At 38.6% G+C, this 72,089-nt stretch overlaps 1 protein-coding gene across 3 annotated transcripts; it reads left to right on the top strand.

Annotated features, from left to right (window-relative positions):
• Positions 1–25,505: 25,505 nt before the first annotated feature.
• Hnmt (histamine N-methyltransferase) lies at positions 25,506–48,232 on the top strand. Of its 3 annotated transcripts, none has more exons than XM_041674724.1 (7): positions 25,506–25,546; positions 25,799–25,945; positions 29,891–29,943; positions 38,779–38,886; positions 39,850–39,977; positions 42,930–43,023; positions 47,266–48,232. In XM_041674724.1, exons 2-7 carry the CDS (start codon positions 25,809–25,811, stop codon positions 47,619–47,621), a joined length of 876 nt encoding a protein of 291 aa, XP_041530658.1. In that variant the 5' UTR covers positions 25,506–25,546; positions 25,799–25,808; the 3' UTR covers positions 47,622–48,232. The 3 variants fall into 3 exon arrangements, with proteins under 3 accessions (XP_041530658.1, XP_041530660.1, XP_041530661.1); XM_041674726.1 differs by having other exon boundaries at positions 25,539–25,621; XM_041674727.1 differs by having other exon boundaries at positions 25,545–25,632.
• The last annotated feature ends 23,857 nt before the right edge of the window (positions 48,233–72,089 follow it).

The following is a 72,089-nucleotide window of genomic DNA, read 5'->3' as shown; positions in this document are numbered from 1 at the left end:
AGGCAGCATCTTGAATCTATTTTGGATGTAGAACTCAGACAACTGGGCCATCTGTTCCTACCGGAGATTTCTCAGATGGTCTTCCTTGATCAAACCTGAGTTTTCTTAACTCAGAATGAACCCACAGCCTCTCATTTTCTGTAGAAACAAAAGCAAAATCTCTTCTCCAAAGTAACATACCTTTTGACTTCACTTTTGAAGTCAAGGTATTTTAAAATACCTATCTGGGATTAATTCAGCAGCATTTATAAGCAAATATCTTTTAGCAGCTGTTGCTTCTTCCTCAGCATTTAAACAATTTAAAGAGAGCATAATAGCATACAGTCTCAAGATTCTCTGTGTATTTTTTATCTTTGTGTGGCTTTGTTTTTATCTCTATTTTTATTTTTACCTGAATTCCCCAAGCCTTTTCCCCTCCTCTCTCTCTCTCTCTCTCTCTCTCTCTCTCTCTCTCTCTCTTCCAACTCATAGAGATCTGTCTGCCTCTGCCTCCCGAGTGGTGGGATTAAAGGCGTGCACCACCACCACCTGACCCCATTGCTATGAACTTTTTAAGGTTGGGATATTTTAAGTTTTGGTTTTTAAAACTTGGTTGTTATGTGCCTATATAAATCATTCACATCTTGGTTTAACATTAATAGTTTATATCAATGTAGAAACTCATTGATTTCTTTTTGGTTTTCCAGTTTTCTGGGATACAGATATTTTAAGTGTGACTTTATGATTCTCTGAGTTTACTCAGTGTCTGTTGTAATATCTTCCTGTAACCTATATCTTTATTAATTTTTATCTTCTCCCTTTCTTTTGGTTAATTTGACTACAGGTTTATCAATCTTATTATTTTTAAAGAGTCCACTTTTAAAAAATTTACTCTTATTTTTTCTTATCTATATTAATTTCAGCCACAAGTTTGGTTATTTCTTCCTGCATACTTTTTTCTGGATGTTTTTGTTCTTGTGTATCCAAAGCATTCATGTGCATAAAAATAAGATCCCTTCGTTTTTTGTTGTAGTCACTTAGAGCTATGAATGTTCCTCTTAGGACCTCCTTCATTGAACCCCTTATATTTGGGTATGTTGTGTTTTCATTTTCATTCAATTCAAGTATAATTTTAAATTTTCTTCTTGATTTCCATATTCCCTACTTTTTCCATTCAGTAGTGTGTTTTATACTTTCGTAGTGTTTGGATGCAATGTTCTATGGATGTTATTTAATTCCAGTTTAGTTTTTGTCTGCATGATCTGTCTGTGGGTAGGAGTAGGGTATTGAAGTCACCACTAACACTGTACTGGAGTCTTTGATTTTAGATTGAATATCCCTTCTCTTATAAAATTGGGTACCCCTGTGTTTTGTAAAAAAAAAAAAAAAAAAAAAAAAAGTTTAGAAATGTAATATCCTCTTGGTGAGTGTTTCCTTTAATGGATACATAGTGTTCTTCCCTATCTCTTCTGATTAGTTTTGGTTTGAAGACTATTTTGTGAGATATTAGAATGCTTGCTTGTTTCTCAGTTCAATTTGATTAGAATATCTTTTTATATCCTTTTATCCTCAGGCAGTGTCTGTCCTTGACAGGTGTATTTCTTGGAGGAAAAAGATAGATCCTATTTTTTAATCCAATGTTATTGTATGCTGTTCTTTTCTAGAACAGTGATGTCTACATGTTTCCTAGCTCCATTTCCTTGGGGTGCCTTTCCCTTCCTTTCATCCTAAAATACTATCTTGCTTTCATTGTGAGCTGTGCCTAGTGGAGCAAACAAGTATATGCTTCCTATCACTGCGTCTAGACTGTCTTTTGATTGGAGAATGGAGATCACTTTTTATTCAGAGTTATTAATAAAGGATATGCATAAATTTCTATCATTTTGTAAGTATTTAGTTTTATTTTTCTGTTCCTTCCTTGCTTAACTATAATTTACCAGTGAAGATCTAAGAATGTGCTCGGAGGTAATTTGAACAGACTCTTTCAAGATACTGCATCTTTTAGTATGTTCACAGAACAGTGGATATAATTTGATAACCATGTCAAATATTTCTTTGCTTTGTAAATTGAACTGACACTTTTGTATAATAAAGGACTGAAATTATGAACCACGTATTTGCCTAAAATATAATTACTTTGGCTCAAAAACTCTGCTGAATATTCTTGTGCTTTTTTCCCCATTTATCCATTTCTTGTGATTGCTTGTAGTAGATATTTCTTTTTTAAAATCTATTTTCATTAAAATACACCATTCCAATAGCTCTCATTGTATCACAGGTATTATGCAGATACATATTTTACCATGACAATTGAAAAACTAGCATTTATGAACTTTGTTACTTGTAATTGTGTTAGGCACTGAATCCTTTCATGAGATTCAACATTTCCAATCTTTTTTCTTTACTTATTTCTGTGACTTATAAGCTTTGTATAAAGTAAAGTGTGCTTAGTGTAGAAAATGTGCAAGTACTGGAGTAAAGTCATCAAAGAATAGAGAAAGTAGATTCAGGATCATAACCCATTTGCAATTATTTAATCTACCAGCCTGACAACCTCAGCCTTTTCTGGGCAGCTCCTTCATCCCGGCTCCAGGTCCTACTATGATTCAAGGAATAGGCTCTGATTATGTCAAGCCACTTCTGAGACCTTGATTGTAGCATGACAGACAGCTCCTGATATATCTCATGGTTGTTGTTTATCTTACCAACTTTCCTAACACTAAATATTAAAGTCTTATAGCTCAAATTTTAAAAAGAGCATCTGTAATAATAAAATGACTCCTAACGACACTCTGCTATTATACTCATTGGTTAGTGTCTTGTTCTGTCATCATCAAGGAGGCTTCTTCTTACTGTAGATGAAGACCAAGCCAGAAACCCACAAGTGGACAATGTGTAGAGAGAGAGAGACTTTGGAACACTTAGCCCTCAATGGGATGTCTTCACTAAACTCCTCCTGTTAGGGGTCTGGGAGCTATACTGAAAAGGAGGTGAGATGATTCAAAAACAAATAAACAAACAAAATAAAAACAAAACATGACTAAAAGTGTCTTCCAGACGCCACAGGACTGTTGCACATATGAGCTCCTAGACACTGTGACAGCATGCACAATGTCTGCCCAAGTCCAAGTCAGATGGGTTTCCAACACCAAAAGGGGAAAATGGGCATGGGCTCCCATCCCTAACCAAGAACATATCTCCAATCAAAAACCATTTGCAAAGGAAAAAAATAGTTTTCTTCAATGGATTCCTATTGAGTCTATAAACCACAGGCCAAGACCTAATGAACTGAGTTGTGGTTTTGGAGACTTTCTCTCTTTGTCTCTTTCTCTTTCTCCCCATCTCTCTATCTCTCTTGGTTTTTTTGATACAGGGTTTCTCTGTGTAACCTCTGTGTAACAACAGCCCTGGCTGTCTTGGAACCAGCTTTTATAGACCAGGCTGGCCTTGAACCCACAGAGACCCACCTGCCTCTGCCTCCCAAGTGCTGGGATTAAAGGCATGAGCCACCATCACCTGGCTTTTTGTCTCTTATTGCTTGGTTTGGCTTTTATTTTTTTAACTTTACCAGTCTTTTGGTTGTATATTATGTTTTCCATTTTTTTTGTGGGTTTTTTTGCTTGTATGTATGTGTGTCTCTGTGTATATGTGCTTCTTATGCTTTTTATTTTTTTTAAATTTCTAGTCTGTTTGTTTTTTATTTTGTCTGTTTGTTTCCTAAAGAGAGAGAGAGAGGAATATGGCATGGAGTTGGATGGGTACAGAGATGGGGAGGCTCTGGGAAGAGATGGTGGAAGGGAACTCATGAGCAGAATATATTGTCTGAAAAATATTTTAATAAATAAAAGGCATGATGATGGAGTTATAATAATTCATAAAGTTTTTGAACATATTAGTTGGTTTAAAAATATGTAAGGGACATTAGCACATTGCCATTTGGTACACATTGCTCATGAGGTATTAGCTTATTTTGTGTATATAGCTGTAACCTTTTGCACAATAAAATCTAGAAAATTTGGGGCTGGAGAGATGGCTTAGTGGTTAAGGGCACTTGCTATTCTCCCAGTGGACCCAGGTTCAGTTCCCAGCATCCACATCTGGCAGCTCACAACTGTCTGTAAGTCCAGTTTCAGGGACTCTGCCTCAACTCCCTCTTCTGGCCTCTATAGGCACTGCTTATTGTGTATACACTTCATATATGGGGGAGGGGGGAGAGAGAGAGAGAATATGAAGGAAGGAAGATTACTGTACCTGATTCAAAAGTCCAAAATTTGTGATAATCTTCTGGGTCTTTGCTTTTTGGGTCAGGCTGTTCCTTTACCAAGAATACATCTCATTCCTTACTTTAAAAGGAAATAGCGTCTTAAAAAATTCTAGGAAATACAAATCAAGAGTAGACATTGCACAACTTGATTAGCACTGCCTGCTTTTTTACAAATGTAACCACCAGCTAAAGATAAAGTTTAACAGAAATAGAGGCTTCTTTTTCATCATGTGAATTTTAATCGACAGTAGTTTAGTCTACAGGAAAGTAGAGGTAGGTGAGGGTGGGGGTCCATGAATCACCTAGGCTGCCAAAACAATACAACAGGATGTTTGACTTAAACAGAAGCACATATGTTTTTTAAAAAAGTTCTAAAAGCTGAGAGTCTAAGTTCAAGATACCATGATTTTTGTGAAAGCCATCTTTCTGGCTTATAGAAGGTACCTTTCTTATTCTGGTGTTAATAGTTAGGCAGGGATGAGAAGCAGAGGGGAGAAAGGAAAATGTTATGGTCTTTGTCTTAGGGTTATTATTGCTATGGTGAAACACCATGACCAAAACCAACTTGAGGAGGAAAGGGTTTATTTGGCTTACACTTCCACATTATTATTCATTATTGAGGAAGTCCGGAAAGGAACTCAAACCCAGGAACCCGGACCTAGAGGCAAGAGCTGATGCAGAGTCCATGGAGGGGCACTGCTTACTGGCTTGCTCCACATATCTTGCTTAGCCTGCTTTCTTGTAAAACCCAGCACCACCAGCCCAGGAGTGGCAAAACTCATGATGGGTTGGATCCTCCAACATCAATAACTAATTAAAAAAATGCTCTTACAAGCTTTCTGACAGCTTACTCTTATGGAGGCATTTCCTTAATTGAGGTTCCTTCCTCTCTGATGACTCTAGATTGTGAAAAATTGGCAAAAGGTCTTTCTATACCTTAAGATCACAGTGCATTTCATAGCAATGGCTTGTACAGTCTTCCCAAGAATGAGGTTAAAAATTGGATCTACTGCTTTCACCCTTATCTGAAGGCTTAGTGATCACCATGAGCTAATATGTAGTAACAGATGAGAAAGAGGAGTCTGCATATCGAGTCAGGGGCATCAATTACTTCCACCTATGTTCCTCTGACCACATACACCAAGATGCCTCAAAAGTTCAAGAGAATTTTGGAAATGTTGACTTCAGAATGCCTGAGGTGGGAGCAAAAGAAAGCTTAGTGAAGATCTATCTCTTCATAGCCATTGCTTTTCTGATGCTATGAAAGCTAGCCAGAAGGGATGAAGATTCCAGGTGAATATCAGCTTGATTGCTCCATGTCCCATGACTCTACATTCTATGGCCTCTGTCAATAGGTTATTACCATCAAATTTAGGAGGATTAACACCTGAAAAATAGTCTGTTGTGTAAATAAGCAGTATAACCCAGGCAGGATAGATAGCTTGCTCAGTTAAAGAGAAAAGAGTACAAAGTCTCATGGCTTCTATCTTGGTCCTGAAGGATAAAAGAAAACTATTGCATATATTGATGAATAATACGAATCTGCAGAGATTGAAGACTACCTTTCTCTGCAGTGAGTGTTTAAGGGGTCTCGAGACTTTGTCATTGCTCATTCAGAACCGCAGAATTGGCTAATGATCACTGTTTGCACAGGGAGGATGTCCAGCTGTTCTCCTTGCTTTGTCATTGTAGGAATGGAAAACAGGCAAACTGGCACTGGGTTCTAGAAAAGTGCGTTGGAAAAGCACAGTTATTTTTCCTCCCCCATCTCCTGTCTTCCTAGGAAATTCCATGTAGACCATGAGCACAGGTCTTGTCTTAGACACTTTGGTTTATGTTTCCAGCACTCCCAGGGTTCCTAAAATCACATTGCAGTCCCAATCTCACAACCCAGAGTTCAGACTGATGTATCTTGTTGGATTAGTTACTCTTTTTGCTGTGATAAAAAGGCCATGAGCAAAAGCAACTTAGAAAACCTTTATTCAGACTTATGGTTCTAAATGTAAAGTCCACAATAGTAAAAGAGATATGTCACTACGTGCCACAGCAGGAATCTGGGAGATCACACCCTCAACCCCCAGAAAAAGCAGAGAGAGTGAACTGGATGCTGAAAGAGGCTAAAATCTAGTCCCTTCAGAAATGTACCTCCTATCGGTTCCATAACCTTCCCAAAAAGGCACCATCAACCAGGAACTGAGTGTTTAAATACTTGAGTCTCTTGGGGGACATTTCTCATTTAAATTGCTGCACTTGGTGTGAGGAACACAGCATGTACCATTGATTCTAATGCAGCAAGTTTCCAAGAACACATTTCCTGGGGCAGAGAGATTGCTCACTAAGAGTCCTGGCTGCTCTTTCACAGGACAAAGCTTGGAATCCAGTTTCCACAGAGTATCTCACAGCCTCCTCTAACTCCTATTGCATCTGATGGCCTTTTCTTCCCCCTGTGGGCAGCAGACAAGCCTGTGGAGCGCAGCCATACACGCAGAGAGGCCAAACATTGATACACACACAATAAAAACAACACATAAGCTGTTTCCTCTCCTCAGTTAATTATCTCAGGAGAATTCAACCCCATGACTTTCCCTTTCTCGGAAGAGTGAAAATGTAAACGAGCTTTGTTTCCTCGCAATCCAGAAAGAGTCAAAGTGTTATTCTAATATTTTATTTCCTGAAAGCAGAAAAATGCCTTCACCGTTTGTTTTCTTCCTACATAATGCACTTATGTGTACTTTCAGAGTGAGCATTTTTATCGTCTTCGTTTGTCATTGTATTTAGATTATCAAATGCAGATGTATTGGCTTCTGACACAGTTTGCTGAAAATGACTGCTTTGAAACATGAAAATAGGCTGTTGCCAAAGTTGCTGCCTTTCAATTTCTGCTTGAGATGAAGAATCCAAGGAAGATTCCATTGGTGTAAGTTGCAGAGGGGCTAACAAAGATGAATGAATAATGGCATATGGAAAACAAGCAACATGATCTGGAACAAAGGCCACAGACACTGCAGTACTGACAGCGTTCTTGCTGTGGGTAGAGGTGACGGTGTGTTTATGAAGAGACTCATTAGAGCCTTTAGATTCACAAAGAAAGAAATTTGTTTAAAAACTGGAAAAATCAATTTCAGTGCAATGTCTTGTATTGCATACTATTGCACCCATGGACTATTCACCATCTTTTAAAAAAAGAGTATAAACAAAATACATTCATGCATAAATAATGATACAATTTAGAATTATAACATAGAATTTAAAAATTAACAGTTTCTCGGTGTTTTTAGATGATATTCAGAGGTGATAAATCAGCAATTCCCAGGGATTCTTGAAACTATGATTATTTTAAACACAAGTCTAAAAATCTTCACACTCTAGTACTTTACTAGCTAAGATTCTTGTTTAAGGAATAAAGTACATTAAGTATTATTTGTATGTAGTGATAGTTTATTTTCATTTTAATAAATAAAGCTTGCCTGAGGATCAGAATGCAAAGCTAACTCACTAGAGGCCAGGAAGTAGTGGCACACACCTTTAATCCCAGCACTAGGGAGGTGGAGACAGGAGTGATATGGCTGGGCAAAGAGAGGACTATAAAGGAAAAGAGACAGGAGCTCAGGGGAGTGTGGAATCTGAGGATTTGTGGAGATAGAATCTTGCCTCTATGAATGTATATGAGCATCTGTGGTGGGCAACTCAAAGAAAATATTATCCAGACACAACAGATGCTCATATACATTCATAGAGAATGTAGGAGACCTATAGAAGTTCAAACTGTCCAAAATCTCAGCATGGAGAAGGGAAGTGGGAACAAAGACCTACCCCTAATCAACAAGCTGTTTCTGATTTGTATTTGCTAGGAAAGGAAAAATAACTTTCTCCAACAGAGTGATGCTCAGGAGTAGTTTGGCATGCATAAAACAACCTCAATAAGTTTCTGTGCTTTAAAAAAAAAACAAACCTGTTTTTGTTTGTTTTTGTTTTTGTCTTTAAGAGGGAGAAAGAACGTGAAGTTGGGAGAATCTGTGAGGAGTTGGGGGAAGGGAGAGAAAAGAACATTTTAAAAAATAAAAATATAAAAAAGAATTATGTGTATTTTTAGCCTGGTTATCATTAATTGTCTTAATCTGTTTTTTTCCTTAAAATGCTCTTATATCTCTATCAGTTCTGAAACATTATTTGTAAGGTATATTAATCTTGATTTATAATTATCTATTCTCAGAGCTGATGGTTTTTCATGCAATGCTCTCCTGGGCTTTCACAGTTAGTTGTTGATGAAAATTCTAGGTAGTTCTGATATTTGTGTCTTTGTATTTGAGTTAAATTTTTCTTATGCTGCTTATTGGGTTACTTCTTCACTCTGTATGTTTGACATGTTTGCAGTATTGGTTATGGAGACTCTCTTCTATAGTCATGCCTATTTAGAGTTGTATATACCTCCTGCATATGGCTATGTATTTCTTTTAAGTCTGAAGAATTTTCTGCTATAATTTTGTTGGTTTGTTTATTCCATTTAATTTTGTCTCTGATCTTTCTTCTACACCATGGTACCCCAGGTTTGGCATCTGGAATGCATCTCAAACTTCTTGGTAATATTGTTCTTGCCCCTTAAAATTTTCCCTTCATTTATGACTGTCTCTGGTATTGTCTTTACTCTGTTCACCATCCTTGAGCTTTATTATTCTGCATTGTCTTGCTTGTTGTGTGTGTGTGTTTATATGACTGATCAACTCCTTTATTTGAATTCTGTGTAGTTCTTTTTCAGTAGTCACATGTCATTGGTAAAATATTTGATTCTATGTTTTGGAACTTTGCTTCCAATTTACCTGCTGTTTCCTTTACCTAAGAGATTGTCTTATTGAGGTTTTCTGTCGGATTTCTTGGATCTGTTTGTTTGAATAGTCTATAGGATCATTCATTCTTCTACAGTTAATTGAGACTGACAACCTGATTTTCCTGATTCTTTTATAGTGTACTTTTTTTTAAAAAAAATATCAGAGTTTAATATACAACTCAGTCTCTCTAAAGAACTAAAACAATAAAGTTTGTAAATACAAAAATGATTGGATGTACATCTGTAAGTTGGTTTTGGTTAGCATGAATAGAGACCATTATAGCCTTTGAATTTTGTTTTTGTTTTTAACTTTTAAAAAACATATTATTTTTATTGATTCTTTGGGAATTTTACATTTTGTACCCCAATTACACTTACTTCCCAGTCTTTCTATATCTGCCCTCAACTCTTGTGACCCCTGAGAAACAAGTTCAATTAGTGTTATCTATATATTCACTGGCACATGGTCAAACTCTTAGTGGCCTGCATTTTAAATAGAACTGAATCCTTCCCCTCCCATACCTTGGCCAAAAGCCATCAATTGCGGAGAGCTAATATCAGCATCTTTATCACAGTTTTTCAGAGATCTTTGCAATGGTTTCCTGTTTCGGTTGTTATCTTGGGGAGAGGTTTGGGGCGGAAGTAGGGGTTGTTACAGAAGCTTTCCATGTCTCCCTTTCTCAGCTGTGCACCTGCAGATCAATACTGCAAAAGTAGTTTCCTTGCTCTTTACTGTCAGCAGGAGCAAGGCTTCCGAATGGTTTCTGGTAACAGCATAGGCCATGAACTTGTGGGCTGCAATGAAACCATGGACCCAGACAAAGCAGCAGCCTGGCCAACAGATATCAACATGTCTTCAGGCAGCAGCACAAACCATGGACATCTATCTGCATGACCTTCGGTGGTAACATGAGCCACAGACATCAACAAAGATCCCAGCTGCAGTAGGATTACAGGCCCAGACATGGCCTTTGGTGGCAGAATGACTCATGGACATCAACATGGTTTCAGGCTGTAGCACAGACATGGGCATCCACTTGGCTATAGCTGTTATCATGGGACACAGCCATCAACTCAGCCACCCAGCCACATCAGGTCGATGGACACACACAATGCTCCCAACTGCAGCACCAACTAGGGACATCAACACAACCCCAAGCAGCTGTAAGGGCTACATACTTCAACATGGGCCCTGGCCTGCAGTGTGGCCCTTGTGCTTTAACATAGTCTCAGGTCGCTCACATTCACATGGTCCCCCAGGCAGCAAAGCCTGAGGCCATCACCAAGGTTTCAGTCGGCAGTACAGGCACTGCACATCCAATAGATCTCGTGCTTCCTCACAGCCTGGGACCACAGACACTAACATGACCTCTGGTGGCATCAGGGCCCATGGTGTTCATTTGAGGAGGTCCAATCCAGAAAGTGAACCATTCCTCACCTTGAGCCTCTGACATGGCCCAGAGCCAGGGTGATCCCCTGGCCTGTTCAGGTGCTGCTGTACACCACCATGCCGACCCTATCAGGCAATGACAATATGTCAATCTCAGGCCTCTCTCACATCTTGTCAGTTCTGTCTCATCTCCTAGTGTGGGGGAATTGTATTCTGTCAATCATGTTTTAAATAAACGCTGATTGGCCAGGTAGGAAGTATAGGTGGGACGACCAGACAGGAAGTAAAGGTGGGACAATGAGAACAGGAGAATGCTGGGAAGGAGGAAGCCCATTCCTCTGCAGTTCTGCCCAGATCACTGAAGAAGCAGGATGTGACCTGCCCCACTGAAAAAGATACTGAACCATGTGTCTAACATAGATAAGAATAATGGGTTAATATAAGTTATAAGAGTAATACGAAGCCTGAGCTAATGGGCCAATCAGTTTATCATTAATATAGACTCTCTGTGTGATTTTCTTTGGGATTTACCAGCTGTGGGAATTGGGAAGGACAAAAACCCCCCAAAACAGGACCTCATGTTACAATCTCCTGTCCCACCTCTCTCTGCAGCGCAACTTTCCCATCTCTCCATCCCATATCTGTACATCTTAGTAGGCACACCACCCATGTCATAAGGCAGGGCTGCCTGGCTGGCTTCTGCTATCTGTTGCAAGGCAGGGCAGCCTCTTCTTGAATTTTTTTTAAATTCAATTTCATTTTACTTATTTTTTCATTTTAAAATTTTTAGTTAAATGATTGGTGTCTGCACTGGTGTTTATGTTTCTTCTTTGGTCGTTTTGCAGAATACATTCCTGTACCAAAGACACTAGAATGTAGTGGTGAAAGTTCTATATAGGCACCAGCTGGATTTCTCCATTTTCAATGTAGATGATCTCTTCAGCAATGGGGCCTAGCTGTCAGTTTGCAGGAGCAACCTATAGTCTTGACAACAGCCTGTCTATGCCATTGACTTGCTATTCTTCTCCCTCATCTACGCCTATAATTCTAATTTTTGATTTTTGAAATTTGGGGATTCCCATGGGAACTCTGTGACAAACAACTCAACCCAATTCCAGTACTGGAGGCTTCATTTGCTGTCAAGAGATAGCTAGTTGGGACTCTGTCTCCCCCATTATTTGGTGATTTTATTTAGATTGCCTTCATATATGTATATATTTTAGGGAGCTTTTACTCTACTGTGTTTCCATACTACCCCTCAAGGAGCCCTTAATTTTAGATGTCTACATTTCAAATACCTCTCCGTTCATCCATAACTATACATTCTATTTCACTTTCCTAACAAGATCTATCGCTTATCTCTAGTCCTCTAGAACCGCTGTGGTTCTTATAGATTGTAGCTTGGTTATTATTGACTTAACTGCTAATATATACATATAAGAGAATGCATACCACATTGTTTTTCAAGTCTGGTATATTTCACTCAGGCTGATTTATTCTAGTTCCAAGCATTTATCTGCAAATTTCATAATGTCATTTTAACAGCTAAGTAATACTCTTCCCAGACACCATGCAAAAATCAAAAATCAGAATTATAGGCGTAGATGAGGGAGAAGAATAGCAAGTCAATGGCATAGACAGATACTCAACAATATCATGAAGAAAACTTTCCCAAAGAAAACACACACTTATAAAGATATAAGAAGCACACAGAACAAAGATAGACAAGACCAAAAAAGAAAGTCCCAAGAATATCATAGCACTAAGTATACATAAAAATAAATTGTTTTTAAAATAGCAAGAGAAAAAAATGCAAATCACATATAAAGAAAAACTGATTAGAATAACAGTTAAGTTTTCAATAGAAACTTTGAAAGCCAAAAGAACCTGGAACAGTGTGTTCGAAGTTCTAAAGGATTATATAGCTAGCCTAGAGTATTATATATAGCAAAACTATCTGTCATGATTAAAGGAGGAAGAAAAACATTCCAAGACTTAACAGTCTAAAATAAATTATATCAAACAAAATAAACCTAAAGAAAATAAAGAAAGCAATATTTAGGGTCGAAGAGAGGATTGTACATAGCAGAGAGACTATGGATAGAAATACAAAGCTATAGTTATTAAAACTACAACACCAAAAATCAAGAATATGGTAATCACAATTAACACACACATTTCAATAACAACTTTAAATATCAATGGCCTCAGTTCTCCAATCAAAAGATAAGGCTGATTTTATATATATATATATATATATATATATATATCTGTTTATTATCTATAAGAAACACATCTTTACTTTAAAGATAGGCATTTTTCTTAGAGTAAAGAGATAGAAGAAAGTTTTTCAAACAAATGGGTCCAGGAAGCAAGCAGGCATCACTATCTAAATATCTAACAGACTGGGCTTCAACCTAAAACTAATCAGAAGAAATACACTATAAGACCTGCTGCTATTTATATTTTGTTTTTAAAATTTTTTATAAAGTATATTTTGATTGTATTCTTTTCCCTATCCAAACTCTTCCCAAATACTCCCTGTTTCCATCTAACTTCATGGTTTTTTCTAAACAAACAACCCATCAAAACAAACAGAAACCAACCAACCAAACAAACAAAAGGCACACAAAAAGCACGGAGTACATTTTGTGTTGGCCAACTACTCCTGAGCATGAGACCTGTTCTGGAGTATGGTTGGTAATCTCAGTGTCAGTCCATTGGAGAAAATAGTTTCATTTTCCAAGCAGCTATCAATTACAAATAGATTAGTCAGTGTTGGGACTTTGGGTCCACTTCTTCTTCTACATGCCAGAATTTTGTCTGGCTTGTACTTAGTGTAGGTCTTGTTCATGCTTTCAAAGCCCCTATGCGTATTGGCCCTTTTGTGTCTGGAAAAGGCCATTTCTTTGAAGTTGTCTACTAACTCCAGCTCTTATAATCTTTCTGTTTTCTTTTCTGCATAGATTCTGAGCCTTGAGCAGAGGAGTTTGACAGAGACATATCATTTAGGGCTGAGTGTACCAAATTCACTCTCTACACATTAACAGTTGTGGGTCTCTGTGTTAATTATCATCTACTGCAAGAAGAAACTTCTCTGATAAAGGTTGTGCTGATCTGTGCTTATATCAATGTGTCATTAGGAGTCATTTAATCGCTAGGTTCATTTAACATCATAATAGTAGGATTTCTTTTAGGAAATGAGCTTTCTAATGTCAGGTTTTTGCTCTCATTAACGGTATCCATTATGCATTCAATCTTATGAAGTGGGCTTTATATCCAACCAAAAAGTAGTTGGTTAACATCATAACATTTGTGCCTCTATTGCTTCAGAATATTTAACAGGCCGGTCTCTATTGTAGCTCACAAAGTTTGTAGCTGGGTGAGATTTAAAATCCTTCCTATATATGTATATATTTTAGAAAGCTTTTAGGGTAGTAGATTTTCATATGGCTTTTCAAAATGCCTTGAGGTTTAGTTATTCTTCCCATATTCCCCACTTTACCTTGTTCTCCCATATATCACTCCACTTAATATCCCTAATTTTGTTTAAGATTGAAACAAGACCATACTCGAATCTGTTAAACTCTATACCCACTGCCTCAGATGAAAGTAGAATACTGGAGATCCAGATGGGGCCTCATTTCTTTCTCCACTTCACCCACACACCTCACCTCTGGGAGGTGTTGCCACTATACTGTCTTTTATTCTGAGTCCTTTGGGGCACCAGAGCTATTCATGAGAATATTACACAAACATGGATCTGCCTTTTCCTTCAGGTACTCAGTCTTTGACAAGGATGACTTGTTTATTGGCTACACTTTCTTATGGAAAATTTATATGTCCATTTTAAATTTAAAATTTACATAAGTCAGTTTCTACAGGCCCCTGAGGTCTTGTTTCAAGAAACTGAAGAGGTCAACATAATTCTGCATACAGTCGTGTGGTATATTAAATAAAAATGGCCCCCTAAAGGCTCATATATTTAAATACTTAGTCACCAGGGAGTGGCCCTACTTGAGAAGGAATAGAAGTATTTGAAGTTGTGGCCTTGTTGGAGGAAATATGTCACTGGGGGTGAACTTTGAGGTGTCAAAAATCCCACATCAGGTCCAGCATCTTTCCACAGTACCAATTTTGCTGCCTGCTTTCTGACACTAAGATAATCCTCTCTGAAACTGTCAACAAGCTCCTAATTAAATGTTTTCTTTTTTTTAATAAGAATTGCCATGATCATGGTGTCTCTTCACAGCAATAGAACAATGACTAAGACAGAGGTTCATACCAGGAATGGGGATTGTTTTTATATGCCTAAGTATGCTGTTTGTTAGATGAATAAGGGAGACTTTGTATTTAAAAAAGCAGTTGAATGTTTTAAGTAGGATTTACTGGGCCATTCTAGTAGGAGCATGGAAGACAGCAATGCTGACAGCAATGTAAATTATATATACCCACCTCAAGAGGTTTCAGAGGGGAAGAATATTAGTAAGTGACCTAGATATCATTATTGGAATATTTTATTAAAGAATGTGACTGCTTTTTGCCTTTGTTACAAAATTCTGCCTGAGGAGAAATTGAAGTCTTAGATTAATGGTGTTGGCAGAGGAGACTTCAAGACAGCCTACTATTGAATGTGCCCTGTGGTTATTAGTAATCACTTTTATGCAGATCTATATTGAAATGAGGCAAGCTGGATATAGAGAAATGCAAAATGTACAGTTTCAGGGGAAAAGGAACACCAGAAAGTGACGAACTTTGATATCAGTCTTGGAGATGCAGTTTGGAATTTGCCTAGCTGGTTTTTGGTCTTCCTTTCATCCAGTATTTCCTCACTATAATCTCTTCCCTCACATTTGGAGTGGTAATGTATATTCTATGTCATTATTTGTTAGAAGTATGTGACCTACTTTTTTTATTTTGATTCTACAGGGGGTTAAGAGATTGCCTTGAGTCTCAGAAGAGACTTTGAACTTTTAGACAGTTTTGAAACTGCAATACTCTGGGACTTTCGAAGTTGTAAAGAATGTGTTTTGCAATATGATAAGCCTATGAGGTCCAGGGAGTGGAATGTGGTGGTTTGAATGAGAATGGCCCTCATGGGGCAGTGGTGGCACACACCTTTATTTCCAGCACTTGGGAGGCAGAGGCAGGTAAGCAAGCCTGACTAAACTATCTCTGTTATCTCTGTCATCTTCCTCCTCCTGCTTTCAGCTGCAACCTTGATCTCTTTGACCTGTGTGCTGGTTAACTTTTTGTCAGTTTGACACAAGCGAGAGTTATCTGGGAAGAGAGAAGCCCAGTTTTGAAAACTCCTCCCTCTGAACTGGAGGCATGCCTAGGGGCATAATTTTGATTACTGGTTATTGATGTGAGAGGGTCCCAGCCACTGTGGGCAGTGTCATCCAGACAGCAGGTGGTGCTGGCTTCTAAGAGAGCAGACTGACAAAGTCAGTGGGAGCAAGCCAGTAAGTAGCACTCCTCTGTAGTTCTGCTGAGCTGAGCTCCTTCCTCCCTCTAGGTCCTTGCCTTAAATTTCCTCAATAATTGTAAGCCGGCAAACCCTTTCATCCTCACGTTTCTTTTGGGTACAGTGTTTCCCACAGCAATATCAAGCAAACTCGGGCAGATATTATTAGCAGGTTTGTAGAGTATTGCTACGACGACAACCTGACCTTGTTACTTTCAGGAGGATTGTGGGAGGCATTTGGAACTTTGGATTAGACAAGCTGTTGAGTTTTCAAAGCTTAATTGGCTATTGTGGGATCTTGAAAGAAAAGAATGTTGAGAGCAATGCAGATGGTGAAGTCTTGCTTATTATAGTTCAGGGGGAGTCCCTAAAAGACTATCGGGGCTATTTGAGTGTGAACAAAGCCTCCTAAAAAGAAGCCGTGTTTGGCAGAAACTGATTGGTCAATTAGAATTTTAGTGCTATGGAGAAATTGGAATGTTGCACATACAAAAGGTTGATTACCCTATTTTGAGATAGTTCTAGCTCCCCGTCTAGCTCCTTGCCCACCTCTGTGTCAGAATTAGCATCTTATGACTTATGTAGTAGGTAAAAATAATAATAATACTTTTTAGACTCTCCTGACTTAGCGGACCACTAACCACTAGCTTCCATCAACCAAAATGCTAAGAATGGAGTCTCATCAGATAGCATCTCCCTTCTCATTGTACTCTCCTTTAAGATGTACCCACCAAGGCATTTTAAGCTTGCCTTGATTTAAAAATTTCCTTATTCTAAAAACTTCCTGAAACTGCTTTCACATTGGAATGTGGAATTTGGGGTAACTGAAATATGAGTTTCTGGGAAATGGTCTCTCAAAACGGCTCCAGAATTAAATATCTCCTATTCTCTTTCATTTGAGAGCTGTGGTTTGGTTCTTGTGTTGACAAGTGAGATATTTTGTCTTAAGGATCAGTGGCTTCTGGTGAGCTGAAGACTCAGAGTCAAGTTCTACTGAAGTGAAACGTTTGCTTTACTGGGATAATTGATGCTTCTTGGCTGTGATAAAGATGAGGTAAGCATTCTTGGGGTATAGCTTTCTGAGGTGTTTTATCAGGGTTAGCACAGAGAGCTGTGTTTCAGAGGAAGCCAAGGCCTCATCTTAAGTTGGCAGCTGACTAGGTAAAGTGTTAGATTTCCCTACACAGTACTGGTTTTAGTACTACAGAAACAGCAGGGTTGAAAGGGGCATGGAGAACAGTTGAAGTTTAGCACAGTGAGAGGCCCAGAGCAGTTGCTCAAGGTGCAGCTCTGGCTGCAGTGGAAATTCCAGGGATAAAGGGGACTTTGAGAGAATCTGAGCCTCAGTACCACATGACTAGCTGAAGAGATGTCAGGAGAGGTTATCAGTGAGGGGGTGCAGTTTTTGTCAGAGTGGAGAACCTAGAATACTGGAGATGCCACTGCAGGGGGATGACTGCCAAGGACAACAGGTGCTGCACTGCGGCCTCCCAAAGTTACACTCTGTGTGATTCAGATGGGGGATGACTGCCAAGGACAACGGGCACTGAACTGCGGCCTCCCAAAGCTACACTCTGTGTGATTCAGATGGCAGAATCACAGACGTGCAGCTGCCCTGACAGTTTGCTGTCCACAGGATCATGAGCTTCAGATGCTGGCACTGAACTAAAGCGTTTGATTGATATTTCTAGATGTTGGTTTTGCTTTGAATTTGATTCTAGTTGTATTCTATGTTTCCCCTCTTGGAAGAAGTATTTGACTTGTTTTTAATTTTAAAGTTGAGAAATTATAGACTTTTAAAGAGATGTTGGATATTTTACAGAGACTGGACTTTTAAAATGTTGAAATTTTAAAGAACTGGAACTTTTAAAGTTATTCTGTGTTTCATATTGTGATAGTAACATGAATTCGTAGGCATGAATGAGAAAGAAAACAATATGGTTTAATAATGTGGGGGTGTTGGGGGGGTTGGAGAGATGGCTCAGAGGTTAAGACTGCTCTTCTAGAGGTCCTGAGTTCAATTCCCAGGAAACAGATGGTGACTCACAACCATCTGTAGTGAGATCTGGTGCCCTCTTCTGGCATGGAGGTGTGCAGGCAGGAGGAACATTGTATACATAATAAATAAATAAATCTTAAAAAAATTAAAGAAGTTGAATTTTATTTAAAAAATAATGGCATGTGGGTAAGTTGACAAAAATGTCAATTGTGATGGTTAGTTTGTCAAATTGACAAAAGCTAGTGTCACCTAAATGTTGTTAGATCAGACTGTAGGCAAACCTGGTGGCACATCTTCTTGATTAATGAGTGATATGAGAGGGCCCAGCCCACTGTGGGCAGTGTCATTCTTTGGGGAGGTGGTCTTGAATTTTATAAGTATATATATATGTCTGTGTGTGTGTGTGTGTGTGTGTGTGTGTGTGTGTGTGTGTGTGTATAAAATAGGATCAGCAAGCCAGTGAAAGCAATCCAGTAAACAGCATACTTCTGTGTCTCTACTTCCGCTCCTGTCTCCAGGATCCTGTCTTGCACTCCTACCCTGATTTACCTCAGTGATGTAATGTGATCAGGATGTGTAAGGCAAATAAACCCTTTTATCCTCAAGTTGCTTTTGGTCAAATATTGTCAAATATCCCATTCCTTCCCAAGTGATGCTTTCTGTGCTGTTCAATAAAAAGGAAAGCAGAGCTCTGTGTTATGGAGCTATCTATAGCTCACAGATAAACTCACAGAGATACACACAGACCCAGGGGCAGATTCACAAAGCAGGCTCACACAACAGACAAAGGAAGATGCGGGCAGCATGAAAGAGAGACTTCAGATCTGGACTTGTGATGTTTAAATGACTCCAAGGGGATTTTCTTTCGTTTCTTTCCTGAATACAACACTGATATATAATTGGTGACTAGAGTTAATCTGTGAAAAGGAAGAACATTTCATCTAATGAATGAACTAATTTTTGGTTCCAGGTATAGCACATTGAATTTTTTAAAAAGTTTTATTTAAAGTCAATCAGCATTGATTGATGTGGAAAAATCCAATCACCTCCTAGGACATAGATCCAATTACTGGCTCCCAGTACCGCAACCATGAAGAGAATTGTCTGTGATGCTGTACCCATACTTTGGTAATAAAGCTAATATTTACAAGTGGCCAACAAGCTGAGGATATGCCTGAGTATTTGCCTTTACAAGTTGGAATAAAGGATAGGATGGAAGGTTGCTGTCTGCTCCAAGTTGACCCCCTCCCTCCTCACATGTAGCTTTCCATAGAAGATCTTCCCAGAAGATGGATATCATAGGAAAATGCCAGCACATGAGCAACAGGAGACTGGAGCAATAACCTCAGTACAAATGTGCCAAAACCCTTAATCTCAGCACCTCCTTTTGTTTTCACCGAGCGTAAGTCTGAAGTTGTCTAAATTAGACACAATAAAAAAACCAGTTTTATTAGTAAGAACTAAAATAATAATAAGTAAATCAATCAATTAATCAATACCTGTCCTTTTATTCCGATCAAGAAAATAAGTCAGGCAGTGGTGGCATGTAGGGCCCACAGATCTACTCCTCCTTCCAGGGTCCATATTGAGGATAACAAAACATCTTGTTGTAGTTTCTGGCAAAACATCTTGTTTGTTCCTGTGTTCCCTCTGCCCACCCTGGTGGCTGCAGGGGAGTTGTTTGCTCTATCTTGAGCCTGGTAATTTCCCACCTGTCTGGGGGATTTCTATTGCGCAGGATTTAGGTATATAAGGCTTTCTCTAAGCTTGAATAAATGGTATTCTGCATTCCCTTTTCACAAATGACCCACGTCTCTTGTGTTCCTTAATCTCCAGCCCCTTGCCAGGTCCCATAACGTAGGCGCTACAAGGGCACATACCTTTAATCCCAGCACTTGGGAGGCAGAGGCAGATGGATCTCAGTGAGTTTGAGGTCAACCTGGATTTACAAAGTGAGTTCCAGGACAGCCAGGACTGTTACACAGAGAAGCCCAAACTTGAAAAAACAAACAAACAAACAAACAACAACAACAGAAAACAAATAAAGAAAAGAAATAAAATAGAAAAACCAGGCAGACTGTCCATGAAGAGGCTCCACTCTCTGTTCACTCAGACCCAATCCCTCAGGCTCATCAGGAAACAGCCTAGATGTCCCTCAACAGAAGAGATAACAAAATGTGCTACATTTACACTATGGAGTATTACTCAGCTGTTAAAAACAATGACCACATGAAATTTTGCAGGCAAATGAATGAAACTGAGTGAAGTAACCCAGCCCAAAAGAGACAAATATAGTGTGTATTCACTTATAAGTGGATATTACCTATTAAGTAAATAATAACCAAGCTACAACCCTTGGACCCAAAGAGGTTAAGTAAAGAGCAGGTGTCTAGGGATGATGTATGGATCTCCATGGGAAGGGGAAATACAATAAGATTTGTGGGTAGACTGGGATGTGGGGGTCAGGTAGGAGGGGGTTAGATGGAGGGAGATAATGTAGGGAGCGATGGCTGGAATTGGGAGGCATTGAGGGGTGCAGCATGAAAACCTAGTGCCATGGAAACTTCCTGGAATCACTGAGGGTGATCTTATGAAGACTTTTAGTAACTGGGGATATGGAGTTTCAATTGGCCATCTCTTATAGCCAGGCATGGCTTCCAGTTGCTTTCAATTGAGTTGTAGGCCAAGTGGGTCCAATGGAGATCTCAAAATTCCACAAGCTGATGTTAGAATAGAAGGTTGCTCTCTGCAAAGTGACAGTTTAGCCCCATTGCTGAGGACAACGTTCCCACAGCTCACTAAATGTGGAGAGGTGAAACTTGTGCTTGCATGGAGCCATTGCTCCTAAGTTTTAGTCTCTATGCTGTGAGAAAGTAATTTGTAGGCTACCAAAAGAGAACTGTAAACACCAACACTGTTACAAACACTGACCAACAATCTATCCTGCCTGCGAGTTGTGCTAGGGCAATGGTGGTGCAGAACCTGTGGGAGTGGTCACTGGTTTGAGTCTCATGCCACGAGAGGGAACCTATGTTCTACACTGCCCGGATAGCCAGGAACTAGAGAAACTGGATATATAGTTAAGGATAAGAAGTTATAGAAGTAAGAACACAGTTCCTCATATTAAGTCAGAGTCAATGTAGATAAAGTGAAGAACATTGTTTACAACAAATGGATATTCTGGATTTTCCTATTGTTTTGTCTCCCTTTCATTTGCTTGCTTTTTAGGCACAGCATACATTGGAAGAAGGGATTTTATGTGTAGCACAGAGGGTATCCTCGGAATAAACATAGGAGGAATACAAGACTACTTTACTCCATTACTTAATGCTCTAAGTGTAATTAGGAAAATAATAACCTAAGTATTCTTCATATTGAAATGGTTCAGAATAGGAAGTAGTATGGAGTAATCTAAGAAAGATAATAACTCTTGTATGAGACATTAATTTATTCTTTTAGGTGTCTTATGAGCTTTTATAAATTAGGGGATCTGAATCCTACTAATATCAATAACTCCATACCTAGGAGGTTGGGGTATTAAATGACATAATGGGTGCAAGGAACTTTGATGTGATAAAACTTAATCAATGGTAGCTCATGGAATGGGTACTCCAGTTTGGTTAGACAATACGTAAGAATCTTAAATTCATTTTAAAATTGTCTTAGAATTACATCCTCATGTGCTGAAAATATTTTTAAAGATAATAATGGTTTTATTACCACTGAGATGTTATTGCAGTGATAGATGTTGTAGTGTGTGGTCTAGTATTCCACAGGGAGAGAAAGAAGAATTCTCCAGATTTGGTCATTCCAGCCAGCCAGCTTGATATTTGACTTAAAGATTGGAAAAATATTTTATATGACGTGTTAAAAGGAAGTTGTGGTTGCTGAAACCAGCACTTAATAAAATGCAAGCCATGCTGAAAGCAACAATATTTCCTCTTTTAAAAAAGAATTTTGTATGCAAAACCAATCAGAAAAATGCCAGTGACAAGTCAATATTTCAAGAGTATGTGAAAATGGTTATATAAGATTTTGATATGCTAGTATATATTTAGAATACCCAAATAAGCATCCTTTATAAGTTACTCGACTACATAATCTATATTCTGTAAAGCGTTTGATGAAATCTTGAAGATCTTGGAGTATGCAGAACATTGTGAAATAATACACTAGTCCCAGTGGTCGTTTCCATGAATACAGAACTCTCGGCATCCTGTGCTTATTTATAAGTGTCTTTGGTTTTCTCAAGGGTTTCTCTGTGTAACAGCCTTATCTGTCCTGGAAATAGTTCTGTAGACCAGGCTGACCTTGTACTCACAGAGATCCACCTTTGCCTGCCTCCCAAGTGCTGGAATTAAAGACGTGTGCCACCACTGGCCACAGTTGTTGTTGTTGTTGTTGTTGTTGTTCTTCTTCTTCTTCTTCTTCTTCTTCTGGAACACAGAGTCTTGCCAACCAAGGAGAATTGAGAAGCAAATTATATAAAAATATAATACCTTATGAAATGAGCAATGTTGTCCTAAGTCTTGATTTCAGGTTGTTTAATGACTGGGTTTTATTTTCCCAAAGTTAAAGGCTATATTAAGAAAAATGCGGGGGCTGGAGAGATGGCTCAGTGGTTAAGAGCATTGCCTGCTCTTCCAAAGGTCCTGAGTTCAATTCCCGGCAACCACATGGTGGCTCACAACCATCTGGAATGAGGTCTGGTGCCCTCTTCTGGCCTGCAGACATACACACAGACAGAATAGTGTGTATACATAATAAATAAATATTTAAAAAAAAGAAAAATGCTTGTTAAAATGTTATAAGGATTAACATACTTAGTTTATAAAGGGCACACACATGAAGAAAGCACCAGGATCCAGTTGAAATGAGAGCAGAAGGACTGAATGGAAGTTCTAACAGAATGGCCAGATTCTCTGTCACTTATCGTCAACGAAATGGAACGAAAATTAATATTTACAAGTATCATACAACAACGAATTTGCACAGTCATAGACAAGCATGGTATTTTCTGTGTATTAAAAGCACATTCCTGTATCATTACTGGGAGTGGACAAAGAATCTGGGGATTAAATTAATGATTTGGTTTAAGAGTCTCAACAATGTTCAAAACCAGCAATTCTGTTTCTAAGGAAACAGCGCCCTTTTAGACTGATAATCAGAAGTTATCCCTGAGTTTTAGGTGTAAAAGCATTTCTCCTCATGCTGTGTGTGTGTGTGTGTGTGTGTGTGTGTGAGAGAGAGAGAGAGAGAGAGAGAGATATTGAATTTAGTATTTTTTTTATTTTTTTAACTCTTCATATTTTTATTATATCATTATGTAAATGCAAACACTTGCATTCAGTTACCTTGAATACATGTCATAATTCAATACTTTTTTAAAATTTATTTATTTATTAAAGATTTCTGTCTCTTCCCCGCCACCGCCTCCCATTTCCCTCCCCCTCCCCCAATTAAGTACCCCCCCTCAGCCCGAAAAGCAATCAGGGTTCCCTGTCCTGTGGGAAGTCCAAGGAACCTCCACCTCCATCCAGGTCTAGTAAGTTGAGTATCCAAACTGCCTAGGCTCCCACAAAGCCAGTACGTGCAGTAGGATCAGAAACCCATTGCCATGGTTCTTGAGTTCTCAGTAGTCCTCATTGTCCGCTATGTTCAGAGAGTCCGGTTTTATCCCAGGCTTTTCCAGACCCAGGCCAGCTGGTCTTGTTGAGTTCCCAGTAGAACATCCCCATTGTCTCAGTGTGTGGGTGCACCCCTCGCGGTCCTGAGTTCCTTGCTCGTGCTCTCTCTCCTTCTGCTCCTGATTTGGACCTTGAGATTTCTGTCCGGTGCTCCAATGTGGGTCTCTGTCTCTGTCTCCTTTCATCGTTTGCTGAAGGCTAATATTCAGGAGGATGCCTATATGTTTTTCTTTGGGTTCTCCTTATTTAGCTTCTCTAGGATCACTAATTATAGGCTCAATGTCCTTGGTTTATGGCTAGAAACCAAATATGAGTGAGTACATCCCATGTTCCTCTTTTTGGGTCTGGCTTACCTCACTCAAGATAGTGTTTTCTATTTCCATCCATTTGCATGCAAAATTCAAGAAGTCCTTGTTTTTTATTGCTGAGTAGTACTCTAATACGAATTTAGTATTTTTTGAGATTATTTTTATGTGGTTTCATTAGTTTAGCATACTGTGATGGGAGTGCTATCTAGGCTGTCCAAGGTCTGTGAAAAGTTTCTGCACCCCATAAGACTCTCCACTGAGGCAATAATTCAGATCAGACCAAATCAAACCGAGGTTTAATGAATACCAATGCTCCCTGATGACTTCCCAGCTCCTCGGACAGAAGACTGGAAAACAATGTATTTGTTCTCTGGGGTGCTATTTAAATACCCTGTGGGGGTGGTCTTTTGCATCTCTGGGGAGGGGTCATCGGTTGGCTGGCTGTCTGGACTGAGGAATTGTTCAGAAGAAGGAGCTTGGTATGGAACTTCCACCAGAACATTCCAGGTTCTTTGGATATATGGATGCCAGTGGCTGGGGTGACGCTTCTACCCAAACATCCGGATGCCAGTGGCTATGGTGGGGCTTCTACCCAAACATCTGGATGCCAGTGGCTATGGTGGGGCTTCTACCCAAACATCTGGATGCCAGTGGCTATGGTGAGGCTTCTACCCATACAGTTTGGATTGAATATTAAGACTTTTATGAACGCGTGGGTGGGAGTTATGGCTTACTACCCTTAAAACATTCCCCAGGCCTTCCCCATTCCTCTGTCATGCTTTGAGGGAAGAAGTATTCCACCTCTTAGAATCTCAGACTCCTCATGAGTCCAGGGCGGAAACCCCTGGAGGAACAGCAAAAAGTAATCCTTAAACTAGGTTTTGGAAGAGTTATGCTACTTCTGATGTATCAGAACTCAGTGGAATTAGGTCTGCTATTAGTACCGCTTAGATCTACCTGCTGGGAAAAAGATGGAGAACATGTAACCGGCACAGAACCTCGCCAGTGGGAAGACTCAATCCTGTAGGCGCTAGTGTCAATGCATGAGCACATTTTTTAACCCTTTAAAGTAACAAAAGCCTACGTGAGACTTGCCTGGAAAGCAGTTATGCCTCTGCTCCTGTCTTTCTTAGCTAAGGACCACCTAGAGATGAAAGTGGGACTTAGCAGAGCGCTAAATACCTGTGGTGAAGTTTTCAGCTTCAAGAGGCTCAGAAATTAGGAATAAGCGTGCTAATCCTTTTATGGGAATATGGAAAGCTTCAGGCTACTTTAAATTTAGCTGAAAATGCTCACGCTCCTCCTTGACTTAAAAAAAAAAGAATCCGGATTTGACTCCAACTCATCAACTGTTGAGCTTAAGATTCAAAAGTCAAGACACATGAAGGCAGGGAATTCTTGGACAACAGACACACAGGGCCAGCTGGTTGCCCTAGATTCTCGCAACTGTGGTCTTGTAGCAATCCTGGTCAGTGTAGTGTTTTGCCTAAAAAAACCCGAAAACACAGCTCTCTTTCCGAGTTGGAATTTACTTGTGACAGCTGCTGAAAAAACAGGAAGTGATTGGAATGCTTTCACTGCCTTTCTGGACCTCGGCTGCTTTACTGCCTCGCTCAGCTGTGCAGGGGTAAAGCACCCACAGAAAGCCTCCTACCTCATTGAGCTCTGCTTGCTAGTCGGGTGCCTGTCAAATGCAAAGCAGGTTTAAGTGCTGTAATTGATTTCTTATTCATGTATTATTTTTGCCCTTATTTGCTGGGGTTTGGGGACCTGCTGGATTATTGAAACTAGTGGGGGAGGGGAGGGAAAGAGGGAAAAGAAAGGAACGAGGAACTAGGAGAGGAAGTTAAACGTAGCTCCCCTCCCTGTCTTTATTTAGGGAACCCAATATGGCATCTTGCATGAGGAGCTTGTTCTCTGACCACAGCAGATACGTGGAATCTTTCCGGAGGTTTCTAAATAATTCCACGGAACACCAATGCATGCAGGAATTCATGGACAAGAAGCTGCCAGGCATAATAGCAAGGTAACAAAAAGGCATTTCTGTCAGGGGGCTAACCCGTGGGCCAAAGATAGGTGGAACCCAGCCCAAGGGGTAGGCAGAGGTGGAGGAAACCCCGGAATTAGAGTCAGAGCTGATCACAGCTGCCTGCTGCTGCCGGCTCTGCCTAAACCGAGTGGCCTTGCTATGCAGCTCCGTGTTTGCTTTACATACCGGGAGACTGATTTGTGCTGCGGAGCTGGTGGCCGCAGGATAAGCGTTAACCATTTGAAGGCTTCACAGGCACAAGCCCAACTGTATTTGGGTAAAAAAAATACAAATCATTAACTTCAGATTTTTTTTCTAACCTCCTTTCAAATTTTATGTTAAGAAAAAAAAAAAAAGAGTCCCAAAGAGATTCTGCTTTTCTTGTCCTTAGAATCAAATATAGGTAAATTGCGAAATATTGCTTGCCCCAGGGCATAGAATTAGTGCTTCTCGATTCAAATAATACTGATTTAAATTCATTTCCTTTGTCTGTAATTATAATCATTCTCCCAAAAGCTGTCGTTTCCTTTCAAGTTAATGTTATCAATATGATCTTAAAACAGAATGATTTTACCATTATCAGAAGCTGGTTTCTGTCCTTCTCACAGACTGCCTTATTTATCATTTATTTTTGATTAATGTGTTCAATTTGTCCCAAAGCTGATAAGCATTATTGAGGTAACAGATTCCACAGGCTAAAGATAATCAAGTCACCGATCTGGGGATAAATCGTTTTGACTCCTTCTGTTTTAAGAACTATGGAAAACTAGTTAAGAAACGACTGACTGTGGACCTCATTTACAAACAACAAAGAAATCTGGTATTGTATCTTTTGCTCTCTGTGGAGTTAGTTTCCTGTGATAGTTCCTCTGCTAAACCAGAGCAGACTTGTGGGACAAATCTAGAATTCTGTGCTTCTTTTTCTTCTCTTTGCCTTCTCCTCCTCCTCCTTCTCTTGTCAAGCACTTAAACAGCTGAGTCATTTCCCCAGCCTTGTATTTTCTGTCTTAACAAGGTTTATGAATTGACGTATAATAGGCTAAATGCTATAAAATCTGAATCATGGACTCTACACCACACCCTATGCACAGCACACATAGGTTCCACTAAGTATAAGTGGATTTAGGATTTACAATCAACAGCACAAGAAGTTGGGAGTGGTGGGAAGATAAAGGAGAAATTGGAGGGGAAGATAAAGGAGATTCCCCACAGAGTAGAGGCTTCCTGTGAGACCCCAGAGTAGGCACAAATGATACCCCAACACCTGCTTCTACAGAAAGTTCCTTTATTGAGCTAAGAAGAAAAGTTGAAGTGGCTGCTCAGCCAGAAAAACATCAGCAAATGACCTTGCAGGTGTGATTTTTGCGGGGAGTACAAAGGGAGACCTGTGTTAGAATGGGCTAGGATGTGGTGGTATGTTTTGATTGGGCATGTTAATTAGGCGAACCAAACGGGGCTTTTGATTGCTGGACTTCAATACTTCGATAGCTGGACCTTGGTAATCAGTCTCAGGAGGAGGAAGTGGCCAAACAAGGGAGTAGACCTCGTGGGCCAGCTTTAGGAAAGTAATCTCACAGTTTTTAGCAAGGCAGAGGGAACTGGGGAGAAGGGCAAGCCTGCCAGAGCCACAGACTAGCACAGGCTAGTGCCCCTTCAGAAGGGACACTGGGTGAATTTGATCAAAACCTATTATGTATATGTATGACATTTTCAAGCTAAAAAAATTTGGAGTATTAAAGTAGGCAGATTTTATCTGAAATTATAATTTACTTCTTTGGTCCTTTCTACTCATTCCTAAAAATACAGGTTATGGGTTACTTCCTCAATGCTTTTTCAGTTTGGAGAATGCACACTCATCCCTTAGCTTAACCAGATCCTTGATTTTCTTCATCCTCACAGCTTAGTCTGAAGATGGATGGGTTTTAAGCAACAATGACCCTTCCCTGTCTTTTGAATGTGTCCAGTCTAGATGGAATGTTGACTGTAGAATATGTGACTCAGGATATTGTTGTCATAACAAAATTCATGCTATGATGGTAATATAGACAGTTATGAATATCTGACTCCAAATGTCATTATTAAGGAAGCAATTTTTCTAGACATGGGACTTATGCTTTAATTCCAGCATTTAGGAGACATAGTTGCCATGAGTTCCAGACCAGGATGGGCCAAAATGTGAGACTCTGTTTCAAAAAAAGAAAACAAAGGAAAAAAGAAAAAGAAAGGAAGGAAGGAAGGAAGAGAAAAAGAAAAATAGGACATATTTAATATATTTTCTTCCTGAAATTAGATTCTGCTTCAGGAGCTCTGAACCTTTTTGCTTGAAGTAGTTTTAAGAGCTGTGTGGTGGTACAAAATGCTTCCAAACCTCCCTGTGTCTTTAAGGGAGAGTTTGCTAAAGTGAGAGGTTGGGTATGGCAATTGCATATGTAATGTAATTTTTTAAAAAAATAAAATGTGTTTGTATTTTAAAAATCCAAATGATTTTAAAAAGCAGATAACAACAGCAAACAGTGAGTGATTCATTGTCCCGAATACTTTGTCTATGAATTCCACTCTCTAAAGGTAGCTACTTTAACTAATTTTTTGTCTATATCAAAATCTTTAGTTTCTTATAAAGTTGTTTTTTCCTGTAACTTTAAAAGGGTATATTTTGAAATTACCTGAAGCTAGTGAGAAGGAACCACAAAACTCGCAACAAACCGGCTTAGGAGTTTATTAGAGCGGGCATGAACTGGCTTGGGGAATCAGTGTGCAGAGAGAGAGAGAAAGATGGTGGTCCAGCTTTTAAAAGCTGCTTAGGGCATGCGCAAGGGGGTTGGCGTGACTACGTCATACTCAGATGACAGGGCTCACACATGCACGCAAGGTCTTAGCTGAGTCATACGTGGATGTAACTGCACATGCTCACGCGTGGGTCTCATGAACCCTTTAACATTCAGGCACTTCTGCCTGAGGGCTTGTCTGCACGTGCGTTGCTCTAGAACCCGGAAGTACAACCTTATTTGTAGCTGAATAATGACATGTTTTCTTCAATTTTGCTACATTCTTGAGGTGCGATTTTTTTTGTTTTTTTTTGTTTGTCTTTTTTGCTTTGTTTACTCAGTTTTGAAAGTTTTAGAATATTGAACTTACTATGATATCTGTCAGGAATTCATCCTTGAACCGGATGTTTTTCTTAAATTCTTCTTTTACAGATATTTGTTGAATTAATTTTTTTTTTAAAAAAAAAACCTTGATAAATTAAATGCAAACTTTTGTCAGTCTACCTTGCTGCCTCTTTTTAAAACCTTCTCTTTGCCCCTTTATCCAGGGCAGCCGTTGTGCACTCAGACTTCTTCCTGACCCTTCCTAAAACTGCATCTGAAAGAAGCCCTAAGAATTTCCTCCCTGTGCCATGGGGGCAATGCACTCTGATTTTAAGTTGAAAGTACTGTCTTACTCAGTTTTTTGAAATGTTGGTTCCTAGGATAAGGATACAATAAACACATAACAAAAACACATAAGTATTTGTTTACTAAAGGAAAAAAAGGGGGAAAGAAGAAGAAAAAGACTTAGAGGTAGCATGGACTACCAAGTGCCTGCCCAGGCCCAGGCCCAGGCTTTCTATCATCAGTATTAAAGGTCCACAGAGGCCCACAGAACTATGTGTCCTTGTGTTCTAGTCTCCAGAGAAATGCCACGTTTTACATGTGAGGTGTTTATAGTAATGTTTCTGTGTCCTCGAGTTCAAGAAAGGAACAGAGTCCATGTTTTCAGATACTCTAAAAAGAGCAATAAAAATAAAAAAATCACAGACCTGACTGGCCACTTTCATGTCGGCTTCTTGTTCGATCATCGATTTAGTCTTTGCTCTTCAGTGGACTTGACAGGAAGAATTGGCAAAGCACCTTTTATCTTTTTCTTAAATTTTATATCTTTGTTTGTTTGCTTGTCTTTCAGGATTGGAGAAACCAAAGAAGAAATTAAGATTCTGAGCATAGGTGGAGGTGCAGGTATGAATAATACACGTAAAATTTAATATTCTGCTGTAGGCATCATGGTATTTGATGGCCACATTGTTCATACTCTAGAAAGCCACTGTGTTTTACTTTTGTAAAAGATCACCTTATAATACTAACAACATCATTCAATTCTAATTAATTGTCCACAATAGATTATAGGCTTTAGGCATTAGCCTTCATTTTAGTTTGTAGGACAGATAAGAAATAAAATTTTCTTATTGTTTTTGTAAGTGGAAAAACTGGGATAACTTTGAAGATTATTTCTTATCCAAAGTTATTTACATACATATAGTAGAAGGAAGTTTCAGAAGCTCTTGCGCTTGAGCCCTTTAAGGAGTTGTTCATGTACTTAATATCGTAGTTAATTTACATTATTGTATACGCTCTCTAAAATGAATTGGGCCTCGCTACTCTCTTCTTCTGAATTAATTCTAAAAGTGGTTTTTAATCATTCAAAGCACTTCCTTATCTGTGGTTTATTAGCATCACTTGGTCTTATTATTCTGAAGAGTTTTTATTCTAGGAGAAAAATCCTAACTCTGGGAAAGCAGATTAATGAAGATATCATTGGTAACTACCCTGAGTGAATTGTATAGCTTTGACTGATAATGTCAGCTGAGGTTTTTCTCATCAGTAAAATGGAAGTCCTGCGTCTTATCTACAGGATTATAATAAGAAAGCATTTGCAAGAAGCTTAACATATGCTATTCGCCCTGTAAGACAAAGGTTTTTCGTCTCCAAAACACTAAAATAACAAGTTTTGTCTTAAAACTTTATTTTTATGGTATTAGATATCTTTGACTTAATATGTTAACATGAAACATGCTGACCAAGTGGAACTATGCTGGCACTTATTACTTGGTATCTTTGATTCTGTTAAATACAAAAATGTATGGTGCCACGTGAATGAGATGGATTGGAGCCCATATAAACACAAAGGAAATCAAGAGCCCTTCAAGTGAAGAAGAATAGCTAGTTTATGGTGGCATTACTTGTCCTGTTTTCATAAAATTCAGTGTGCTATAATGTAATTAGGGCTAATCCTAAAAATCCATTTGCTCTGTTATCTTTAACCGCACAGACCGAGAGAGTAGCAAAGACAAATCAAGAAGGGTACTGTTGTTCATCATGCTCTAGAGAATGTTTAAGCTATGATACTGTGGTTTTGCGTACTGATACTAAAGGACAAGGATTGGAATGGTGATGGATTACTCAACGGATGTCCCTGTTAATTCACTTACTGGTAGAATAGTTTCCAGTGTCTTTGCGTATGAGTTTAGTTAGTCTCTAAGTAGGAGGACTGTAACTTCATAGTGTCACATGCACTCAGAGAATGTGAAAAGCACTGCACAACAATAATTAAAAACGATCTCTATCACCCTTTAGTTAATTGTCTTTTAATATAAAGTTAATTGAATTTCTAATACAAATATATCCACATACTTTCTTTTTTTGTTGTTATTTGTTTGTTTTTGTTTTTTAGAGACAGGGCTTCTCTGTGTACCCCTGGCTGTCCTGGAACTCACTCTGTAGACCAGGCTGGCCTGAAATTCAGAGACCCGCCTGCCTCTGCCTCCCAAGTGAGTGCTGGGTTTAAAGGCAGGCACTACTATGCCTATCTATGTATCCACATTCTTATGAGCTATCTTATAAAGAATATCCAGCCTATACACTGACTGTTTACATTAACATGCACCTAGGTGCTAATAGGATTCATCAAAATAAAGGGGAGATCAGCTCCACTGTCTCAATGGGTGGGTGCATCCCTCGTGGTCCCAAATTCTTTGCTCATGTTCTCCCTCCTTCTGCTCCTCATTGGGACCTTGGGAGCTCAGTCTAGTGCTCCAGTGTGGGTCTCTGTCTCTATCTCTATCCATCACCAGATGAAGGTTCTATGATGATATGCAAGATATTCGTCAGTATTTCTATAGGCTAGGGTCATTTCCGGTTCCCTATCCTCAGCTGCCCAAGGAACTAACTGGGGACCTCGGCTTGGGCTCCTGGGAGCCACTTTAGGTTCAAGTGTCTTGCCAACCCTAAGGTGGCTCCCTTAACTAAGAATTGTGCTTCCGTGCTCCCCTATCCTACCTTCCTTTATCCCAATCTTCCTTTTTCCCCAAGTTCCCCCCATCCTCCCCTTCTCCCTTTTCTCTCCCCGTCTCCCCTTACCCCCATCCCACCCCACCCCCATGATCCCAATTTTCTCCCCGGCAATTTTGTCTACTTCTCATAGCCAAGAGGTAACTATATGTTTTTCCTTGGGTTCACCTTCTTAAGGATCACCAATTGTAGACTCCGTGACCCTTATTTATGGCTAGAAACCAATTATGAGTGAGTACATCCCATATTCATCTTTTTGGGTCTGGGTTACCTCACCAAGGCCAGCTGGACTGTGACTGAAAAAGCATGGGTTAAAACTGGACTCTCTGATCATGGCGATCAATGAGGGCTGATGAGAAGCCAAGGACAATGGCACGGGGTTTTGATCCTACGCAATGTGTTGGCTTTGTGGGAGCCTAGCCAGTTTGGATGTTCACCTTCCTAGATATGGACGGAGGGGGGAGGACCTAGGACTTACCACAGGGCAGGGAACCCTGACTGCTCTTTGGACTGGAGAGGGAGGGGGAGAAGGGTGGGAGGAGGGGGAGAAGGATGGGAGGAGGGGGAGAAGGGTGGGAGGAGGGGGAGGGAAATGGGAGACTGGGAGGAGGTGGAAACTTGTTTTATTTCTTCCTTTTCTCAATAAAAAAAAATGAAAAAAAATAAAGGGGAGAATACTTTGAGTTCTTTCACTGGAGGCTGAACATTGTATTGATATCAGGCTCTACCTTGGAGAGAATATGAAATACCTTTAAGATCATTCTTCCTAACAAACTGAAGAAGAACTTGAAGAAAAATTCAAATTCTTTACTTAGCTTTCATTAACCAAATGAAATAAACAAATAGTACATTTAATAGCTGCTTGGACAAAGTGCTCTTGTTATGAATGAACGGTATTTCATGTCATTTGAATTTTCGTATTGCAGCTAATGAATGCATCTGGCAACCTAAAGGCAAGCGCCGTCCATTGAGGACTCATATCCTTACCTTAGAGAATCAGGACCTGTCATGTTTTTACTGTCTTCAGTTAGGAGGTTTATATCATCCTTGAGCTTGATTGTACTTCTGAATCGGTCTCTAAACTCTAATCTCTTGCAAGTACAGCCTTTGATCCTGGTCTGTACTTTGTGTTCAGTTCCCACAATGCTTCACAGCATCTCTTAGCTCACCGGACCGGACTCTGCTTTCATCCTCTGTGTGTTCTGTTCTCAGATACATAGGCAACTCCAGCTGATCGTCTACGTCCCGCTGGTGAACAAGTTCTTTCCATTCATAGCAGTGACACCGTTTCTCCCAGCACAACTGAGCAACACATACCCAAAGCAAACAAACTAAAAAACTCCATAAATAAATTGCTACTTACCATGAGTAATACAAAAGTTAGACAGAACTAAATTTAATAATCTAATCCTATCCAGCTTTTTATTTGAATTCCCATTAACCTATTCTGTTATGTGCAGGTGGTATGAACTGTTTCATAATATTTTGGTAGTAATTTTAACTGTTATCAGTTGAGAGCACTTGGGTTAAATGAATTTTTGTTATGAAACACATAGACACCAGTATTTCTATACAGGATAAAAAATGGGAAAACTTTTAATTCACTCACATTTTACAAATAAGTAACTTGAGCATTATTAGGTAGAAGAAAGCCCAGGGTCCAACAAATTCTACAAAATGGATGTAAAATTATTAACTTGATAATAATGAAATTTATAAATGGCCAAATATTTGAAAATATGATCCTTGGGGCTGGAGAGATGGCTCAGTGGTTAAGAGCACTGGCTGCTCTTCCAAAGGACCTATGTTCCATTCCCAGCACCCACATCACAGATCATCACTGTCTATAACTCCAGTTCTAAGGGATTTGACACCTTCACACAGACATACATGCAGGCAAAACACCAATGCACGTGAAATGAAAAGTACATTTGTTATAAGGTTGCAAAAGAGAAAATATGATCCTAGCATATTTTTTTCATATGAGCATATTTATTTTCAGCTCCTTTCTCAAATAAAATGTTAAGAGAACACAGATGTTTATTGGTTCCAGCTGTTAGGTAAGCAAGTGGGCCGGCATTTCTCGTAATTTAGGATAGCGGCAGGACAAATATAATTAGAGTGGGGACAAATGAGCTGAGTGTCTTTTAAGCTTGGAAAGCAGTGTAATGGTGGCCCTGTGCCTTTCAAGGAATAATAGTGTGTGACCTGTTCCGACTAATGCAGCAACAGGGGACCAGCCCTAAGCAGAAGAAACCCTAGATTGTACAGGCTCATGGTGCTAGGTTACCCTTTGGGCAATTGTTTTAGAGAGATAGAAACTCCAAAGTTTGGTTGTTTGAATACATGGGTGGATTTACAATTTAATAATACTGGTATAGTTATCTTTAGACAGAGCGTGGTTGCTTTTCCTGAATGCCTGTTAACCAGGGTCATCATGCCTGCCTGCCTGGTGTAATAGTTTTTTTTCTAAAAGACGCATAGGACCTAATTAGTGGCTGCTGGCCAAGCTTGTGACCTCTTAAACTGCCTGGCTGAGGCATGCTCTTTTAGCTAAATTTTACTTTTGTATAACTTAGTTTTGAAAGCAAGTTTATTGGTAAATCCTTTGTAACATCAGTGTATTACTTCCGTTTCTTCCTTCACTAGGAGACGGCAGGAAAGAAATGTTTAGCTATCAGGATCAATAAATTGAGAATGATGGAAAACAGAGATTTGGGGATGAGAGAGCAAGAGAAATTAAGTTGAATATACTTATTGCTGTCTTCAGATAGTTACTGTTGAAAAACCCACAAAATATTTGTTCTCAGAAATTGAAAGCCCAAGAGAGTGAATTTTTAGTTTACTTATAAGAATTTGCCAGTGGGTCGGTGGTGGTGCACGCCTTTAATCCCAGTACTCAGGAAGCAGAGGAAGGCAGATCTTTGTGAGTTTGAGGCCAGCTTGATCTACAAGAGCTAGTTACCGGACTGTTAGTTCCAGATGTGTTAGAAAAGGGCGTAAGCACTAGTATTTTGAATGTGTGGGCCATTAGAATTATTTATAGTCTAAAATTCTATGGCTTTGTGTGTACCCTTCTAGAAAATTGGCTCTCTGAGATTCACTGGGCTGTCACAGTGTTTGGTTCTGTTGAAAATGTAAAAAATTTAACTTTTTTTCCATTTAATACATTTAGATCATATTTTTTTTCTTCTTCCATGGTCTTCTAGATATGCACTGAAACTTTAGTCAAGGTCTTAACTACTTGTAACTTAAAATGGCTAAATTTTGAATTATCAATATATGGCAATATAGCAGTTATTATATTATGTGAAGGAAAGAGATGATGGAACACGGGGTACAGGGCATTGGAGATGATGGAACACAGGGGTACAGGACATTGGAGATGAAACACAGGGGTACATGACATTGGAGCTATTGTAAAAGCAGAGCGGACAGGATTCATTGAGATCATTTAAAAAGTGTTGAAAGAGTAAAATGTGATAATTTGCAAAGTGCAGACAAAAGTACTATCATTTGTAAATTGAAAGACTATTTATGAGATGTAGTGTTGGTTTAGTGGCCATGAACCACTGCTGCTCTTCCAGCTGATTTGGCTGGATTCCTAGCACCCACATGGAAGCTCACAATCATCAATATCTCCAGTCCCACGGGATCCAGTGTCCTATTTTGGCCTCTGAGGACATGGTACATATATGCTTCATAGATATACAGACAGGCACACACACACATACACACACTAATTTTAAAAATTAAAAAAATTATATACTTTGAAATGCATATATGTTCAATAGTGTAGCCATAGAATTAATGAGAATTGAACAATGGTCTCACACACACACACACACACACACACACACACACACACACACACAGTATGTCATGATGTGGTTTTGCAATTTTCCTGAAATATAGATTTGCATCTTACAGATCCTTGGCTCTGTTGTGATGTAGTCTCTTCATTGGAGAATGGGGTTCTGCATGACCTTTGCTATTAAATAATACAGTACACTTTAGAACACAGACACTAGGGTGGGGAAATGGCTCAGGTAAAGAGCATTTCTTGTTCTTGCTGAAGACTGGCATTTAGTTAAATGTATCCATGTCAGGGGGCTTATAGCATCCCATAACTCCAGCTCCAAGGGATCCAATGTGCTCTTCTGGCCTCTGTGGGCACTTGTCTACAGATGGCACACACAGGCACATGTATAAATGTGTGCTCACAAAAGTAAAGGCAAACATATAAGTCTTAAAAATGTTAAATTATTGAATTAATATATAATAGCTATACTTTATTCAATAATTATTGTATATATTTAAGTATAAACATTTATCTTTATATATTGCAATATTTATAGTAATCCTTTAACATAGGCTATATTGGGCCTAATTTGTAGATATGAAATATGAGATAGAAGATCAACAAATATGCTTGTGGACTTGTTATAGCAAGGCAGCTTTTCAGATTTTTTTCGATGCAGTTGCTATCTTGAGTTTTTTCTTTGTTTCTGTTTTTATTTTGGATGAGATGTCATTCTGTAGTTCAGTCTGGTCTTGAACTCATGATCCTGGTGCCTCAGCATCTTGACTAGTAACCAAGACATTCTTAGATGTTTTCTCCTTCTTTATATTCTGCAGTGGTTGTCTACGCACTTTATTTTCAGAAGAGAAATGACAGGGAGTGGAACTCTTAGAGGTTTGTCATTCTGTGAGAACGTGACCCGACACTTGCCAGGTGTTACTACTCTTCTGACATCTCTTGGGGGGCTTCATTTTAAATCGAAGAAGCTCATGGTCAGATGCCTGTGATCTTCAAGGGTTTAAGATATTTATCATCCAGTAGAAGGTGGCAGAGTTGAGGGCTGAAATACAAACTCAAGTCTAATTTTCCTTAAAGCCTTAATTGCCTTTAGTAATTTTGTTTATTAAAGGGAATCTCAGCTGTAAGCATCATGTAGAATCCTACCAGTTCTTCAGAATAATGTCGGGCTTCTAGTGTAGCAGTTTAAAACCCAGAAGAGAGTTAACATTAAAACATAGGCTGTGCCAAGGGTCTTCTCTTCCAGAGTGTTCCCTGCACCCCTCTGCATGCTTGCTCGCTTCCTTATTGGTTATAACTTAGCCTTTGTACTTTCGTCATTGGCCCTGCAGGACTTTGTAAGGTGTTGTAATAATTTATTGCATTTGATGTGTGAGAAGTGTTCCATTGCCCATTTGTACATATTTTTTAAAAAATACTGTTGTGTATTTTATGTGATACTGCATTGTAGGGAATGTAAATATTGCCTTCCTTTACCTCCCCTGAGTTCTTAGCTGTGTGGACCCTCATAGAGAAAGGCAGATTAATAAGAGAAGAGAAACCTCCATTGAGAAGTAGCTCAAAGCAGTGGCTTGATACTTCTGTGTGTAAAGAAACTTCAACAAAGGACAATTGATTCGTAAGGAGATGAGAGAACAAAGGAAGGAAGTAGTTTTGGGCTTCCTAGGCTGGGAAAAAGAAGGGAGAGGCAAGTGTATGGGCAGAAACGATCTGCAAGCTTTGTTTGTAGATTCCTAGAGCTGTTTCTAACAAGGAATAATTTATAAGCGGCCATTAGGAAAACAACAACAAAAAAGTAGGTTGGGGGAATTTTTCTTCTCTTTGAGCTCAGTTACCTTTAGCAGTTCTAGTGTTAAAAAGGTCATCAATATGGGGATGTAAATAGTGTCATAAAATTGAACACTTGTTAATATTAGCTGTTCCACACCCAGTTTTACCCGCTTTAGGGTAGACATGTGAATATAAAAAAGAACCCTAATCAATCTGGACCCATTTTGTTAAAGTTTCAGTTTTTTCAGGCTTGTGATGTAAAGGCATACTAGTTAAAGTGTCCTAGGAAGAGAATTGCCAGGATTCATATGTAAAGAAATAGCAGGTCTATTCACGTGGTGATGACAATGACTGGTCTGCAGTCTGTAGCTAGAGACATAGAGGAGTCTGAGTCCAGCGTCCAGTACAGACGCTGGCTGTGTGGAGCCTCAAGAGGAACCACACACTTGCATTTGCCTAACAAATTTAATTCTGTACATTGAACACTACAGAATGTCAGGCCAAATTTTAGAGCCTGAAAAAACCAGTGCAAAGGATCTTAAAGGATGCACCATCTCTCCAGCCCCATCAAACCTACAGTACAAGGGAAGATTTGAACTATCTCTTTTCATTTTGCTGAGAAAGATGCACGTTAAAAGAAATATCTGACATGTTGTTGTATTCTGTATGTATGTACATGACTTACCTTTTTACTTTAAAAAAAGTTTTTAAGTGTTCTTCTGGACTAGATTAGTTATTAGTTCTAAATTGTGTTTTCCTCATATTTTAACAACTTTGGGTTAAGTATGTCTTTCAAATGATAAATAATTAAAATCGTACTTGACTACAGCAAAACTTACTGATTGCTTCTATAGTTCGTGACAACTTTGTAAGTCAAAGCACAGCAGTAGACATATGAATGAAGATTGTGTGAATGAAAGAATTAATAAATGAACTTTATTCACACCCCTCTTCATATCAAATTATTATTTCTACTCTGAATATAATGTTTGTGCTTCAGGGATATTTAGGCAATGCAACAGTTGAGCGTTAATCTTCTTGCAAGTCTTTTTAAATGTAAGTCAGAAAGTAAATCAGTCCAAGTTGTTCTTAATTACTGCATTCAGTGTAACCTGCTCTATTTATTTCTCTTCTAGGTGAGATTGACCTGCAGATTCTCTCCAAAGTCCAGGCTCAATACCCAGGAATCTGTATCAGTAATGAAGTTGTTGAGCCAAGTGCTGAGCAAATTGTCAAGTACAAAGGTATGTACTAACTTCTCCCTCCAGAGGCTTATCTTCCCGTTTTGTTTGTTTGCTTGTGGGTTTCTTTTGTGTGCTTCAGTTGGTTAATAGCACACTGACTACTATGTATTTGGTAAGTTTATTTGGAGAAAAACCTAATTAATTCTTGGCATGCAAGAATAAACACTTGAAACTACTAAGAGTGAATACTTGAATTCCTTTATTGACTTCATGTATTAATCTGTTTTATATTAAATTTCTATTCATAAAATTCTGCAGTTTGTTTAATCTTTATACTAAGATAGTATAGCCTATATTTAACTATATTTTCAAATTTCCTTCTTTTTCCTCCAATTTTTTTTTAAGTACTAGAAAACAAATATCTGGACAAACCTTCTGATTTTCTGAGCTAGATAATAAAGAAAAATATGTGTCTTTTATTTTTTGTTCTCCTGTATTAGGGTCTCTAATAGAACAGAACCAACAGGCTGTGGTCTTGCTAGTTCAACAATGACTTCTGGATGCAAAGGCCAATAATTCAATAGTTGTTCAGTTCATAAGACTGAATGGCTCAGCTGGTCTTCAGTCTGTGCTGGAATCCCAACAAAATATGTTATAATACTTATAAAGCTATAAAAGTAAAGGAATTCCTTAGAAGCAGGAGTGAAGACAAAAGAGGCAGAAGGAAAAAAAGCTCCCTTTTTCACATCTATTTATGTGAACTGACACCAGAATGAATGGCCCATACGTTGATGTCTTCTGACATCAAATGGTTCAAATCTAGGGCTGATCTTCAACCCCCCCCCCCCCAACAGGTGTGCCTAGCTTCTTGGGTGTTAGTTGATTCCAGAAGTAGTCAAGCTGGAAACCAAGTTAGTTATCACTGTCCTATAATATTTAATGCATTAAAATTGTAAATAAAAATGGGTTCCATATATAATTAAATTAAAATTGATAATAGGCTACTTTTTCTGGGTATTTTAGAGTGTGTAGCCAACACATCAAACATGGAGAATGTAAAATTTGCTTGGCACAAGGAGACATCATCTGAATATCAAAAACGGATGTTGGAAGAAGAACCTCAAAAGTGGGACTTTATTCATATGATTCAGGTAAAAAATAGTCTTATAATAAGATGCTGCCAAAAAGATATTTTTCACAATTTCGTATAAAATACACTTTATTTTAATGTTTAAAATGAAATCTTTTGGTTTCTAGTTTTAGAGGCGAACACTTTCTGCCTTAAAAAGGTGTTGTTAAATACAGAGACTCTCTTTGACAGATAAAGTTGTTTAGAACTGCAGAGTGATTATATATTCTAGCGAGTTTTCAATGGCTCTCTTGGTTTAGATGACTAGCATATATGTAAATGTTCCAGACTTTTTTCTGAATCCTCTCGGTTTTTCTGTTGGTAGGCATCTTCGATAGTATGTATATAATAGAAAGGACATGTTTTATAATATTAGATCAACAGTGTGTTACTCATATTAGCCAGTCATTTAGGAGGTCTTTATTTTCATGTTTCAACAGCAATGGACTAATAAGCAATGATGATTGCATACATGGCATAAGATGTCAGTTCTAGGCATCACTGAAACTTCTGGATAGTAAAGAATATATCCGTATTGGAAGTTGGTTAGTATTAGGCAATGCTTTTATTTTGTGTAGAGCACTTAATTGACAACAGAACTCTTTCTTCTTATGGTCCATAATCACAGTGACTTTCAAAGACGTACAATAATAAGAAGCCAAAGAAAATGTTGAGTCTAAAGTCAACGTATTTAAGCAGTCCAAGCTTTTAATTCCTTAGAAAACAAATCTTTTATCTGTCAAAGGTATTTAGCATGTCCAGAAATCATATGATATTTCTCTAGATGTGTGTTCCATCTTCAGGAAACTGTTTCCTAGTCTTCTTCCCCTTACTTGTCCTGCAACCTGCTCTGACCAGTCAGTCACTCCTAGTTGATCAATACCAGGTTGTCTTGAAATTTCCTCTGCCAGTGCTGTTTATCCAAAACACTTCAATTTAGCCTCGGACAGATTATTTGGTCATATGTAGAAAACAGCCACATTCATTAACAAACATATCACAAGAACAGTCTCTTGGCCACTTGTTAATATTCGTCTCCTCTTAAGCTTCTTGACCCGAGCTCTCATAATCTACATTGATTTCGGTACCACTGTCTTCCATGCTTCTACTAGTTTGGCCCATTAAATCATACTAAAGCATTCAACTGCTTTCCTAATCCAGAGTCCCTGAGTTCACATTCTTTCAACAAGCAGCATGCTCAGTCCTGTCATAGCATTACCCATTTCCTGGTACCAACTTCTGTCTTAGTCAGTGTTCAGTTGCTGTGAAAAGACACCATGACCATTACAACTTCTATAAAGGGGAGCATTTAACTGGGGCTAGCTGTCAGTTTCAGAGGTTTGGTCCATTATCACGGTGGGAAGCATGGTGGCATGCAAGCAGACATGGTGGAGAAAATAGCTTGATAGTTCTATATCTGGATCCTCAGGCAGCAGAAAGACACTTGGCCTTAAAGCCCAGCACCAGTGACATTTCCTCCAACAGGACCATATCTACTGGAACAAATATTGCCACTCCTTAAGCATTCAAACCTATCAGTCTATGGGGCCATTCTTGTCGGAAACCACCACACCCTCTGAATTTACAACCCAGTACCTGTGCACTTTGTACCTGTGTCTCTTCACTGCTTATCAAAAGCCATTTCTTCTGCTTCGGCCTTATAGCTTACTCTTCTCCCTAATGTACAGTGCTATAGCCCTGGAGATTTACATATTTCTCTTAGAACTTCCACATTTGTTTTCTTTCTTTCTTAAAGCAAAAGTCTATTCTCTTTCCCTTCTTATGTACTTTACATGTGTCTAGGTTATGTCTCTTCATTGCTATTTATAGTATATTTATCCAAACATTCTGATGACTTGCTTTCAGTTTGGCATTTACTGTCAACCTAAAAATCCCAGTGTGTTTTAGATAAAACATCTGTTGTGACCAATAGCCATGAATTTGGTGATCTGGGTGTCTACGGTAAACTACATGGAGAGACTTGAATCATGGCTCCTGAAGTTTATGGGCCATATGAAGGGTTATTTTATTTCATTCATTCTTGTGGGAAAAGTCATAGCTAAATTATTTGACCCTTATTTTTCTGTGAATTCTATTATGGTGATACCACATGAAAAAGTGAATTCTTGTCCAAGAGAGATAAGCGTGAGATATAAAAGGTTTCTGTTAGGTAGATTCTATAGTGGCTAAAGGATACATGTCGGTAAGGCTAGAATACGCTGCACTTGACTAGGAATGGTCTAGAATTATTAAAACTGGTTTGGCTAGTCCCTAATATCCTGTGATGATAACCATAATTTTATGCTTTATATTTTCCACTGTCCTAGAGATTCTGTCCATGTCATAGCTTGTTACTTTGTGTGTGTGTGTGTGTGTGTGTGTGTGTGTGTGTGTGTGTGCATGTGATAAAGAAAAAGAAAATGTGTATGTGAAGTTATGGAGAATCTTGTCCAAAGGCTGGATTTTAAAGCAATATTCTAGAAACGGGGTTTGCTTTCTTTTTGCTAACACCATTTTCTCATATAAGCGCAAAACTCACAAAACGAGAATAGGCACAGTTCTGTTTTCCACTTGCAAGAACAAATTTGAAACACCTTTAGTTACAGATGTGTAAGGTCTGTGTTACGGAAAGATGAAAGTAAGTTTAAAGATGTTTTGCTGACTGAGGATGAAGCGTGGGTGCAAAGTGCGTGCCTGGTATATGCAAGGCCCTAGGTTTCATCCCCAGGAGTGGAGGAAAAAAGCAACAAAAGCTGTTTGCCTATAGGTGGGCAGATGGCATATTTGCCCTTCCCTAAATGTCTTATTATTCTAACTCTCTGACCTTTAAACATTTAAAGATTTTTTTTCCTGGGAAAAATTTACTTAGTGTGAAAAATCAAAGCTTCCACTGAGTATGTAGTTCAAATATACAAACTATGTAGTCCAAAGCAGCATAGAGAAACATCTCATTTCTTTCTCCCCTCCCACCTAGATGCTGTATTATGTAAAGGATATCCCAGCTACTCTGAGATTCTTCCATGGTCTCTTAGCTGCCAACGCTAAGATTCTCATTATCCTTGTCTCAGGTAAGCTATTTCAGTCAGCTGGGTTTTAAAATAGCAGTTTGAACATATACATGGATTCATGTGTTTAGATAAAGTTAGTATATTTTGTGTTTGTTATGAAATTCATTTTAAATTAATTTTTAGACTAGTAGAAATGCCATTCACAACAATGCTCAATTTGAAGAACCTAGTGGGATCAAAATCTTTTTGTTTCCATCTATTCGGAATAATATCCTTATAGAGATTAGAGAGATGGTTCAATGGTTAAGAACACACATTATTTTTGTAGAGGACTGGAATTTGCTTTCTAGCACCTACTTCAGGCAGCTCACAACTACCTGTAATTCTAGCTTAATGCATGTGCACATGCACGCGTACACGCACACACACCATTCAAAATAAACTCTAATAGAACCTTACGAAAAGGAAAAGAAGAAAAATTTTTTGCCTTGTGCATATGCATCTGCTCTGGTTATTTTCTGTGACTGTGATAAAACACTGATCCAAACCAACATGGGGAGAGAAGGGGTTATTTGGCTCACAGTTTACAGCCCATCAAAGCAAGAACTCAAAGCAGGAAGTAGGAAATGAAGCAGGGACGGTGGAGGAGTGCTGCTTACTGGCTTGCTTCCAGGCCCTCCCACCTACTGAAAGCACTGTTCACACTGGACCCGCCTACTTTAATTCACAATAAAAAAAATGTGCCCTGTGGACATGCCCACAGGCTCACCTGATGGAGGAAATTCCTCAGTTGGGAATCCCTCTTCGAAGGTGTGTCCAGACTTGTGTCAAGTTGTCTGAAACCGAGCGGCACTGCATCTGTTTTATAGAACAGAAAGTCCAAGGGATAGTATTTTTAGCATGAGAACAAATAAATACAGTGATTACATTTACCAATCTTATATCACTTGAATGGCTTTCTCCCTTCTTTGAGATTTGCTAATAAGTAAATAAAATTTTGAATATTTGGATGCAATTACTTTGCATTTCTAAGGCCACCAGTAACACAGTTCATTATAGCTTCCTTTATAAACTGTTAAAATGATCCATTTGTTTAACTTTGTGGTATAGTTTTATTTTTCAGAGAGGGCATTTGATTAGTGTGTTGCTTTCAGGATCATGTCACATAGTTTTACCTAGAAAACGACATTAAGGTCATTCATAAGATTTTGCTAAGTAGCGTAGATTGGATTTAGAATTACTGGAGTATTATGGGCACCTGCCACCATGCCCTGTCTCTTTCTTTAGTAGTTCTTTGTTGGATCTCATGTGTTGTTTACTTGTTGTTAGGTGGCGGTTTCTAAATACACCACAGTCCTAATCAGCATCACCACACAACAGTTTCACGCACTGAAACTGTGTCACAAAATTTGTCTTCACATATGAGGAATAAATTTTAAAATGGCAGATGCAGTTGTGTTTATAACCCTGGGCTTTACTTCCTGTAAGGGTTAAGAGCCAGGAACTCTTGCATATAACTGACTCCCCAAGCTGTAAGCGGAGCCTGTTCGTTCATTCCTGTTCAGATCTGAAGTAATCACTCAGAAACTATATTAATTAAATCGCTGCTTGGCCAATAGCTTAAGCGTACTTCTAGCTAGTTCTTATATCATAAACTAACACAGTTCCATTAATGTATTACCACAAGGTCGTAGCCTACTGGCAATGTTTCTGCGAGCTCCTGCGGGGGCAGCTGTCTTCTGCAGTGGATACATGGCTTCTCATTGACACTGCCTTCTTTCTCCCAGCATTCAGTTGGTTTTCCTGTCTAGCTCTATTCTGCTAAGCCACTGGCCAAAACAGTTTTATTTATTAACCAAAAAAAGCAACACACATACGGAAGGACTTCCCATACCACCAAGCAAACATTCTGATATACTATTTTTACCTCTAATTAGTTAAAATGACTCATTTATGTGGGAAAGGTCTTGTTTTTCATTTTGAAGGGATTATGTAAATTGAATCTTTTTTGCCAACCTATGTCTAAATTAGGACACTTAGTAAGAAGTGCTTTGTATTACAAAAGGGAACTTCGTTTTCCATGTTGTGGAAAATTACTTTTATGGTCTGCATCAATAAGACAGAAACATTGTTCTGAACAGAAATTTATCCGGAATTGACATGCTTCATATTAATAACCGTTCTACTAGTGGATCTGACATTTTGAGCAGATCAATATTTAAATGCTAGGTATTTGCCAATAAGAAAAAAACATTATATTCTTTAAAATGTGGTATAAGTATTCTATGTGCAATTTAGAGTTGGCCTAGCACCTTTATAGATACAGTAGTCTGATGGCTGCAGCAAGGAGAGTTATTATAACCCATGCTTATTGACATCAAGAAATGTGAGGACAAAACAGGCCCAGGGAAAGGTATGAGGACACATGGGGCATGAATGCTAGTGTGCTTTCTACATGTGTAGCCTTAGTTAATTTTAGGCTATTTGTTGGGTAGCCAGGCCCATGTATTCATTCATGAGATCCAGGTGAGCAACTGTATATCTTTATATGGAACCAAAAAGACAGTAAAGACAATTAACTTTTTTTAAAAAAAAGATTAATTTTGAGCCGGAAATTATTCCTTAAGTGAGTGCCAGATGGTGCAAATGGTTTTCACTTTTTTTTTAATAAGTAGTTTACACGCTCTTATCCTGACTGAAGAATAGGAGGTTGTTGTCTGAAAGAGGTAAGCGTTTATAATCAATATAGTTCCTAGAACCGAGAATGAACGCCTAAGAGTGTTCAGTTCATTAACCTGGAACTCGGATGAGGTCCTCCTGTTACCATAGTTGCTACTCCTTGGAGGAGGTTTTACCACAGAGAAGAAAGGTCACATTAATTTCTTCTTAAACCACCGAGTAAAGTAAGAAAAGATATTCCAGAAATTTGCCTAAATTTGTCAGAAATATTAAATAGATTAATTAAATAGAAATTGAAATACTTTACACCTTTTCTAATAGTTTGGTTTGCAGTTAAATAAGATATTCAACCTGAGGAAAGAAATAGTACTGCCAAATATGGTAGTCATTGTTCATCAGTTCAGTTAGTCAACTAGGTCGTTTCTAGTTTTTCAAGTCACACTCTCTCACACATAACGATGACAAATGCAGAGTAAATGGCTATAGTTTTTACCCCAAGCGCCTTGTGCAGCCCATCTCCCATCACTGCCTTGGCACTCTCCTGCTGTTTCACGTCAGAAACCCTTAGGAACTCAGGAGAGTGAAGATCAGTACCTTTGCCTCTCAGTCGATTGCTGCACCTTTGGGAAGCGTTGGGTGCACAGAAAATGCTCAACAAACGTTTGGATTCAGTGGAGCAGTTGTTATTTGTGTTTTGTGATGACAGAACTATAAGGTTCTAAAAGCCCACCCAAAAAAGGAGAATATGATTCATCTAAGAATGTCTACGAATAAAACACAGAAACTCTGTTTGCACATGTATTTACGCTGAAATAAAAGGCTCGGTGAAATACAAACATACATTCTCATGGGCATATATGCTAAATATGCTGATAGTCAGACAAAATTATATACGAGAAACAAGTAAAATTAGGACAAGAAAGGTTGAAATCGGAATAAAGTCAGGTCATTTACTGGTCAGAATACTATAATTGATCTTATATTTTCTTCTGCGTTGCTATGCTTCTGTTACAGAGCAATTCCAACTTAGTAAGTATTCACTTAGTGGTAACTAACAGAACTCTTTGATTTTCAATATGAAAAATGAAATGCAAAAGAAAAGAAATAAGTACAAAATATGTGAATTTTGTTTTAAATGAAGAGTATTGCATACTAAAATATTTCATTAATGTGTTTTTGCTTCTCCCCATTGCTCATTTAACTCCAATTTTCTTGGCTTCCTGGTCAGTTCTTAACTGAGCCGACCTTGCCTTGGCTTTACAGCCTTTGTAGCTGCTCCCTCCCTCTGGAGTAATCTTCCCTGTGATGTCTAGCTATGGTTGCTCAAATGTCACCATACTAAACAGACTCCGTGATCACCATAGGTAAAACAGAGGTGCCTTAATGGCTCTGACCATCCTCATCCCTTACTCTGATTGCTTCTCATGTACTCGTTACATCATAGATACACACTTAGTTATTTTAATTTTCTCCCAACTTTTGTTATGCTACTTGAATTAAGCTCCACAAAGGATCTGAATATTGTTTTGTTGACTGCTCTATTCTACATGTATAGTATAATGACTGGAAGAAGCTAAAAGAAAGAGAAAAGAAAGAAAACATGAACTTTGTTCTTTCGCATAGGAACTAGTGGCTGGGACAAGCTATGGAAAAAGTATGGATCCCGCCTACCCAGGGATGATCTCTGCCAGTACGTCACATCCTCTGATCTCACTCAGATACTGGACGGCCTGGGGATTAAGTATGAGTGTTATGACCTTTTGTCCACTATGGACATCACAGACTGTTTTACTGATGGTAACGAAAATGGAGACCTGCTATGGGATTTTTTGACAGAAACTTGCAACTTTAGCAAAACAGCACCACCGGATCTCAGAGCAGAAATTATGAAAGATCTTCAAGAACCTGAATTTAGTGTTAAGAAAGAGGGGAAGGTACTTTTTAATAATAATCTGAGTTTTATAGTGGTTGAGGCATAACTATAAATCACAAGTATCCAGAATTTATATTTTGCCTAATTATTGGTTCAAACTAATCTTACAATAAGAATATAATCTTATCTCTTATAAATGAAATCTACAAATTTTGGAGACATTCCGTTATATCTTGTCCTTGAAAGATCACATTCAGGCTGCCCACTACCTAACTGGAAAGATATGGCTTGAGTTTCATTGGATTATTACTAATAAAATTCTTTTCATTTTCTCATTGTTCTGGAAATTCTTGGAATAGTAATAAAAATGTGCCTCTATACTTTGAATAATAGCAAAGTGACATTTATTGATTATTTCCCCACAGAAAGTAGATATGTCTCCACTTTTAAAGACGGGTTTGTCTTGCTAATTTTTCCTATTGTGGTTTCTATCGTGCCTTTTATTAATATCATCACAAAGTTAGAGGTTGGTGGATGGTTGCTCCAGAGGACCTGGGATCAGTGTTCAGCGTGCATGTCTTACGCCTCACAACTGACTGTAAGGCCAGCGTTAGAGAATCTGATGCTGTATTCTGATCTCTGGAGGCATCAACAATTGTGTGCACATACCCCTCCCACACACATAATTAAGAATTAAATAAATCTGTAAAAAGATTACAAAGTTGTCTCTTTGTCATGTGATTCTTCTACATTATCTAAGATATAATCATCTTTTCCCTTTCTGATATACTGAAGCTTTTATTTTGTGCAAATCAATTTAGTTTACTTTTTCATTTCTTAAGTTTTAGTTTCTGAAACATTTTAAGAGATCTTCTAATATTTTATAATAATTTCATGACTTTGTTCCAAAGTTACCTTTGGATGGATTTTAGAGAATTTGGGGAGACTTATTAGGTATTGTTTTAGGTAATCCTCTGTTATTCTTAAAAGAAAAATATATCTTAAGTTAGTAAATAAGTCATAATTCAGAAGTACTTTCTATAATAAGAAAACGATACTTGCAATTAAAGCCGGGTAAAAGATGAATCTTGCTAGCTTGGGGAACTGTGACTTTTACAGTGTAGAAGCCTTAATTCATGGGTGATGTTTTGTCATTCTCGTGGTAGCATTAGCACTTTATGTTGTACGATAGACAGCTTTGAAGAATTTGTGCCCCGTCTTTTCTCTGTGGCTTGGAACATGTTTTTATTGACAAATAATCAAGCTTTGTTTGTAATCATAAAACTGACATACAGTGATATATTTTCTTGGACAGCTCCATCAATTTTTTTAAATTATAAAGTACAATAAACAAATGATAGTTACCTAGTCAGATTCCTGAAACAGACCACTGAATGATCATAGTAAATCGGTGATTTACGGATGATTGATGGGGGTGGGGCAACTTCAACAGACAGGTAGAATTCAAGACTGTAGAGCGACTCTGGCCTTTTGTAGAAAAAGTATGGGCATGCTATTTAATGATAGAAATGGATATGCTCACAGATTGTGTTGTATAAATATGACCATTTTCTCATTCCTTTAGGCCTTTCCTAGAAAATGCAAGGATAAATAAATTTTTATCTACTTTAGTTTAATATAATGACAATATACGGGGAAATAGCTTCTGAAAGGTCAAATTGCCCTGACCGTCCCTTCTCCCTTTGGGAGCCCCATTTGCTTTCAAATAAAACGAATGACTTTTCATTCATCTTACAAAGTGTTTGACGACACCCAAAGGGCCCTCCTTCCCTACTGAGAAAAGGTCCTGAGATATAAAAACACCCAATTCCTCTGGAGGCTTGGCTTTTTGACACATTTTACAAATCAAAGGTTATATTTGTAAAGACGCCCTGGCCTGCTTTTGGCCAGCAGGCTAGACAACTCAGGGGACTCAATAAACTCTTGATTTGCTTAATAAAGCATGGTGAAATGGCTAGGAGGTTAAGGGTACTCACTGGCTGCTCTTCTAGAGGATCTGTGTTCAATTTCTAGCACCCACATGACAGTTCACAACTGTCTGTAAAACTCCAGTTCCAGGGATCCGATGCCTTCACTGGGACACACATACAGAACAAATACCAGTGCACATTAAGTAAACAAACAAACAAGTAAATAAATAAAGTAAAGCATGGTGATTTGTAACTTTTATACAAGCCTTCTTTGTTTCCTTTTTTTTTTTTTAAAAAAATTGTATTATTTTGTGTTTATAAGACACTCATTTTATAAACCAGACTGTCTTTTACTGTGTAAACTAGGCTGGCCTCCACCCCATAGCAAGCCTGCTGTATCAGCCTCCTGAGCACTGAGATTAGAAGGGTAGGCCATCATGCCTGGCTTACTAGATACTGTTTTAAACAGAAAACCATCTCCATACATGGATATAACTTAGTGTCAGGGTTACAGGTAGCCACCAGAGATGGCCTCTCAGACAAAGTTCACAGCCAATTGAAGGTCTTTATACCAGCTGGCTGGGGTTGCACACTGGTATTTGGGTGTCCTGGGTTTGGCTCCGAGTGTCCTGAGCACAGAGTTTTTAAAGGTAAAGACCATATCTTGACACCTCAGTCAGTAGCTACAAAGGGTTTGGGGGTTTGACTTTGCAGAAGCAGCTAAATTAAGTCACCAGCTACAGGGGATTCTTAAGCACAAACAGGCTTAAGACAAATTAGCTAGGACATCCTGAACTGGAATGGAGTTGGGAAATTTTTTATAGGATTCTCCATCAAGGAGATCAAATTCTAGTTAAACCTGAAATGGCCTCAACAAGAACAGAATATGGAACAACCCTTGCATTGTCTTGCCGAGTCACAATAGGCCATACAGTTTCAGTGGACTCAAGTATTGACTTCTTCCTGTATCACCTGATATTACAAAGGATATGGGGTAGTCATATATTGACTTTCCAAGTTTGCTTTTATGATTAAGATGAAAAAACCAACACAAGATAAAATAGGCATACTATTTTGTGCATCATTATAAATCTCTCAGTGTAGTGTTGTGCCTTGTAAACGGTAGATGATACAGGATGGCTGACAAATCCTTTTCTTTTGAACCCTCTGCTTATATATTGTTATTATTGGAAATATAGCTCAAGATATTAAGCAGATGCTAGAACAATTGCAAGGCATACTTGAGGCCCCGAGTTTGATCCCTAACACAAACAGCAAACCAAAAAAGAAACAAGAAAAATAGAAATATTTTAAAAAGAAATAATACCCTCTACCCAAATTGAGTCATTTCCCCTAGAATTAGCATAAATTTAAACTACAGACTCTTTCGGGTACTTGCTCTTAGAGGTTATTGTCGAATGCAAGAGAAAATATAGTGTGCTACACAGTATTTGAAGGCCTGATATTTTCTTATAATAATTTGCAGCCAATAATTGACACTTTTACCCTGAGCCAAGGAAAATTAAATGATTCCCACATTCATAAAATGAGATGGAAAATTCATGGAGAATTAATGTTCATAGTCTAAAATAAACTATGCAGAACCTGTGAGAGCCAAAATTATATTTCATTTTTTTGGTTTGTTTTTTGAGATAGTTTCTCAGTAGTCATGGAGCCAGTCTTGAAACTGACTCTGTAGATCAGGTTGGCCTTGAACTCACAGAGATCCTCCTGTCCCTGCCTCCTGAATGCTGAATTAAAAGCATGTGGAAAAGATTCATGAAACAAGAATGAATCTAACCTGTAATCTCTTTGCCCAAGGATCAATATTTCGTGAAATGCTGGAGTCTGTTGTTTATGGGAGATAACAAGCCACAAGTTTTCACTTCCCTAAACAAGTTTGTTTGGCTAGCTACACTGGATATGTTTGATCACATATGGGCAGGAGGCAGGAAATACATCAGGACAAATGCTTGCCCCTGATTGGATCTGGTGGGAAATGCAGTGAATTGTGGGTTTGGCCTTTTCAAGCCTCTGCAAACTTAAATGTGTTGGGGCCATTTCCTTTCTGGTTAGAGTCCTTAACCTGGCCAGTATTTAATAAAAGCTTGATTCAAATTTGGCTTTAAATTGTGGTAGTGGTCTTCTTCTTGATCGGTGGGATTAACAATTCAATTTAATACTTTTAAATGTTTAATATTATTATTATTATAAGTATAATAATATTATTATCATATTACTGCATAATAAATTATTATTTAAACAATTTTTATATATAGTCCTGTTAGTCCTGCAAACGTGAGTTGACAGCCGGGCGATGGTGGCACACACCTTTAATCCCAGCACTCGGGAGGCAGAGGCAGGCGGATCTCTGTGAGTTCGAGACCAGCCTGGTCTACAGAGCTAGTTCCAGGACAGACTGGAAAGCCACAGAGAAACCCTGTCTCGAAAAACAAAACAAAAAAACAAAAAACAAACAAACAAAAAAAACGTGAGCTGACAGAGGCTGGGACTGCCCACCTTAGACCTCCATATGATCACATCAGCTGAAATTCTAGCATGGATAAATGAGGAGCTCATCTAGCTAAGAAGCTATTAGCAGGTCATGGCTGCTAGGGAAGCAAGAGTAAGTTTTCTTCAGGGCTGTAGACTGAATACTCTAGTAGAGAGTCGTATGTCCACATAAATATACGTGGCACTAAGTAGACTTTGTTTTTATTTTATTTTTAAAGGCAGTACATGAAATCTGGAGGGAAACTACTTGAAAAGAACTGACCTTATACATGGTTAGGAGACAGAATAGGAATAGGAGGGTTGGGCAATCAGGTGGATCTGATCAAAATACAGTATAATAACGTAAGAATTTCTCAACTAAAACTATAATAAACATTAATTGCTGAAATAAAACATTGGAAAATTAAATACAGGTTGCAGAGTGGCTAGGATAGTTGACTACTATTTCTTACTGTTTGTTGAGTAGAAACTTTTTTTTGTTAAAATAGAGTCACAAGTTTTGGATAAGAAGTACAGCCGTTTTATCACTTACCTGGATTATTGCATATGCTTAATTTGTATAATGGTGAATAGCCACTGAATAGAAGACATAGTTATTCATCATGGTCTTTAGTTCCATTTTAAAGCAGAGAGACATTACCATTGAGAGATTCTGTAAACATTGCCCGTCTAGTGCTTTTGAGGCATTCATTTAACTTCTCTTAAAATAAACGATACGGAAGAGATGCAGATTGTTTAGTTCCATCTGAAATTTAGAGCATGTCTATGTTGGGAATATTATTTTAAGGTTTGTTGCTTTTGTTTATGTTGCATTTGTTTAACACTGTGAAGCTGTAATACTTTGCCCATCTCAACCACCTGATGATCTAAATGGCTAATAGTGAGGCAGGAGAAAGGAAAACTGGGGATGGCAGGCAGAAAGATTATATAGAAGAGAAAACTGAGAGAAGGGTTTCTGGAGAAGTAGCCAGAAAAGGAGGATGGCATCAGGGAGCAGCCATCCAGCTACACAGCAATCCACGGAGTAAGAATAAGATTTAAAGAAGTAAGAGAATGGGAAAAACACCGAGGCCAAAGGGTAGACAGGGTGTATAAGTTAAAAAAAAGCAGGCAAGAAACAAGCCAAGTTAAGGCTAGATGTTTATAAATAAGAATATGACTCCATGTGTGATTGATTTGGGAGTTGGGTGGTGGGCCCCCCAAAAGAGTCCAAAGAACATAATATCGTATTGCTACATGTCTAGACTTTAGAAACTTATTTTTACATATAAATCAGAAGATTTTTTTTTCTGGATCAAACCTAACAGAGCAGACTTGCTGAACATAGCGGACAATGAGGACTACTGAGAACTCAAGAACAATGGCAATGGGTTTTTGATCCTACTCCACATACTGGCTTTGGGGGAGTCTAGGCAGTTTGGATGCTCACCTTACTAGACCTGGATGGAGGTGGGTGGTCCTTGGACTTCCCACACGTCAGGGAATCCTGATTGCTCTTCGAGCTGATGAGGGAGGGGGACTTGTTTGGGGGAGGGGGAGGGAAATGGGAGGCAGTGGTGGGGAGGAGGCAGAAATCTTTAATAAATAAATTAATTAATTAAAAAAAACCTAACAGAGTATCATTATTGAACAATACTATTGTGGAGTATTGTAAGTAAATTTTAATAATAAGAAATATGAAGTTAAGTTCAATAGTTTGGACCTATAATCTAAGTACTTAGGAGACTGAGGCTGGAGAATCCCCATGAGTTTGTAACCTGGGGCTACATAGTGAGTTCCAGATTGGCTTGAACTACAGAGTGAGAGTTTGCCTTTGAAAAATTTAGAAAACAAACATAGAAAATAAATGCTAAGATTATAAAAATAATAAATAATTTTAACTGTACTGGGCAGTGCCTGCCAAAACCAAAACAAAAGCCTAATCCGTCAAAGTCCATATAGTTCTGGGAAAATCTCAAAATGTATTAACCTTTCTTTTTAGCTTCTGTAGTTCTGCTTCTGGCTAACTGTTCTTGTTAACTGAAGGATGTCAGCCCAGAACATAGTTTTTGTGCTTAAGAGCTCACCCTTTACTCAGGGATATGCTAGGATCCCAAACTCCCAGTGTAGTCACTGACTGGTTAATTAAGATTTTCTATTGACTTAAACCCATGTTTGAGCACTGTTTTCTAATGAATACCCTGCAACAGCACTGAAGCAGAGATCACAGATGGAATCTTACTGACTTGCTACCTTTCTTAAACAGGTCTGGCTCACCCTCCCAGGGATAATGCCTTCAACAGTGGGATGTGTTCTTCTACAGCAATCAAGAAAACTCCCCATAGGCACTCCGAGGCAGGCAGTTCTTCAATAAAGGTTCCCTTTTCCAAAATGATTCTAGTTTCTGTCAGATTAACAAGAACTAACCATCACAATATGACATTTGAGTGTCTGACGCACAGGTCACTCAGGTATTTGTAATACAGTTGTTGGTCTTTATAGCAAAAGGTTGTGAATTACAAACTCATCTTAATTTAGCACATATGCTTATGCATTTTATTAATTTATAATAATACTTGAAAGCAAACAAGATATCAATATACAGTAAATGTTAATGGGATTCTTAATAACAGAATAAGATTTTAGATTCAATTTAAAGACATTATCTTTTATAATATTGTTTTATAGTAAAAATTTTTAACCAAGAGTACTATTGTGTTCAATAAAAATAAAATACTATAAATAGATTAATATCTAATGCTGTATCTTTATTTTTTATTATATGCAAAGCTACCTTAAATACATATTATCAATGAAGTGGTTTTCTACCAAACCATGCTATTTCATGCTGAAAAATGTTAATATAAATAATAGTATAAATCATTGACTCATAGAATACCAGAAGGCACATATAAAAACCCATATCTTTAGTGCACATATTTCCCATTAACTGTGATGTATTACTAATTGAAGTTCACTGAAAATTCTTGTAGACATTATTGCTATAATGCTGTATGGCATGCCAAACCTGACTTGCATAACAAGAAGTCCTCTCCAGGAAATATTCTATTAACAATGACAATGCATTTGTCACCATGATAATGAACTCCAGGGCCGCTTGTAGACTATAAATTACCAGGGCACCCTTTGTGCTGCTCTGGCTCCATTTGTCAGGGCTTCCATCTTCAATTCCTGTTTTCTTTCTTTCTTTCTTTCTTTCTTTTTCTTTCTTTCTGATACCTCAACAATTTTGAGCTGCATCTTTGTTCCCAAGGACAAAAACAAAATTATCAACCAATAAACAACAAAGCCCTTCTATGTATGATTTACATTTCCACCAAGGAATAACAAAAGTCTGATATCTTAAGTCATATTGGAGGGATCTGTGAGATATAATTAGTCCCCACTAAGAACAAAATATATTTAGGTATAGACCAGAGCAACCATGTACAACCAGGGTTTGCAGCAGTCTCATTTTTGTGCCTTCAAATTTAATGTTCAGAATGAGAACTTGATATAAATGTCAGGCATTAAAGGTAACTACATCTGTCAAGGGTTCTCCCCACCCCATTGTATGTAGGGAATACCATGACAATTCCCTGAATTTGCGGAGAAGTGAGGAAATATTACAGTGAAAAAAAAAAGGAATGTTTGAGAAGCCATGTCGATTTGAAATAGAAATAGCCTCAACTGTGTGCACAGATGTGCCTTTGGCTTGGAAGCAAACTTTAGCAATCTTTGATTTGTGTGTGTGTGTGTGTGTGTGTGTGTGTGTGTGTGTGTGTGAAAGAGTTAAAATGTTCTTTCAGCTTTTTGTGGCAAGCTGATTCCACATTCTTTAGTCTTACTTACATACCTCTAAATAGAGTTGTAGATAATAACAGTTACAAATAGCGTCCCCAGTTGCCGCATAAAGGATGTACATTTATATACAGATATTAAAAATGATGAGAACACTTAGGTTTCTATCAAGGGAATTTAATGATAAGAAGCTAAATTTCTTTGAACACAGGTTAGACAGACCATCAGATATCAAGTTCAGGGAACTTAAAAAGAAGACTAAGAATGGTTCCGATGCTCAGAATGGCCACAACCCAAGTGGAGTTGTTAGGATTCTTTTGAGGAACAGAGTTATTGAGCTCATGCATAACCTCCACCTCTGTCACCATAACCTTTTTGTTCATGAACCCACTCGAGGAATGGTAGAGATGGCTGGGGAAAGAAACTGGCTGTCTACAGAATAGATCATTTTATTTCCTTGATAAATAAACTCTTCCTCTGCTCAAGTTATCTTTGCGTGAACATTTACAAGGAACACAAGTATCTTTACATCCTTTGCCCATTTAGAGAGATCTATGCACACATTTCTTCTCCAAATAGTTTTTCGCAACTATTTTCCAATCATGTCCTTTCCCAGTCGCTGACAATTCAGCCAGTCCATTAGCTACAGGCTATTAGTCAGAAAACAATCTCATGGCTGACCATTTCTCCTTCCAAGCCAAATATACAAACACGTGTATAGCCCAAGTTCTACCAAATTTGAAGACTTGCCTTTATCTCCTGTCTTTCTGGATTATCCCTGTAATGCTGGAACAGCCATATCTTAGTGGTACCTGAATAGCATTCACAAACACCAGAAAACCATGCCCAAGTCATCTCTTCCTGAGCCAGCAAGTTTTAGAACACTCACTGGACTGGCTAGTTTTATGACAAGTTAATACAACAAAGAGTCATCAGAGAGAAGGGGGTATCCTTGAGAAAATGCCTCCATAATATCAGGCTGTAGGCAAGCCTGTAGAACGTTTTATTAATTAGTGATTTGTGTGGGAGGGTCCAGTCCTTTGTGTGTGGGGTCAACCCTGGGATGTTTGTGTTGGGTGCTATAACAGAGCAGGCTGAGCAAGCCATGAGGAGCAAACCAGTGAGCAGCACTCCCCCCTGGCTTCTACATCAGCTCTGGCCTCTAGGTTTCTGCCCCATCTGAGTTCCTATCATGATTTCCTTCAATGATGAATAATAATTTGGAAGTATAAGTCAAATAAACCCATTCTTCTCCAACTTTCTTTGGTTGTGGTGTTTCATCATAACCATGACAACTCTAACTAAGACACTCACCAAGAGGCTATAGACATATGCTTGGGACCATAAGGAATTGTCATAGAAATCTGGGTAATTTACTTCTTCAAGTAACTCCCTGGTGCACTCAGGACCTGTGTAGGCCCTATGATGTCTATACCACTTTCATTTCACAATGGATTGCTGCTGTGCATGTTAGATAATGCCTAGCTAATGATGGGTAGCTTAAGTAACAAGATAATTTGGTGGCCCATTGTCAAACATTCATTTCTATTAAGGCCCAAGTAGCAGCCTAAGAGCTGTCTCTTAAAGAGAGAATGGTTGTCTGCAGATGATGTTAGAACCTTGCTCCAAAATCCCAAACATTTCCTCTATGATTCACCTACAGGGGATGGCTAAAGGCTCCAAACAGCATCCCAATCTGTGGTCCAAGTGTAAAACAGCCTGCATACCAGATGCACATATCGAAGAGCCTTTTCCTGCTCCAGGCTTCACTCAAAGCTTGAGGTCTTCTGAGTCAGGAATGTACTGTCTCCAGAATCCAAATATGGCCTCTAAGCACTGTGCTTCTTTCTTGGTGGTGGGAGCATCCATGTGCAATATGTATCCCTCACCTTTAAAGTACTATCTCTGCCTGCCTCATACCACTTGACTGTTAGAAACTTTACTGAGGTAGGAGTAAAAGATCCTTAAATTCTTGTTGTGTTTATTTCCTACCATTTGATGATCACATGCCCTTATCAGTATGGCTAAGGTGATTGCTGCCTCCTCTCTCTTTGCCCAATCAACACAAAGTCATCAATGGTGTGAACCAGTGTGATATTTTGTGGGAAACAGATGATCATTGGAATTAAATTATAAGACAGGACTGGGGAGTTAGTGCAATTTTGAGGTAAAACAGTAAAGGTGCACTGTTGGCCTTGCTACCTGAAAGCAAATTGCTTCTGGTGGTTCTTCTGGACAGGTACTAGGAAAAGAAATTTGCTAGATCGATAGCTGTATATAAAATGTACCGGGTGATGTGTTAATTTGCTCAAGTAAGAACACCACATCTGGTAGGGAAGATTATGTTCTTGACAGTAAATTTGCATTTTCCATGACCTGTCAGTCTTCTACATTGGCCAGATAGGAGAGTTAAAAGGAAAGGTAGTGTTTGCATCTTTCAAGTCCTTGATGATGAAACTAATTTCTGCAACCAACCAAGGATATACTACTGATTTTAGTTCACTATTTTCCCTGGTAGAGAAAAATTCTAAAAGCTTCCAATATTTCTCACACTCCACACATTAGAGAAACAATGTGGAAATTTTGCCAATTTCTTTGTATATTTATTCCAGTTATGCGCTCTGGAACTAGATAAATAATTAGAGAATGCGTTCAGAGATCCACTGGAGGCACTGTGAGTCAGACTTCTGTCTAAACCCCACTAAACACCAGCTCTCGATAAGCCCCTGTTTTAACTAGAGGGCCATGATGCTTCTTGGGGTTTCCCAGAATCAATGTCAGTTCAGAACCAGAATCCAACAGACCCTGGAGAGTCTGGTTGTTTCCTTTATCTCAGTGCATGGTCACCCTTGGAAAAGGCAATACGTTCCTCTGGGGAAAATGCAAGAAAGATCTGCATTAAAACCATTTGGTCCTTTTCCACGAGGTCACTCCTACATTCAGGGGATTCTGTGTCTGAAAACTGGGTCATGTCTGGAAATTGGTTCAGGGCCTGAGATCCATCACAGGTAATATTTCTTTCACTCTTTGAGATTCTTTTTCTGCTTATGCAAATTGAACAAAAACGTAGTAGGTTTGTCTATTTCATTCCTGGAAATGCTGTGATTGATTAGCCAGTACCAAAGGTCTATAGCAGTCCTTCCTCCATAAAACTCCCTTTCACTCTTGGGAATATACCCAAGAGAGGCCCTATCATACAACAAAAGTATATGCTCAACTATGTTCATGGCAGCATTGTTTGTAATAGCCAGAACCTGGAAACAACCTAGATGCCCTTCAACGGAAGAATGGATGAAGAAAGTATGGACTATATACATATTAGAGTATTACTCAGCAGTAAAAAACAAGGACTTCTTGAATTTTGCATACAAATGGATGGAAATAGAAAACACTATCCTGAGTGAGGTAAGCCAGACCCAAAAAGAGGAACATGGGATGTACTCACTCATATTTGGTTTCTAGCCATAAATAAAGGACATTGAGCTTATAATTCATGTTCCTAGAGAAGCTAAATAAGAAGGTGAATCCAAAGACAAACACATAGGCATCCTCATGAATATTAACCTTCATCAGGCGATGAAAGGAGACAGAGACAGAGACCCACATGGGAGCACCGGAAAGAAATCTCAAGGTCCAAATCAGGAGCAGAAGGAGACGGAGCACGAGCAAGGAACTCAGGACCACGAGGGGTGCACCCACACACTAAGACAATGGGGATGTTCTATTGGGATCTCACCAAGGCCAGCTGGCCTAGGTCTGAAAAAGCATGGGATAAAACCAGACTCGCTGAACATAGCGGACAATGAGGAATACTGAGAATTCAAGAACAATTGCAGTGGGTTTTTGATCCTACTGCACGTACTGGCTTTGTGGGAGCCTAGGCAGTTTGGATGCTCACCTTACGAGACCTGGATAGAGGTGGGCAGTCCTTGGGCTTCCCACAGGTCAGGGAACCCTGATTGCTCTTTGAGCAGATGAGGGAGGGGGACTTGATCGGGGGAGGGGGAGGGAAATGGGAAGCGGTTGCGGGGACGAGGCAGAAATCCTTAATAAATAAATAAATTTAAATAAAAAAAAAGAAAAAAAAAGATTCTGGAAACCCCTCCAAACCATAGACTAAAAATCATGATTTCGTAGTGGACTTTATTTTGTATGGCAAAAAAATAAAATAAAATAAAATAAAAAACAAACCAAAAAAAAAAAAAACTCCCTTTCCTGTGCTACCTGCTATGGGTCAGGCCATTATAGACATTTCCTTGTCCATGCTACCCATGATGACAGTTACGGCAAACTTGGCGATTCACTGTTACCACCTGCCCTCCTACCCTAGGGCCCAGTTTAACCCATCACATTTGATTCATCCAATGGAGCAGCTGTGTTTCCAACCCTAAGGTCTGGCTCAAGGAAAAGAGAAATGACAGAGGCCTCCAGATGTGCTGGTGATTTAGGTTTCTGAGGTAGTGTTGAGAGACAAGAGGCATGAAGAGACCAGTCTCACTGCGGCAGAAGAAGCTGTTTATTTCAAACAGTGGGAGCAGACACTCTGGAGGGACCAGGGTAGTGCCTGAGGATGGAAGGGGATACAGGAAGTTTCTACAGGGGGGATGGGGAACGAATGGAGAAGTGAAATGCAGCTGCAGGGGGCTACAGGGCAGTACGCAATCTCTACTACCTCTTGGACCAGACAAGGCCATTATAACTTTAGAAACTGCCTTGTCACAGCTGTCAGGATGCCAGTCATAGTGGGCAATAGAGTTAGGCAGTGGCAGTGAGGGGAAAGGGAGGAGAAGGGCCTAGAGTTTCAATACAGGGCAGAGGATTTCAGCAAGCCACAGAGGAACAGAAACTCTCCACTATGGCAGAGTTTGTTCTGGGTTTGTGACCTTTTCACCACTCTCTGCCTTATAGGATTAGTGAACAGCTTGTCTTCTGAGCTCCCATTGTGGAAGTTTATTTTATTTTATTTTATTTTATTTGAGACAGGGTTTCTCTGTGTAGGACAGCTAAGTCCGTCCTGGAACTCACACTGTAGATCAGGCTGGCCTCGAACTCATTGAGATCTGCTTGTCTCTTCCTGCTAAGTGCTGGGATTAAAGGCGTGTGCCACCACTGGAAGTTAGGTTTTACCCAGCATATTCGCTCTAGCTTTTCAGTTTCCTCGAACCTTAAAATTCCTTCAACAACATCAAGTATCTCCAGTTCCTTTTTGGTAGGCGATCTTTTGACAAACGTTTTATCCAACCAAACTTATCCAATGAAACTTTGATATCATTTCTAACTGTGTGAGCTTCTACATAAACAGGATCTCCATTCAGTGACCTCATATTGATAAACTCAGCCTTACCCAGTTTTATTTTCTTTCCACTGTTCTTACAAACCCCTAAAATCCATTATCACACCTATCTCCCAGAGTTCTGCTTGAACGAGCTAATGAATTCCTTAAGTTCTTTAATGATGTAGTGTGCCTCCTCGTGACCTACATTTTCGGCTTCCCCTCTAGGAACATTCTCAGTTTTAGTTTGGTAATAGATGTCAACGAGCAACCCATTACCATGGAACAAGTTGTTTCATGCTTAGAAATTTGAACCATGGAGAGCAGAAGTCTGGGAGACCCAAGAACTGATAATCTTTCTCATAGCTGACAGCTTCCCAAACCTCTGCCACAAGAGATATCACAAGCAGATCTTGTGTGCTCCAGGTGACTAGTGAGAGGGTGGATGATTTTCTCTGTTCCAGATGCAGTCTCAGGAATACACATTAGTACCTAGATGATGTGATCCCCAAAATCACGTGTGGGAGAAAAGAGTGCAACATAAGAGCGTGTAATCACCCCACATATAACACATTGCTGTGTGAGAAAACAGCACGTTGGCTATCTTCTTGCTTGAAAGAGAATGAGCAGTTTGGGCTATAAGCCTATGAAGGCACCGGCCAGTTAACAGTCACCCTCTTCTACCCTTGCTCGAGGCTAAGGGACATGAAGTGAAACCTGGACAGCTGCATGTGGCCGGGAGAGCAAGGGAAACTAAAAGGAATTACAAAGATCATTCTCTCAATGTCTACTATAGTCTTCTGACCCAAAGAACTGCCATGCTGGGGAGCTAAAATGTTTCAAAGAGTGTAAGTAAAAGAAATTTAAAAAAATGTAAGAGTGTTTACTGGATTAGAACTTAAGCACTTGAGAGGAGCTGGAGAAGTTATAGGATTATTCCTTGTGGAAGGAAATGATTCAAGATATCAGGGCTAATGGAATGCTGATATTCTGCTTTCATGCATCAAATTGGGATGATTTGGTAGCTTTTCGAAGGAAAAAAATAACCTTACAGTGTTGGACTCTGGCGTCCAAACACCGAGAAGGAGTCGCCCCCAGAGACCATCTCACACACCACAGCCGATGCAAAAGCATGAGGATTTTATTAATTCTGTCATGACAGGGTCCCCCAGCATTCGGGAAGCCGAGGGACCTCGAATAGCGGGTACAGTCTACTTTTTAAGGGGCCACAGAAGCAAAGGGGTTGTTCTTTGACTATTCTGATTGGCTTATTTGAAAGGGCTATTACCAATAATTGACTGGAGAGCTGTTGCCAGATCAGATGAGGTAAGAGGTCATTTTGACCCCGTTTCCCAGGGGACCGAACCAAAGAATACGTATATGGGTAATTGTTCAGGAACTGAGTACGTGCGAGTGTAGCTGTTAGGTCCTTGGTTCCCAGGGGAGGAGGGGAAGCACTATGGCACAGAGGCTGAGAGGATTCAAAAATGGCTTCAGGATTGTCTTAAAGTCTTACAACAGTTGTAAATAGAATAAGCTAAAGATACTGAGCTAAATCAGTGAGAGAGGCTTCTCTAAGAAATATCCTTGAACCACAGATGTGAGCCTAAGAAAGAGCCAAGCACACAGAGATCTGGCAAGAATAGTCTCACCAGAGGAAATACGACCCAGAAGGCAGAGCTTGTCTCCACTTAGAAGTAGACAAGAAGGCTGCCTCACAAGATCGGCTTTTCCTCCCTTCACTCGTCTCCATCTGTAGCCTCACAAATCTAGTTTCAAGCCACCTGCTCAATAACTCTCCTATTTGCAAGCCACCTTTGGAAGCTGCATCTTTCCTTTCTCATTCCTTCTCAATTTCTCCCAACCTCCTTCTGCCTGCTGCTGTCTCTACACACCTTATTGGTAGCTTTTAAACCTGTTACATTCAAGAGTCACATTTGACTGATGAGACATTCTACGCCTTTATCGTCCTTCTCTGGCATCTATGCACCCATAGGCCTGTCTCCAGACCTCTGGTTTGGGAGCTATCTCTGTCTGATCCACTTAAACAGCTGGCCCACCAATTTTACCTGGTTTACCTTACGTCACATATCTCATGTTCAGTCAAAGGGAGGCCAGATTATCAGATTAGACACCCAACCAAAGAAAGAAATTAACATGTCTAAGTTAATTCATAAAAAATAAAATATAGCAAAATACATATGGATGTCTAAGTCAGTATGTCACCTAACAAACCCACTAGTTACTATAGGTGTATGCCTAAGAAGAACAACCTAGATGAACTCCAGGACACGGAATTTAAAAGAAACACTAAGCTTTACCAAAGAATTCAAGGAATTAAAAAAATAACAGGAATGAACACTTCATTGAACTTCAATAGGACAATAAACATGTGACTGACATCCAAGAAAACTAGACACACACACTTGACTGAAAAGATAATTTTGGATTTGAAAACGGAATTTGATAGAGATGAAAACATTGATGATAACAGAACACAAGTAAAATGAAAATGGAATTGAAAAAGCCAGTATTCAGCTTAAAAAATTCAGGGAAAGTCCTAAAAGTAGAATGAATCAAGAAAAGATAGAATGTCAGAATTTGAAGGGAAAGTGGATGATCTAGATAAAATGAGCAAAGAATATGAAAAATTTAGAAGTTGAGGCAAGGAACACTCAGGAAATGTGGTGTACCACCAGAAGATCAAGTATTTAAATCACAAGCACAGAATGGAGAGAAAAATCCAAGGTCAATGACATATATCAAATCTTTAGTAAGATCTTAGAAGTAACTTCCCAATGCTAAGGAACAACGTAACCATAAGAGATACAAGAAGTGTATAGGACCCTATCTAGACAAGACTAAGGAATAAAATCCCCACAGCACATCATAGTTAAAACACTAATTATACAGAACAGAGAAAAAATATTGAGCACTGCAAGAGAAGAAAAACACAAACCACATGCAAGAGAAATCCCACGAGATTAAACCTGATTTCTCAATGGAAACTGAAAACAAGAAGAACATGGAGTAATGCATTAAAATTAAAACAGAATTACCAACCTAGACTACTGTACTCGGCAGAATCATCTGCCATACTTGAAGAAGAAAGACATTTTACATGAGAAATAAAATAAAAATCTGGAAAAGAATGTCTGGGATAATGCTTTAAGCTGAAGACAAGAATAAGCAAGTCAAGAGACTCTAGAAAGAAAACCACCAATGTCATAATTTAATGAAAAGCAAAGCACAGGAACAACACAAACCAATTTTAATCTACACACACTTTTCAATAATAATTCCAAATATTAATAATTTCAATTATCTAATCAAAAGACAAAAGCTGACTCATAAATATGAAATTAAAATCCATATATCTGTTTTATACATTAAATATATCTTATCTTAAAGATAGACATTGCTTTAAAGTGAAAGAATGGAAAAAAATGATTCCACGCAAACAGGATTAGGAAGCAAGCAGGTGCTCCATCCTATTATCTGACAAAATAGACTTTAAACTGAAGTTAATCAGAAAATACCAAGAAAGGTGTTTCATACTAATAAAAAAATCAATCAGTTAAGGAAATATCACAATAACAACCATGTATATGCCAAGCTCTGGCGTATCCAATTATACACACATGTACACACACACACAAACACTAATGGAAGTAAAGATACAGATTAACGCTAACTCATTTGGATAAAAATAATTAGAAAAACCTCAGAGCTAAATAACACCTTATATCAACTGGACACACACACATACACATACACACACACAACACATAATATTGCAACCAAAAGATACAGAAAATGCAGAATATGGAAACTTCTCTAAAATAGAAAACATGCTAGGACACAAAGCAAACCTTAACATACAGAAAAGTTGAATTATCCTATGTATCACATCTGATCATTTAGTGATAAAACTTAATATCAAGGATGAGAAAAATTCTAGTAACTGCATAAAACTGTAGAGAGTAAACAACTCGTCACTGGATTATGAATGGACCAAAGAAGTTAAGAGAGGAATAAAAATATTCCTGTAGTTAAGTGAAAATGAAAACACAATACACAACACACACACACACACACATGCAAACACATGCACAGACAATCACACACATACACACACATTGAACATCTGGAGTACAGTAAAAGCAGTTTGAAGAGGGGCATTTAAAGTCATAGGTGCCTACAATAAAAGATCAGAAAGAGCACAAATTAATACAATAATGAAGCTCAAGAAATTGGGAAAACAAGAACAAACCAAACCCAAACTCAGCTGATGTCAAGAAATAACACTAAAAATGGAAATTAATTAAATAGAAACAAAGAAAACAATACAGAGAAGATAAAGAAAACTGACAGACAAACAAGACCAACCTAGTTAACCAAAGAAATAGAGGACCCCAAAGAACACAATAATTAATAAATGTGCACACACTAGAAGAGATCAGTCATGTAAATAGTGCTTGGAAAACTGGGTGATGTCCATTTATAGGAGAATAAAATTGGACCTACATCTTGGGCCCTGCAAAAATAAAAAAGGCTCCAAGTGTATCAAAGACCACAAACTGAAATAGAAAGTGCTGTTAACTATTAAAGAAAAATTCTCATAGTGACAGTACAACATGAAGATTTTAGTATTGGAAAGGTCTTTCTGAGTAAAAACTTTGTTTTTACAGGAATTAGGGCCATCAAGTGTTTGTTTGTTTTGTCCCTGATCTGTTTCTTTGAATAGCACCCACACATCTCTTTGCGTGAATAAAAGGGGTTCACTTCATTCTTGGTGGATGGACAGTCAGTTTGTTTCTGGCTTCCTGCTGGTTACCAATGCCACTGCAGGAATCTGATGTGAGTTTACCCTCTGTATCTCATGAATATGTTTTACTACCATTGGTTCATAAAAGAAACTGCTTCGGCCTATAGCAGAGCAGAATATAATCAGACTGGAAAAAAAATATATATAGAGAGAGTAAGCAGAGTCAGAGAGACACCATGTAGCAGTCGAAGGAGACAGATACCAGAACTTTATCTGGTAAGCAACAACCTTGTGGCAACACACAGGATAATAGAAATGGGTTAATTTAATATGTAAGAGTTAATAAGAAGCCTAAGCTAATAGATCAAGAGTGTTTTAATTAATATAGTTTCTGCGTGATTATTTTGGGTCTGGGTGACTGGGAAACAAACAAGCAGCCTATGCCTACACATTGGCATGCCAACATGGGCTGACTACGTCCATATAAGACCTGAGAGAGCTTGGAAAGAAATTCTAGACAAAAAAAACCCAGAGTTTAGTGCAGCTTCTTTGTAGCTACATTTTTTTTTCCTGATGGGCTCTATTTGCTGGCAGTAAGCAGGGTTGCCATCTCCTTTAAGAGAGAGCTTCCTGACTCAACATTGGCAGCAAAGGCTGTGCAGCTTCTCTAGGGGAGAGTTTCCTGGTTCATGCTAGCTGCACAAACAGCTCTGGCTCTTTCAGGAGGCCGAACCCTTAAATGGGGTCTGTGAGCAGCATGTTATAAATTGTTTAATGGTGACATAGACCCACTGTGACCCTGAAGCTGGGGCATTGTATATGACTCTCATAGGCAGTGAACTTGCCTCTGCCATGTTGGATCGGGAAGAGCCAACAGGCTGGGACACCAAGTTGGTCCTAGCAATGCCCACTTAGCATTTAAAAAAAGCACTCCTGGTCAGAAAATAATTACAGATAGGCACACAATAAAGGCAAATTCAGATGGAAAAGACCTCTAAATTCGTCACAGTGTTGGATATATGTACATAGGCGAGAGAGAGAGAGAGAGAGAGAGAGAGAGAGAGAGAGAGAAAGGAGTATAGACAGTTATAATATAAAAGAGTAGCAGACAGTCATAGATTAAAGGCGTAAAGATAATAAAATAAGTACTAAACTTGTAAAAAAATAGAGTAAAAAAATAAGCCACATAAAGATGGAATATGCACAGAGAGTCTAGATTATGTATATTATTGTGTTTTCTTTTAATTTTTTGACTCTGAAACAAACTAGCAGTTTCTGCCTACAAAGAACCAATTTCTGTAACTTTTCCTCTAAACTCCATGGGCATGTCTTATCACTCATGCTTCCTTCATGCCCACCCTCAAAATAAGTATGAGTAAAAATTATTTTTTCTTCTAAATATTCTATGATTTATTTTATCGTTGCCCTTTTCTCACCTCTCTGTTGGCTAATCTAGTCATTTTATGTTCCCAAAACTATGAATATAAATTATAATTACTTACTAGAGCCATCTTCCAAAGAGAATTTTACCAATAGGGCAACAATTCTGAGTGCTCAAGATGAATGTCCTCAAACTTTTCACTCCCGGAAAAGAGAAATCTGACAGGGAAACACAAAGCTAACCACCTGTCCTCAAGATGGGGACAACTTGGTATGCAACTTGCATTCCATAATTTCTAGTGTAGCCATGTTAATATAGACAGTTGGGTCTTTCCCCAGATCTCTCGTTTGCTTATTTTCTTTCTTTTGAGAAAGCAATCACCTTAGTGGTAATGGTCAGCAGTCATGCTGATGTGCATGAGAGGTGGAGAATTTGGGTATCAGTAGCACAGGAATGCAACTAGCAGTCAGAGGGGCAGATGGAATCTCCAAGGAGATATGCAACTGGATAAGGTAGATTCGCAGGAACTTTGGGATCTCTGACCTCTCAAGATATAAAGTAATAATTTGGTAAAAATAGAGAGAGGAATTATCAAAAGAGTGAGATAAAGGGACAGATTGAAATCTGAAGAAATCCCACCTTTATGTCTAGCATTGGAGATTATAACATAGTTCTACTAAATGTGGTTATATAAAGTATTTGACCTTATTGTCTCTATATTATATAACTTGGAGAACGTACAAAAAATGTGTTTTTCTGTTAAAGAATCTTTTAATCATTGATACCTGCAAAAGGGTGTCTTAAGAGTCTTTGCAATTCTAGGTAAGCTTATTTCATGTTAGCTGCATAATTAACTCATGTCATCAATGGAGCTCTTTCCATTTGAATTAGTCCCAAGTCCCTATAAAATGAGAATTTTCCTCATTTGCTGAAGTCTTCCAATTACTTTCTAAGTAGAATTAGTAATCCACTAAACTTTTATTTCCAGAGAAATGAGTTCAAGTAGAGGTCATCCATGAAAATGAGTTTAATGATCTCAAGCTAGTTTAAATGCTAGATGCTAGAAAGTTCTATCTATATTGGTTTATTTCCAAAAGGGAATGAAAGGTTTGGATTTTACATATTTATTTAGAAACAGATTTCAGAAAATGACTGTGCTTTCATTTAAATCTTCGTAACCATCAAGTAACATATAAGAGATTAAAGTTCATGGAAGAACTGAGAATCCTAACGTAAAGAAGAAACAAGTTAGAAAGTAGATACTAAAGATTTTCTGAATGGAAGGTACCATGGACAATAAGTTTATAAGGAGGTGGGCCCATCAGGATGAAATTTAAACTCTATATCCATCTCCAGTGGCCAGAATCAAGGTACTGTTTTCCTTAATTACCACAAGTCTTACAGAAAATGAGGCTACAAATAGACAGAGAAAAGTTAAGTATTGACATCTACCCACCACTAAAATCATAACTATAGACATTGCCTAGTAAAAATATCTTGCTATATTAATATTTTATGTTGACTTTTGGAATTTCAGGTATTTATGTTTTCATTATGAACATCTACCTTTCTGTAAGTTCCTTAGAGAAATAAATTTCTGAAGTATGCTTGAAGACAGAGAGAAGGGCCATTTCTACATTTTAGGGACAAAAGCAAGTTCAAGATGAATTAATGAGGACCCTCCAAGGAGAGAGTCCTGGGCTATACAATGTGATTTCATTTTGAAAATGCTAAAGAAAACAAAAATGAGTAAACTACTGTTGTTAGCTAAGTCACTATGATGTCCCCCATCTTAAATAGTATTTAAGCAAATATTTAAGCTAGAAATATTCCTGGAAGACTGACTTTGCATGTAAGTAACACAGTCTAGGCAGAGCTTACAAGACTTGTATGTTAGTGGAAAAGCAATTACACGTATTCATAGACTGGAAATTCTTTTTTTAAATTTATTTATTTATTAAAGATTTCTGTCTCTTCCCCACCACCGCCTCCCATTTCCCTCCCCCTCCCCCAATCAAGTCCCCCTCCCTCATCAGCCCAAAGAGCGATCAGGGTTCCCTGCCCTGTGGGAAGTCCAAGGACCACCCACCTCCATCCAGGTCTAGTAAGGTGAGCATCCAAACTGCCTAGGCTCCCAAAAAGCCAGTACGTGCAGTAGACTGGAAATTCTTACATGCCTATTTTTATCAAAGTCCTTCCTAGGAAAGTATACCACCAAGTATCTGAGTCCTCTGAACACTGGGAGAAAAGACGTAGTTCCAAATCTCAGTAATTCAGGTCAAGTTCACCAGGGAAAACAGGTGAACACTCACCAGAAAAAAAGTCAGGTTCCATAGCGTTGTCCTGGATAAACATTTGTTAAAAGTCAATGCTGGGCCTGGTGTCATAAACCTATAATCTCAGTTATTCAAGAGACCGAGGCAGGTGAATTGCAAGGTCCAGGCCTGGGCTACACAGTAAGTTCCAAGCTAACCTGGAGCTACTTCATGAGACCCTGTCTCAAAAAAAATAAGAAAATAAAATAATTTTAAAAATAAAAATCAAGCAAAGGGATGGGATATAATTTGTAGCTCAGTGAAAGAGCACATGTCTATCATGTACAAGGCTTTTGTTCAATCACCAATACTACTAAGCCCCTTTTCTTCAAAAGAAGTCCTACAAAACTGCAAGGTGTAGGGAAATTCTCTTTAGGGTTCTTTAAATATTCTACTCTATTTCTAGATATCATGGGCTTGGGTTTTGAGCTCCCTTTTATGGCATTTCCCGTATCACTTCTAGTATCTCTGTTTGGATTTGGAGAGGCTGGTACAGAACACAAAATGTTTCAAGGGAGACCCCTGTTAATTGTAGACTCACTAATTCCACTTTCTGTTCTAGGATTTACAAGTATCTAATATGACTTTAAAGTGTAGAATTAATGAATGTTTTACCATGAAATAGACCTTTAGTAATTATACAGATTTTCAATACAGTTAGAGCAGAAAACATATCAATGTGATTTGAGTCATGGGAGATGCCCATTAACACATCTTAAAGGTTTTTAGCCAAGTAATAGCTCATGGTGTTTTGGAGGTTCTTTGAAAAATGTTCTCAGGTTCTACCAAAGGACTTTAGAAAATAGTATCTATCTTCATTTCTAGTAATGTAATTCATGCTTAACTTATCATAAGATTCCCCCAAAATATTTTCTGAGGCTTCATGAGCTTTCTGCCATTTACTTTGGCATGTCTGTTGCTGTTGTCCTTGTTCAGAACACGTTTGGGCAGTCATGTTAGTGAGACTTTATGGATGTAGCTTCAGACATTAGTAGAGGACACGACTTCACAGAAAACTTCCTGATCTTTAGGCAATTTCAATCCTTTTGCTGGCTCTTCCAAAATGTTCGCTGAGCCTTATGTGCTGGAATGCATCCTTTGGGACTGGGCTCCACATCTCTCCATTTTGATTGGCTGTGGTTTTCTGTAGTGGTCTCTGCTGTGGCAAAAAGGAGTTTCCTTGATGAGGGGTGGAGAGCACTTGTCTCTGGATGTAAGGACAAATGCTTAGATTGTTGTTAGGGATTGTGCTGCTTTAGTAAAGTAGTGGTGTTGTAAGTGTTCCCCTCTGGTAGCTATGACTCCACTAGCACTGAATGGTTAGCTAGGTTTCCAGTACCAGGCATGGTTTCCTTCTCTTGTTGAGTGGGTCTTAAGTCCAATTAGAGAGCTGTTAGTTACTGCCAAGATATGCTTGGCACCCATAGGGTTATTGAATCATACTGGTTGTTAATGTGATTCATAAGCATCATAGTTGAGTAGGACTGTTGATTGCCTCCCTCCCTTGAAAGCTCCATGATGTCTTCTTGAACTATCAAAGCTAGTCCTCAGGGAGAAGGAGTCCGGATCAGTTCTATCTCAGAGGTCCCTGGGCCCTGTTTCTGAAATGCAAGGTATCTTTAGCAATAGAGATTTGACTTCCACATCACAGGGAAAACCAGAATGTATAGGATAGACTGCATGTTTTGCATGCTATCGGGGAGTGTCTTTGATAACCCTGACTCAAAGGAGGATTTTTCTTATCTGATATTGTTTTTTTTGTGTGTGTGTTAGGTGGTCTTTGAATCTTGGAGGAAGCATTGTCAGCCAGATGAGAAAAGTTTATTAAAATTACATATTATATTTAGACCCAGAATTACTTCTATTACTGATGTTTGATAGTTAAACAATTAGAGTTTGTAGACAGTTTTGATGTTATTTTACCTTCTTGTATCTGTATTTATATCTCTCCCCTTTCTGTACATAGCATCCTTTCCCACATTTCCCCTATCCAATCATTGGTACCCTGATATTGCACGTTACCCTCCTTCCTACTTCTGCACTTATCTTCCTCCCACTAACTTAAAAGATCTTTTCCCCTTTTCTATTTCTTTCATCATATCACTTGTTTCTTGCTATTTCCTTCTTTTCTCCCTAAAACCCATATCCTAGAAATGCTCCCATTTTATCCCATTTTGCTTTCCTTATTTATGTAGTTACTCTAGGCTAGTACTTATATCTGAAGGTTTAGATCTAGGAGCCTCCAATGAGAAAGGACATATAATCTTTCTTAGAATGGGTTACCTCATTCAATGTAATATATTCTAGTTCCACTCGTTTACCTGCAAAGTCCATGATTTCATTTTCTCTATAGCTGAACAGTATTCCACAGCGTATATGTACCACATTCATCATCCACTTCGTGGTTGTGGATATTTAGATGGTTTCTATTTCCTAGCTCTTGTGAATAAAGCCGCATTGAATATCTGTGCAGTAGGATGTGGAATCCTTTGGTCATAGACAAAGTGTTGTAGTATATCTGTGTCAAATGATAAAGTTACTTCTAATTTTTGTCAAATATACACATTGATTTCCATAGTGACTGCACAAGTTTGCAATGTATAGAGTGATAAT

The sequence above is a fragment of the Microtus oregoni genome, unplaced genomic scaffold (assembly GCF_018167655.1).
Source record: "Microtus oregoni isolate MIOR12 unplaced genomic scaffold, Mior012 000025F_ref0000491, whole genome shotgun sequence".
NCBI classification, from domain to species: Eukaryota; Metazoa; Chordata; class Mammalia; order Rodentia; family Cricetidae; genus Microtus; species Microtus oregoni.
The sequence above is the reverse complement of the archived record's forward strand: the minus strand, read 5'-3'. Positions and strand labels throughout refer to the sequence as shown.

Excerpts from the sequence above, each read along its gene's own strand:
- Hnmt (XM_041674726.1), top strand. Across the intron at positions 25,946-29,890 it reads CTGCCAGGCATAATAGCAAG|GATTGGAGAAACCAAAGAAG; the intron begins GTAACAAAAAGG and ends CTTGTCTTTCAG. Across the intron at positions 29,944-38,778 it reads GAGCATAGGTGGAGGTGCAG|GTGAGATTGACCTGCAGATT; the intron begins GTATGAATAATA and ends TTTCTCTTCTAG.